Source organism: Mustela nigripes, chromosome 3, assembly GCF_022355385.1.
Source record: "Mustela nigripes isolate SB6536 chromosome 3, MUSNIG.SB6536, whole genome shotgun sequence".
Taxonomy (NCBI): domain Eukaryota; kingdom Metazoa; phylum Chordata; class Mammalia; order Carnivora; family Mustelidae; genus Mustela; species Mustela nigripes.
Window position 1 is genome coordinate 152,096,122 of NC_081559.1, and position 72,089 is coordinate 152,168,210.

At 37.9% G+C, this 72,089-nt stretch overlaps 2 protein-coding genes and 1 long non-coding RNA gene across 5 annotated transcripts in view; 1 reads left to right on the plus strand and 2 right to left on the minus strand.

Annotated features, from left to right (window-relative positions):
* Window positions 1-2,431: 2,431 nt before the first annotated feature.
* LOC132014143 (uncharacterized) lies at window positions 2,432-29,093 on the minus strand. The gene is made up of 3 exons (XR_009403226.1): window positions 29,022-29,093; window positions 12,331-12,509; window positions 2,432-3,252 (listed from the first exon to the last, which is right to left on the minus strand). It is a non-coding gene; the product is annotated as an uncharacterized LOC132014143 (long non-coding RNA).
* OSGIN2 (oxidative stress induced growth inhibitor family member 2) lies at window positions 28,556-54,546 on the plus strand. Of its 2 annotated transcripts, none has more exons than XM_059394826.1 (6): window positions 28,556-28,808; window positions 36,592-36,746; window positions 42,780-42,916; window positions 43,450-43,641; window positions 50,187-50,278; window positions 52,664-54,546. In XM_059394826.1, exons 2-6 carry the CDS (start codon window positions 36,680-36,682, stop codon window positions 53,694-53,696), a joined length of 1,521 nt encoding a protein of 506 aa, XP_059250809.1. In that variant the 5' UTR covers window positions 28,556-28,808; window positions 36,592-36,679; the 3' UTR covers window positions 53,697-54,546. The 2 variants fall into 2 exon arrangements, with proteins under 2 accessions (XP_059250809.1, XP_059250808.1); XM_059394825.1 differs by lacking the exon at window positions 28,556-28,808 and adding an exon at window positions 29,230-29,586.
* A 16,416-nt stretch (window positions 54,547-70,962) lies between these two features.
* NBN (nibrin) overlaps window positions 70,963-72,089 on the minus strand; it is a 51,463-nt gene continuing 50,336 nt past the window's right edge. For both annotated transcript variants that reach the window (XM_059394829.1, XM_059394828.1), the window contains one exon: window positions 70,963-71,150. In XM_059394829.1, the coding sequence (XP_059250812.1) occupies window positions 71,120-71,150 (31 nt within the window). In that variant the 3' untranslated portion in view covers window positions 70,963-71,119. The remainder of the gene's footprint in view (window positions 71,151-72,089) is intronic.

Consider the following 72,089-nt stretch of genomic DNA (forward strand, 5'->3'; position numbering starts at 1 on the left):
TCTTCTCACACATTTAAAGGTAACAATACATACTGAACCATGGACTGAGAGCAGCTAGAGCTCTAGCTGGAGTCCTGGAGTCAAGACAACGCCCGGCCCAGTGTTTCTGATTTTACAGCATCTGCCACTACAAATAGCACAGAGAGTTCTCAAGCACCTTCTTGGCAAAACCAGTTTGGAAACTTTTATCTTACTGGTAAGGCATGTTTCTCTTTTGTAATTCAGAACCCTGTGATGATTCACAAAGGCCAGAAAGAATTGTACCCTATATGGAATTTCTAGGTCAGAGGTAGAACAACAAAGGACTATCAACTGATAAGACTATAACGATGTTTTATGGAGCTGTTGTTGAGTCAAGTTGTAGTGATCCAACCAAAAGTCTGCTGCGTCCTTTGATAAATCTCACCATTTTATCTAGTTTATACCCAGGGAAACAAAGCTTTGGAGAATTCAAATAACCTCCCCCATATCTCCCAGCCAGCCGCGAGGAAACAGATTCTGCCGTATGATCCCAGATCCTAATACCACACTAACTCCAACACACTTTCTTTAACTGAACATATGTGAAAAATATTATTGTTTAGCTTATTCAGATACTATGGCCAGCAGCATTAGTGTGAATAAAACAGAGAATAAAAGACATTTTTTTAAACTTTGGAATGCATTTCTATACCTGTGTTTGGATATGGGTGTCACTAATATTCTGAAAATGGGTAAAACTGTCTTGTTCCCCAAAGCCAGGAGAAGTCATTTGCTATCTTGATTTTGAAGCAAACCTCATATCCCCTTCCCTTTCAATAACTTTTGGATTGGCATCGCACAAAGTGAGAGGAGTGTAGTCATGGGGATAAAAGAACAGACTCAAAATCAGGATTATCTGAAATACCTGCTTTTTTTTTTTTTATAACATATTACTTAGAATTACGAGCAGGAAAGGTGATCATGTTAACAGGGGAACTGTTTAAACTGAGCAGATGAAAATGTCCTAGGAAAGTTAAAGACAGATGTATTTGGTAGAAGTCTGCAATGTTCATGCAGTCACAGGACCAGGCAGGTGATAAGTTAGCAGCAACGTGCCTTGCTATTTCGAGATCACCGAGGAGACAGAAAAATGCTTGGAATGAAAAAGGCAGCTGAACTAATTAATTTGCAGTGGTGCTTTCAGACTGCAATGTTATAGTCTAAGTTTCTGAAAGAATGATACTTTGTGGTCAGCTGAAGATTTTGGAAGGAAATAGACATATTAAACATTCTGACAAATACTTTCCTATTTATGGGGTTTTTAAATCACTAAAATGCCTGCAGCGTGTGATAACAAGGAAAATCTAAACAGTGCAAATACAATATGGGTTTGTGATTTTCATTAAATAATAATAAAATAAGGCGCCTGGGTGGCTCAGTCTGTGAAGTGGCTCAGGTCATGATCCCAGGGTCCTGGGATAAGTCCCACATCGGGGCTCCCTGCTCAGCTGGGAGCCTGCTTCTCCCTCTCTCTCTCTCTCTGCCTGCTGCTCCCCCTCTTGTGCTCTCTCTCTCTCTCTCTCTCTGTAAATAAATAAATAAATAAATAAATAAAATCTTTGAAGAAATAAATAATAAAACAGTATATAATATTAAATCAACAATAAAAGTAGTTTATACTTTTAGCAAATTCAAAAAGAAATTTTAAAAAGAAAATTTAAAAATTCAATATACTGAGAAGCAGAGACAAATCCCAAACCATCTAAAAATAGAAATAATGATAACTTTTGTAAATTTTTTTTATTTGAGGGGTACATGGCTGGTTCAGTTTGTTAAGCCTAAAAGGCTTAAGGTAAGGGTTAGTTTAACAAGGTTTGTTTGTACAGATTATTAGCTCCCAATTCCCCATCTCTGATAATGTTTTCTTTCTTTCTGTTATAAGGAGGGTACTTATCACATGGGAATTTTATCTCCTGCTTTCAGGGAGAATAAGGAGGGTTGGGGTGTCTTTCTTATACCTGCTATTCCTTAAGTGTCTATAACTTTAAAATATTCAATATGCCAAAGTGACATATTCTGGGGTGAGAGATTCTGGTTTCCTTTACCAGGGAAGTGTAGGAGCATAAATACAAATGGTCAATGAACATAGTTTAAAATACTTAACCTTACTAATGAATGGGTGCATGAAAATGTAAGATATTACTTTTATTTATCAGGCAAAAATTCAAAACATTACAGTGGAGAAAAGGATACTCATATACTATTTTTAGGAGTGTAAAATAATAGTACCTATCAAAAAAAGTAAAAATACACATATCCATTGCCTCAGTAAATCCATTTCTTAGTATCTCTCAAGCAGAAATATTCACATAAAATAGGCAAGGATAGTTGCTCAAGACTATTCTTAGTAGCATTTTTTAAATTGTTAAGAATTAGAACAAATTTAAAGTAAATCAGCTGAGGACTGGTTTTAAAAGTTGTGGCACATTCTTTCACTAGAATAAAATTTAGGCTTAAAATAATGAGTAGATGTATAAGCAGTAGAAAGATACACGTGATATGTCACTGAATAAAAAAGCAAGTTTCAGAATAATATGTTAGTCATGATACAATTTGGTTTAAAAAAAGATATGTATATCTGAATTTGCATAAAGAAAGGTGTAATAGGATAAAAACTGAAATTGTTAAAAATGGTTACATCTAAGAGGAGAAAGTTGTAGGGAAAAGTAGCTATGGAAGAGACATTAAATTCTGTCAGATTTGATCATATTTAATCATTTCCAACTTTTTAAATGAAAATATGTCATAAGTCAAAGGGGTAAATATTTTAAGAACTGAGAGCAGAACATTCTTCAAGAAGTTTTCCATGGGCAGAAACTGAGGAGAAAATCTCAACGAGCAGATCAAACTCAAGCAGAGCTGGAAACCACTCAGTCCAATTGTTTCTCAATTGAAAATTTTTCTTCCCACCCTAAAAACCTAAAGGTGCAACATTCTGTTTGCTTGATTTTTTTCATTTGAATTATTAAGGTACAATTTATATACCATAAAGTTGAACCAGTTTTAAGGACACAATAAATTTTGACAAGTAGAAGAGGCACCATACATTTTGTTTTAAGGCTCCTTATTTCAGGGGTGTCTGGGTGGCTCAGTCGGTTAACTGTCTGCTTCTGCTCCGATCATGATTCCAGGGTCCTGTGACTGAGTCCCACGTGGGTGCCTTGCTCAGTAAGAAGCCTGCTTCTCCTTCTGCTGCCACTCCCCCTGCTTGTGCTCATTCTCGCTTTCTTTCTGACAAATAAATAAATACAATTTTTTTTTAAAGTTCCTCATTTCACTCTAGCTAAGGACTGATGATTCATCCTTCCAGGCACATTTACACTTTAACAGAAAACTCTTCAAGATGCTTTAATCTAAGGTGCTAAAATTCTTATTAGAATTCTGCTTCTGTCAAAATTCATTAAACTATCAACAGAAACCATCAAAAGACATAATAAATCCTGTTATTTTAAGCCAAAAAAAAAAAAATTCATTAAACCAGGACAAATTACCCTTGGCTGTGCCCCAAGCCATTCATGAAAGCAAGATATAAATAAACATTTGTGAGATATCTAGAGTTTAGAAAGTACTCAGATTCTAGAAAACAGACCACTCACTGGAATTCCAATTCATATCTTCCCTATTTATTCCCAACTGGATTGTGTCTGTTCCTTCTCTATGCCCCAGATGATTGATTCAGTAGCCTCGGTTTGATGATGCACTTTCGACTCTTTGATTTTGGTTAGTCTCTAACTCTTCACCCATTTGTTGTTTTTATCTTGGCACAGATCTACAGTACTCAGCTAAACTCAATTCATGAACATTTGCATCTTCTACTCCAACCTAGCCTTTTGGAATAAACTGTCTCACTCCCCACCATGGAAACTTAGAATTCAGCAGAAATTTAAAAGAAGAAAAATATTTACTGTGAAGAACTCTTTTCTTTTACCCATGGTTAGCTTTGGTCCTCTGTTCTTCCTCTCATCTCAGATTTCATAGAAGGTTTGCCTCTTAATTTTGAGTAGGCCTTTTCCCCAGTTTCCAGTCAAGCATTTAAACTTGAACTCACATACAAGGGTGAGAAATAACATTATAAACATTAACATTATAAACATCTAATTCATTTGACCATTTTTCCCTCAACCAACCTATATTACTTTTTTAACTTCTTAAATTTAAAAATAATTTTAAGTCAAAAAGTGAGGTAAGACGATGTGGCTATTTTAAGGGAATTATTCATCAAATCTTTATCTTCATTCTTTCCCAAGAGGTCTTGATAATGGCTCATCTCCTTTTTTTTACAAAAGTCTATCATGCTTCAGGTATGAACAATTCTAAGGTGGCAAAGCAAACCTTTGTATTAAAGTTAGTGCTGAGAAAGTGAATTATTCTAATGACTGGGTAGTGCTAATTTTTGAGATGTTTTCTAATAATTTGCTTTCATCAGAAGAGAAGGAAAGCCTAATCTAACTTGTCAGCTAATAGAACTTAAAATAACTTCTAATAATAGGTCTATTTTAATAATAGATTATTGTGGAGTTTTTATGTATATATGATGTGAAAGACTTCAAAATGACATTGCTACTACAAATTTTTCACATTTCTATCTTTTCACTAATATAGTTTCTCAGCACTAAATATATAAATATTAAAAGGAGGGATATTTCAAAATACTCAATATTCCTAAAAATGGGAATAGAACTGATGAGACTAGAACCTTATCTCATTCTAGTAATTAATAATATCATTCTCATAGAGATACACTAATTTAAAAAAAAATTAAGATGCAGATCCATCTCTCCTGAAAAGGTGGAAGTCCAAAAAATTGTAGCTTTTATTTATCAAAACAGCATACATCTTATGTAATATATTTATTTTACGTACAAATTATGATTGTATTAAAATCTCAATTGGGGAGACATTTGTAGTACTGAGAGCTTTAGAATCTTAGAAAATAACTTCTCAAATTTCATTTTCTATGACTATCGTTGAAGAGAAGTATGAAAGTGTGATCAAGATTTTTAAGCTTAAGGGGCGCCTGGGTGGCTCAGTGGGTTAAGCCGCTGCCTTCGGCTCAGGTCATGATCTCAGGGTCCTGGGATCGAGTCCCACATCAGGCTCTCTGCTCGGCGGGGAGCCTGCTTCCCTTCCTCTCTCTCTCTGCCTGCCTCTCTGTCTACTTGTGATCGCTCTCTGTCAAATAAATAAATAAATCAATCTTTAAAAAAAAAAAAAAGATTTTCAAGCTTAAAAATCACATTAAGATAAAAGTATGTAGGAACTGTGGAATCGCAATGCAAATTCAGAGAAAAGAGAATTACACAGTATCTAGAAGTGCTGGGAAGCCTGGGTGGCTCAGTCTGTTAAGCGTCTGCCTTAGGTTCAGGTCATGATCCCGGGGTCCTGAGATCAAATTCTACATCAGGCTCCTTGCTCAGTGGGGAGCCTACTTCTCCTTCTGCCTGCTGCTCCCACTGCTTGTGCTCTCTCTCTTTCTCTGACAAATAAATAAAATTTAAAAAAAAAAATTTAAGAGTGCTAAAGGAGAACTTGTTCTTCTGTACTAAAAGAATAAGAGCAAAACTTTTCATTATGTAAATGTTCAAACATATCCCCAAATAGAATGATTTACTGAACCTTCATTATCCAGCTTGAACAATTACTAATATTTTGCCAATCTTATTTCATTTAGACACCCACTTCTTTTTTTTGTTTGTTAACATTTTTATGCCAAATCTCAGATATATTATTTCGTAATAAATTGTGTATTTGTAAGGTGGGTAACAGTAGGTATTAGTCCAGTATTTTACTTGGAGTGCATTAACATTGTTAAAAAGCAGTATCACAGCTCTATATCAAATATCAATATTTACAGCTCTATTTCAAATGTCAGTATTTACAAAATACAAGATATCCTTGCATTTCTTTATTCTAAGATATTTCAACATATCTGAAGTTGCATGAAAAAATAAATTTGACATTTATTTCTTTCCTCTTGGAATGAATTTGCACTAAAAAAAGCCCCAGTAACTTTAAAAATATGTGTTTTATTTTGGACAGAACATCGCTTATAACTAGAGAAAAATATAATATTTTGCCTTGTGGCATCCTTATAGGTCTATTGTCCCCTCAATTACAAAACACAAAAATTCTGAAGACTAAATGCTTTTCTTTAATTTTGGTATAAACTCATCAGACAGCAAAACCCGCCTGAAATGATGTGAGGTTATTCATAGTCTTTATTTATGTCACATAGTGTGAATATTATGTATTTTGTTGTAAACATATTAATGAGTTTGATTATAGGGTGCTTTCTCAGACCCCTGATAAGGTTATAATGTACATGATGAAAGGCAGATGTTTAATTTTTTTAAGTTTTTTTTATTCATTTCACAGAGAGAGAGAGAAAGAGGCAGGCAGAGGTGGAGGAAGAAAAAGACTCCCTATTGATCAGGAACCCTGATCTGAGATTCAATCCCAGGACTCCAGGATCATGACCTGAGCTAAAGGCAGATGCTTAACCAACTGAGCCACTCTGGCACCCAAAAGGCATGTATTTAAAAAAAGAGTTTGAAACACATATGAACCCAAGAGTTTCATATAAGAGATGGTGAACCTGTATTATATACTTTATTTGATTTAGCTGCAGACCACTTACCTTCTGTCTTTTTAACCCATTTATTACATTATTGACCTTGCATCTAGTGGTCTTCTCTCTGCACAACATATTCCTATGGCTGAGGACCACAGAGGCAGAGAGAACGATGTTTATAATTAAAAATACCAGGATCTTTAAATAGAACTCAGCTAACACATGACGAGTTTTTTCCTTTAGAATTAAACTTGTTTTTTTTCCAAAATAGAATCAAATGCTAAAAGCTTGCATATATTATTAGAGCCATTTATGTTACCTCCCAAACTCGCCCTGATTTCATATCCCTCACACTCCCAGAGGCCCACAGTCCCTGCCCCAAATAGTATAATCGGGATGATTATGGATAAGTAAACAATGAAGTATATTTTGTCTTTTAGAAAAAAGAAACCCGACCAATTCTACAGGAATTCTACAAAATAGAAACAGTATGTCTTCCTCATATTTGACTGATGCAAATGTTTTATTTTTACATTCTGAAAAAAGACTCAATTGTCCAATGTAATCTCAGTGCACAGGAACCAAAACCATAGTGAACATCAAAAATAATCACAGCAGGGGCGCCTGGGTGGCTCAGTGGGTTGAGCCTTCTGCTCAGGTCATGATCTCAGGGTCCTGGGATCGAGCCCCAGATTAGGTCCTCTGCTCAGCAGGGAGCCTGCTTCCTCCTCTCTCTCTGCCTGCCTCTCTGCCTACTTGTGATCTTTGACAAATAAATAAAATCTTAAAAAAAAAAAATAATCACAGCAGTAAGCATGTGAATCATAGAAGAATCAAATCATTTAAAATTTGTTTAATAAGGGGCTCCCGGGTGGCTCAGTGGGTTAAAGCCTCTGCCTTCGGCTCAGGTCCTGATACCAGCGTCCTGGGATTGAGCCCCACATGGGGCTCTCTGCTCAATGGGGAGCCTGCTTCCCTTCCTTTCTCTCTGCCTGCCTCTCTGCCTACCAGTGATCTTTGTCAAATAAATAATTAAAATCTTTTTAAAAAATTGTTTAATAAAGTATCACACTAAAAATAACAAAAATTAAAGAATAACTGTCTATGACAGAATATTTGGTTTATGCTTTTTCCCAATGTTCAAAAAGCAACTTAAGAATTGTATATGTTATAGTTTTATTTATGAAACTACCTAGAAAATAGATAATCTCATCATCTGACTGTTAATCAAAAGTTTTAAATTCTAAGAACAACAAAAACTGCAAATCTAAGGTTTTATCTTTTCCTTTGGCTGGCTGGCAGGAGGTCTGGGCATTATTTTAAGATAATTTACTTCCTCTCTCAGAACTGTTACAGTAACTGACAAGGCATGTGACCAGGAAGAGGGTAGGATTAGCTTCCCTTCTTTTTCCATCTAGGCTAATATTCTGGTTTATACATGCATTCTTTAATTTTTATCTTCTGTGTTATACCAATTGTTAAACAATTTTTTTTTTAAGATTTTACTTATTTATTTGACAGAGAGAGAGCACACGCAGGCAGAGAGGCAGGCAGAGAGAGAGAGAGGAGGAAGCAGACTCCCTGCTGAGCAGAGAGCCCCATGCGGGACTCGATCCAGGACCCTGAGATCATGACCTGAGCCGAAGGCAGCGGCTTAACCCACTGAGCCACCCAGGCGCCCTGTTAAACAATTTTTAAGTGAGTTTTCTGTGATTCACATGCTTTCTGCTGTGATTTTGCTTTTGACTGAGTAAGTGAGTAAACCACAGCCAAGAGCGGAAGTTATATCTATGCTGCTTCTAGATTATTCCTTCCCAGCGTACTTCCCCTCCCCCACCATCCGCACAACTGAACCATCTCTCCCCACATTTCTAACTTTTCATCACATGTGGCACAACAGAGTGGAGCAAAGACAGAGTCCATGGCAGTCTGAGGGGTCAGGACAGATGCAGTAGCAGCCACCTATGAGATGCTGGGGCGCCTGGGTGACCCAATGGGTTGTGTGGCCGACTCTTGATTTGGCTCAGGTCATGATCTCCAGGTGGTGAGATCCAGCTCCGCCCAGGGCTTCCGCTCAGTGCCCAGTCGCTTGAGATTCTGTCTCCCTCTCCCTCTCTCTGTCTATGCCAACGGCCTCTCCTCCACCCCCCCACCCTCCACCTTGTGCACTGTTGCCCACGCTCTCTCTCCTTCTGTCTCCTTCCCCACTCTCATAAATAAATAAATAGATAAATAAATAAATAAAATCTTTAAAAAATAAATAAAAAGAACCAGGAGATGAAGAGTACAGCCTAGGGAATATGGTCAGTAATATTATAATAACGTTCTTGGGGCACCTGGATGGCTCAGTAGGTTAAGCCGCTACCTTCGGCTCAGGTCATGATCTCAGGGTCCTGGGATCGAGTCCCACATCGGGCTCTCTGCTCAGCAGGGAGTCTGCTTCCTCCTCTCTCTCTCTCTGCCTGCCTCTCTGCCTACTTGTGATCTCTCTCTGTCAAATAAATAAATAAAATCTTATAATAACGTTCTTTGTTGACAGACGGTAGCTGCAGGTAAGGTGGTGAGCGTTTTGTACTGTATATGCTTGTCAAAGCATGTTGTACACCTTAAACTCATATTGTGTGTCAACTATACTTCAATTAAAACAAGAATTAAAAACAAATGAATTAAAATCAAAAGAATCGGGAGAAGGAGAGCGTAGAACAGTACTAAGCCGACCAGCAAAGTCCTAACCACACTCTGGGGCCATTGACCCCACCGAGGTTCACCTCACTTGGTGCTGCACCTTCAGTAGATCAGTGCTGGGAGGGATCTCCAGCCCAGGGCTCAGCCCCCCCCCCCCCCCCCCCCCCCCCCCACCGAAGCCGGCTGCAGAGTCCGCTTGGAGGTTCCACCACCAATAGAAGGCAGTCCCGATATAATGTTAGCTTTAAAGAGAAATCGCACTACTGCTAGAGCTTCACGCTTAAAACGATGAGAAACATCTCTTAGTGTCATATACACAGTCACACATGTTACGTCAGTTTTCTCTCTCAACTTACTAAGGTGGGTAAATTAAGGAAAAGAAAACAGAGAAATTGAGAACCGCAGTGGCATGTTCACATCTGGGTGAGCAGAGAACTGATGTTCTCAGCAAACAGTGATTCAAGGAGTGGGTTGGAAAGCCAGACTTGGAAGGTTGGAATCATGACTTCAACACGTCTGAGCTGTGTGGTCTTGGACAAAGTAGTTAACCTCTCTGTGCTGTGTGTGTGGATTTTCACAGCCTGTGCTGTGGAATCCGTATGTTGATCTATGTAAAGCATTCTGGAAGGCTCTGTTGGTGTTTGCTTTTATTCACTTCCCATGCAATAGCATTCTCTAATCTCTTGATATGTTTGTAAGTAAAACTCAGCATTTTTGCTTCTAGTTGATAGCACTTAATGTAAACTTTCAGCCAGTAGCCAGTGACATTCTAGAGGAGGGAAACAACCTGGGAGAAGCAGCTGTGTTAGGAAGGCACTACATGTAGAGGGTAAAAAAGTAATCACTCGGGGCGCCTGGGTGGCTCGGTTAAGCCTCTGCCTTCAGCTCAGGTCGTGATCTCAGGGTCCTGGGATCGAGCCCCACATAGGGTTCTCTGCTCAGTGGAGAGCCTGCTTCCTCCTCTCTCTCTCTCTCTCTGCCTGCCTCTCTTTCTTGTGATCTCTCTCTGTCAAGTAAATAAAATCTTAAAAAAAGAAAAAGTAATAACTCACTTGTCACAAACCAAAACCCATGCACACTCAGAATGTCAGTGAGCAGCCTAGTAACTTAGAGCTAGCTATTCAGGCCTCCTTCCCCTCTAAGCAGTTACCTATCCACCCTTCTTAAACTACTTTTACACGCTTCCCAATTCAAGATGCAACTGGATGCAACTCAAGAATTAGATCGTCCTCTGCTTCACTCATGTCAACTGACTGATAAGCAAAAATGACTTAGTATAATGTAATAAAAAATGAAATCTATTTTGTAATTGAATAATTTCCTGCATATTGTTATGTAGTTTAAATGCATTAGTATGTATAATGCTCTTAGAAGTGCCTGACAAGCATTCTGTGTTAATTATCTTGTGCTCCCCTTCCCTATTCTCACCCGCTGACCCCTTAGAATCATGCCCGTCATACATTCTGCATCCTGGCTTATAACTGTTTTCACCAAATTAACGTAATATCTAAGGGGTGGCACCAGAAGTCCACCGATGGCTGAGCTGATAAAGAAGATATGGTATATATCTACAATGACATATTACTCAGCCATCAAAAAGAATGAAATCTTTTTGCAATGATGTGGTTGGAACTAGAATGTATTATGCTAAGTGAAATAAGTCAAAAGACAATTATATGATTTTCACTCATATGTGGAATTTAAGAAACAAAATAGAGGATCATAGGGGAAGGGAAGGAAAAATAAAATAAGATAGTATCAGAGGAGGAGACAATGCATGACAGACTCTTAATTATAGGGAACAAAGTGAGGCTTGCTGGAGGGGAGGGGTGTGGGGAGATGGGATCACTGGGCGATGGGCATTAAGGAGGGTACCTGAAGTCACAAGCACAGGGTGTTATATGCAACGATGAATCACTAAACTAATAATGTACTGCATGTTACCGAACTTGAATTTAAATAAAATATAATAAAAAACAAGTCCAAAAAATATCTAAGGGGTAACAGCATCCTAAGATGTGGCTCATTTTCACATTAAAGGCTCATTTGAAGAAAAAGTCTGAAAAAGAATCACAGCTCTGCACTCTCTGGGCCTGGGTGAGGGACATTTGAATTAATTGGAAGTGGCTGTAGGTTCATGGTGTGAACCCAGTCTTTATCTTAATGGTAGAGGCCTCATCCAGTTTCTCTGAGGAATGAAGAAGACAGCTGTGGGCTGTGGGCAAGGGGAGGCATGAGCCTTCCCTCAGTCCTGGTTCCCAGCCCACCCAGCCCCCTGTGTTCCTGTTAAACCAACTCATTGCTAACTTTTCTTCCTGCCTTCTTCCTTCCCTCCCTCTCTTTCTTTCTTCCTTTCTTTTAGGATTTTATTTATTTATTTGACAGAGGGAGACACAGTGAGAGAGGGAACACAAGCAGGGGGAGCATGAGAGGGAGAAGCAAGCTTCCTACCCAGCAGGGAGCCCGACAAGGGGCTCTATCCCATCACCCTGGGATCGTGACCCAAACCAAAGGCAGCCACTTAATGACTGAGCCACCCAGGTGCGCTGCAGGTGCCCTGCATTTCTAATTTTTCATTAAGATTGTTATATTGCGGGGCACCTGGGTGGCTCAGTGGGTTAATGCCACTGCCTTCTGCTCGGGTCCCCTATCCAGCTCTCTGCTCAGCGGGGAGCCTGCTTCCTCCTGTCTCTCTGCCTGCCTTTCTGCCTGCTTGTGCTCTCTGTCCATCAAATAAAATCTTTAAAAAAATTGTTTTATATATATGTAAATATATATATTTATATAAATATAAATTATATTTACAGTTATGAGGTTGGTTTTTCCTGAAACATAAGGTACATATGACCCTTGAGTTTTTTCCTTTACAATTGTATCCAGCTGATGTTTCTGAGTCTATATTTTCAGATCAAATCCATTTTTCTTAAAATATCTTCTGTAGAAAGTACAACTTTGCCCCTTTAGCTTCTTTCATTCATTTCAAGATTGTTTGAGTCCAGATAAAGAACTCTGGTAAAGAATTACCTTTACCAGAACTTATCTTACGTCCTTACTTAAAAGAACCTCCTTCGGGACGCCTGGGTGGCTCAGTTGGTTAAGCAGCTGCCTTCGGCTCGGGTCATGATCCCAGCGTCCTGGGATTGAGTCCCACATCAGGCTCCTTGCTTCACGGGGAGTCTGCTTCTCCCTCTGACTCTGCCTTCCACTCTGTCTGCCTGTGCTCGCTCTCCCTCTGAAAAATAAATAAAAAAAATTAAAAAAAAAAAAAAAAGAACCTCCTTCTTATACCTAATACAGTCTGGGAGTGTGTGACATCCTTTAGAACACAGCATGGTTTGCTTTCTCCTCTTGCTCTCCTACCCTGGCCATATATGGTGAGGAGGAAGAGGACCTTGATAGATAGGGCCACAGTGCCCTAGCTGTCTGCAAACAATTGGATTTGATACGAAAAGACCTCAAGGCTCTCAGCCAACCCAAACTTACATTGCACTGGGGAATTAAAAAACACACAAAAGAACTCAGAATGGTACTTCCCTGGTTTAGATAATTAAGTCAGTCCCATTTTTTTATGACCAATTATTCAGCGAGAGGGAATACTATTAAACATGTTAGATATAAAATATAGAGTGTACCATTCGGAAAGTATTACCGTATGATTTTCAAAAAAATATCTAATGAAAGCAAGATCCCCATTTTAACCCACTGAGCCACTCAGGCACCCCAGCAAGATCCCCATTTTAAAAGTGTATATATGGGGGCGCCTGGGTGGCTCAGTGGATTAAGCCGCTGCCTTCGGCTCAGGTCATGATCTCAGGGTCCTGGGATCGAGCCCCGCATCGGGCTCTTTGCTCAGCGGGAGCCTGCTTCTCTCTCTCTCTCTCTGCCTGACTCTCCGCCTACTTGTGATCTCTCTCTCTGTCAAATAAATAAATAAATAAAATCTTTTAAAAAAAAATAAAATAAAAGTGTATATATGTATGTATATATTATGTATTTATATGGGTATATGTATTTATATGTCTGTATATTGTATGTATCTTGCAGAAGGGAATGTCCAAAAATATTAAGTGTTTACATTTAGTGGTATGATTCTTATAATTCTTATTTTCTTCTTTTTATAGAAATGTTTATTCTTTTCTTAACTTTATGTAATGACCAGGTATTACGTCTAAAGTAGAAATTTAAGGGGCACCTGGCTGGCTCAGTGGGTTAAAGCCTCTGCCTTCAGCTCAGGTCATGATCCCAGGGTCCTGGGATTGAGCGCCACATCGGGCTCTCTGCTCTGCAGGGAGCCTGCTTCCTCCTCTCTCTCTCCCTCTCTGTCTGCCTCTCTGCTTGCTTGTGACCTCTGTGAAATAAATAAAACCTTTTAAAAAAAAAAGTAGAAATTTAAATATATATTTTTAAAGGAAGAAGTTTATTAGCTTTAACATATTTGAAAAATTTTTTAAATATAAATGCTTTTAAAACATTCCAGATAATTTGATAAGCCCCCAAACATCTATTCCCAAAATGTTAATTTAATTTATTTATTTATTTAATTTTTAAAAAAGATTTTATTTATGTATTTGGCTGAGAGAGAGACAGCAAGAGGGGTAGCACAAGCAGGGGAAGCAGGGAGGAGAAGCAGGCTTCCCTCTGAGCAAGGAGCTCTGTGTGGGAGTCGATCCCAGGATTCTCGGATCATGACCTGAGCCAAAGGCAGCTCCTTAATGACTGAGCCACCCAAGCACCCCACAATGTTAACTTTGATAAATTTACTAAACTTCAAATATTCTATTTGCCCCCCTTAATATTTGTCCATGTCTTTGGGCACAATATAAATTTATACTTTAACAAATTCATTCTTGTTATAACTTATATCAGTCATTTAGCTTATGCATTTATTTGTTGCTTGTTGACTGATTTACTCAGATATAGCTCCTATCAGCCTAGGAACTTTATGAAAAATACCAGTGACCCTGGAAATTGTTGCTCCCAAGTATTGCAAAATGTGAGCTCTGTGTCCCCAAATTATATCCATGCCTTATCTTTAACAAGGATCAACTTCAGCTCAGTGTTCCTAAAAGCAACTGAAGTTGAATCCCACTTTCTATTCACTAATAGTGTTTCGAAGGAGGTGGTAGAAATTCAATGAACAGCTTTCACAATTAGAGTACTTAAAATATCTCACTACCTCTTATTTTATACCGTGTCCCTGCTTCCTCTGGTACTGACTGTAGCATTTTGCCAAAGGGCCAGAAAAAGCATACAGTGATTGACAATAACATAGATACAGAGGCTTAGACTTAGAAAGAACATTAAAGACCAGATGGTCGAAGTTCTGTCCAACAGATTCCTTTCTACAACATGCTAAGGGCTGGTTGTCCAGCCTCTGCTGGAATATTACCTCAGGAGGCAGGAAGCACCCTTCTTCCTGAGGCAGCATGCTGAATACTGACCAGTGCTACTGTCTACACCTATTTTTAATTTCTATCATTACTTCTTCTGCAGTGGGTCTTATTACCAATACTGTTGCAGTTGTACAGACCTTCCACATATTATCACCTTTACAAAAGTCCTTTGAAGAGAGATACCAACAATTATCCCTGTTTTATACATTAAGAAACAGAATGTGAGAGTTGAGGTGACTCGTCTAGGATTGCATAGTTAGCAAATGCCAGCCCACAACCGAACCAAAATCCCCCAGCTCCTTCCTTCTACATGAGCTATTTTACTCTTAGAAAGTTTCCCTGTTCTGAACCAAAATTTTCTTCCTTGTAATTCTTCCCCTACATTAATGTAAATCACGTTCCCCATCACCTAGAGCTCCACTAATGTTTCAAGTCGAACTCCTTTGATTTTGATATCAACTATTAGAAGGAAATGAATTAACCGAATTCTTTAGGAGGTTAAGAAGAAATAGGCCAGATACTATGATGTAGTCCATTTGGATTGGTATCTAGTTCAGCTACTAGACAGAGAAATCCAAAGTAACTGTGGCTTAACTTATTCTCTCTCATGAGACGTGGAGATAAGCCATCTAGGCTTGATAGCATGACTTCCCAAGCAATTGCCCATCTTTATTGTCCCAGGGAATACTGACAGGAATTAGTTGAGTGGAACCTTATAAAGAGAACCTCTGTGGAAAGAACTTATATTCAGAATCTAAGTGAGCATATGAAAAGATGCTCAACAGTATTAATCATTCATGAAAAGCAAATTACAACCCAAATGAGGTCCTACTTTATATACTACCAGAATATCTAAAACTAAAAAGACTGACAACGCCAAGTATTGTCGAGGATATTGAGCAACTGAAACTGTCATGCACTGTTGGCAAATAGGTCTGAATTTGTTTCTAAAGGTAAGGATACGCTACCCTACTACTCAGCAATCCCTCTCCTAGGTCTTTCCCAAATGAAATGAAAACACACATAGACATGCTTGCAAGTGTTTCCAACAGCTTTACTTTTAAATTTTTGATCCATCATAACTGCATACTGGAAATAACTACAATGTCCCTCAACTGGCAAATTGTTATAGTCGTTTCCATAACCAAAAACCATATAATGGAATACTACTCGGCAATTTCTTTAAAGAAAAGATCATTCCAGTGAAAAAAGAAAGCTGGTACAAAGACTCAAGGCAAGAAATATCTTGGTGTATTTCTATAACTACTAGGATTTGGAGATCACCAGAAAGTTAAGGGTAAGATGTTAAACAGCAGTTAAAATAGACCATGTACCTTAAATGCTCTACAAAGGCTTAATTTAAGATTCATATTTTTGGTGAAGGGATGACTTTTACAATACGATTTGGACAGAAGAAGGAAAGCAGGTATTGAGAGAAAATATTTGTTCAACGGAGCATGAATTGATTTATTGTCAAGGAATCCTAACCTGTGCAGGTAGGCTAGGGAATCAAAGACAGGAAAGAGAACAATGGCACCCATTGGAGTTTTCCAGAGTGTATGATTGAAATATGTAGGAGAGGTGAGATCCACAAGTGTGTTTCCATGTCATTTCTGTGTGTTTGCTTTAGATGTACAGTTCCTCTTTCAATGTTCCGGTTAATATATTATGAAACTCAGAGAAGCAGTAACTGTATTGCCACAATCGCAAATATGATGTATTTTCCTTTATTTGAAAGACAGAGAGAAAGAGCATGAGTGGGGGAAGGAGCAGCAGGAGAGAGTATCCAAGCAGATTTCTGCCGAGTGGGGAGACCAACTCGGGGCTCAATCCCAGGAGCTATGAGAACAGGACCTGGGCCAAATTCAAGTAGCTGACACTTAACTGACTGAGCCACTCAGGTGCCCCAGAAATATGATACTTTTTTAAGTAATCAAAAGACTATAGATGGAAAAAGAAGATAATATTGCCTTCTGTCAATAGAGTAAATAAAGCTTTAGCTGTTTTATTTCAAGTCTTGGCTCTAAATGATACCTTCACAAGATGAAGCCGAGAAGAGTAACACATCCATGAATGAAATCCATGGGGTTTGGGCCATTCCACAATGTAAGGAAGTAAAGAGCTTTGTTGAACAAAACCCATCAGGATGGGTTGATGGTAGGAGCTCCCAGACAGATACATAAATCTGGAAGAAAAGCTGGAGTATGGTCAGTAGAGAAAAGCTGGAAGAGAAGAAGTGGGAGAGGTAGAGAAGGCAGTTACCAGAGTTGTAATAAAGTCAAGCTGTATTAATGGAGGCTCATTGCCAACTGCTGCCTTTGCAACAGGTTTGTTCTTGCCAGTCCTGAGTACTGGCAAGAGTGAGAGTCTTCAGAGGATAACAGATGGTCAGGTTGGAAAGAAGGAATGAACAATAAATAGGGGAATGAAGGGGCAGTGGAACACAATGAACGCACTCCAGTAGCCTCTTCCTGAGAGCTTATGACCCACTTGGCCTCACTTCATTTGTGTCTGTGCCATGAATGTCTAAGCTCAGCTCACGTGTGGACTCTGCCTGACGTGTGCAGCTCATCCACCTCAGGACCCAGTTCTGGTCGCTAGATTCCTATTGCCGGCCAAAACCCTCCTGCCCATTTTGATTTCATTCAGATTGAAAAACTGGTCTGCTTTGTTTGCATGTGTGGGTGTCATTTTCTGTTAGTTTTCCTGTATTTCAGTCTATTCAGGACTTTCTTGGCTTTTGCTCGTCCCTCTGCTGTAGAATGGAATCCTGACTCAGAGTATTGAGCAATTAGGTGTGAAATTCTACTGCCAAAGTAGTTCTATTTGCTGTAATTAAATGTCAAATAACAATAAAGTATTATTCAGCATTGTACATTTTGGTAAATTCAAGTTAAATTCAAGTTCAAAGTACTAGTTCGATTCTTTTGAAAGAAATAAAAGAACTATATTACTTTATCCTAGGAATGATGAACATTCAGAAACCATATAATATTTGACAAAATTCAGTCAATTATTTCAAGGGAGATGAAGGGTAAAATTATTTACCATCTTTGTATCCAGGATTCCCGTAAATGTGATTATGATAATAAGGAAATAGCTAACAGACTCAGCTGGATCTCACAAGGGCCAGGGAGACTTGTATATATTAAAGAAATTAATAAATTTTCAGAATGAGTTGATATTGGAAGAACCCCTTGCCCCTAATACAGACACACGGATCAACTCTAACAATGGAAGCTTGGGATGCACTATCAGTTTAGAAATTGACAGGAAAATCTCCACACTGTAGAAGTAAAGAAATGGAAAATGTGAGGCAATGAGTAGTGAGCGGGAGCAGAAGCCAATACCTCAGAGTGACTATGGGTTTACCACACACGAACTAGTTTGCTAAGGACTCGTTTGCTTTGTACCTGCTGCTTCAATAATTCAAACAATGTCCCCTTCTTATTTTCAAAGTGCCCCGATTTGGATGCTAAGTTATAAGGTCCTCCCAGCTAATGGATATGTTGAAACTAGACATTATGCTTGAGACGAGGGTACTGGGATTCTGAGAAACATGAATGAAGCATGTCATAGCCAAAAGACCTACCTGTAAACTTCCTGCATATAACCGGGAGTCATAAGGAGCCGGCCTTTCCACGAAACAGAAAAACTATAGCTACTGATCCTCCTTCGGAGACTGCAGGGAAGCTGGGTGGTAAAGGAGTCACCCAAGGAATCTAGCACCTCAGCCTGTGGGGAGCAGTCGAGTCAAACTTCATTCTGTTTGGGTCAAATGATCCCCAACCAAGATATTTGCACTAAAACTCATCTAGATATGGTAGACCTCCATCCAGTCTTCTAAGCAGAAGCAAATGTGAAACTGGGCTGTGGTATCTACAACCCGAGTGTGCAGCATAAGCCCCCACCAAATTGACCCCCGCTGGAGATGTGTTTAAAACTTGACATCGTATCTTCTTGAGGAAATCAATCACCGGAAAGTGTATCAGGGGACACAACAAATAATTTGCACAACAAGGACTAAAAAAAAGGATACAATCAAGTCTGCACGATAGATACTCTGACATATTTATAAAGAAGGAGAAAATATAAATCACAATGAAAGGAGACAGTACATTAAATAAGAGCAGACAAATTTGTAAATAAGCCAAACAGAATCTTTCTGCAATAAAATATATATTCTTCATCAAGAAAAGAGTGGAGATCTCTCAAAGGTCTTTATTTAATTAGTTTATGTAATTTTTCCGTGTCTTTTGTGAGTTAACTCTGGAGATTAAATCTTGCATGTGTAGTGATTTTAAACAGGGAAGGAAATTGATCCTCCTGCCCTCACTGGAATTGCTCATAGAAGCTAGATGTGTTTCACATACTTTTACAGAAATTGATTCCAAACTCTAGTTCTGAGCTCTGGATGCCACACTAAATTTCTAGCATACTTAGCATGAGTTTTTATGGCCTTCTATTATGGTTCTTAACGACAAAACGCAAATAAGCACATTCCTTGGCCACCTTCCAAAAGAACAACCCTATAAAGATTCTAGTCATAGAAATGTAATGGGCAGTTAGACAGCCGAAAAAAGGATTAATTTAACTATGTTACGACTGCTACATATTCTACCATAAAATTTAGAAATAACTATGTGTTCACATTTATGGTTAAAGCTATTATTTCTGGGATTTATAGTAATCTGTTTTAAGATTGAGAACAAGGACAAATATATAGTTATTTGAGTAATATTACATATCTGATGACATCATTATTATATAAATAGAGATTGTCTTATTTTAAAATAAGTTTATAATTATTAAATGCCTTAGGATGCCAGGTTTGCAATTCCTCTTATTGTTAAAACATATCAAGAAGAAATTATATAATGGTGGAAACTCAACTGTTCTTTCCAAGTGATCTAATCTGTGATGTATTTGACATTATAGTTCTTTCTTTCAAATCTATAGGAAATAAATGCAAAATAGTAGTGGATGTTCAATAGAAGTGAGAGTCTTCAAATAAGTCACTGTTAAGTGTTCAGCAACTCTAAAGATTCTGAGATCCATACAGACAAAAGAACTGCTATATCTTGAAACACTTTTTATTAACCCAGGAAGCCAAAGAGTCTCAAAAAATAGAAACGAACAAAGTTAGGAGCAAAATAACAAAAATCTATTTTAAAGTAAAAAATAATGTCAATGTCCTTGTGAAATTATCCTATTTGGTGGCATACATTGAAATTCTAAAGCCTCTGGAAGGAAATGTCAGAAATGGGTCCCTTTCCAGAAATAACTTTGCCAGGCATTTTAGATTTTTCTCTGATTTAATGAGCAAAGAGTTATTGAAGCAGATGATTAGGTAGGAACAACTTATATTTGTAGATTAGATTAGAAACAAATTTTATTTGTTCTAAGCCTTTTTTATGTATAAAACTGATTAAGGGGGTGGCACCTGGGTGGCTCAGTGGGTTAAAGCCTCTGCCTTCAGCTCAGGTCATGATCCCAAAGTCCTGGGATCGAGCCCCGCATTGGGCCCTCTGTTTAGCAGGGAGCCTGCTTCCCCCTCCCTCTCTCTCTCTGCCTGCCTCTCTGCCTACTTGTGACCTCTGTCTGTCAAATAAAAAAATAAATAAAATCTTAAAGAAAAACAACTGATTAAGGGAAGGTAATGTACTTTGTAAGATGCTGATTGGATTAGTTTGTATCAACAAAATATCAATATTTAAATCAAATAAATAAGTGATCTATTAAAAAACTAAAACAATCCCTTTTTATCCAGTCAATATTCTTCATAACCTTGCTAATAAAGCTTAGCTACTGTCATCATCCAAATAGAATCTCCCAATCGAACTAAGTTGGCTCTCCCCCCACCCAAAGATTTATTTATTTGAGAGAGAGAGAGAGAGAGAGAGAGAGAGGAAGAGAGAGAGAAAGCATGAGAGGTAGGGGTGGGGGTGGGATAAAGGGAGAGGGAGAATTTCAAGTCAACTGTACACTGAGTGTGGAGACTGACTTTGGGCTTGATCTCATGACTCTGAGATCATGACCTGATCAAGGTTAAAGCATCTGAGCTGAAATCAAGAGTCAGATGCTTTAACCAACTGAGCCATCAGATGCCCTCTAAATTGACTCTTACTTGAAATAACAGCTAAAACTAGTATATCAAAGTAAATTAATGAATTGAGTTAATTAAATTGTCCCCAGATTTAATATTATTCTGAGATATTAAAAAGCCACATTCAGTGCAGGAAATTAAATTCTGACTGTTTTCTTATGAATCTGAGAGGCTGAATATGCAAACAGATGATGACCAGACCATATGTAAAAATAAAACTTTGACCCACAACCTGCAGCAACCTGCTCAGGAATCCAACCTCTTTATCTACAATCAACAGCCCAGGAAGCCAGCTTGCTCAGTCAGTCTTACAGGAAGCTGGACGGCTACCTCTGGTGACAAGCCAGAAAGCTAAACTACAACTTCTGTAATAATTGGTTCCAACTTCTGTAATAATTGGGTCCAACTGTCCAAGATTTGCTAAATAACTGGTAGGTCCCCAATTTTTTCTCCGTTTTCCTGACTTAGTACCCAACAGATATGCACCCCAAACCAATCACATGGGATGCCTAATTCTACTTGGCCAGCCTACAACTACCCCTTGCCAGTAGCCTCCAATCAGGGCCTTCCTGAGAACTTCCCCTCCCACTAAAAGCTTTCCCACTCATCTGCTTGCCTTTGAGTGTCTGCCAAAATGCCAGTGATGGTGGCTGACTCCATTCTACAGCAAGCTCAGAACAGAAATAGCCTGTGCTTTTCTCATCTGACGAGTCTTCATTTATTTCCACAAATAGAAAATATTGCTAAGTTGACTATTTCATAAAAAGTTAGTAACTAACAATTACTGAGCTCTTATCATGAGCCCTGCACTGTATTAAATGTTTTACACAGATTATCTAATTTCATGGTAAATATAACAATGACTTCTGAAGTTGGTACTATTAATGATATTCATTTTACAGAAGGAGGAGCTGAGGCTGAAAGATGTTTAATAACTTGTTTAACACATAGGTAATGAGCAACTAAGCAAGGATTAAAATAAGGACAGTCTGATTCCATGGAGGATAACATTTAACCACTATACTAAATTCAACTTTTGAAATGTGGAGGTTGGTGCATATTTTAACCGCTTTCATAATAAAATAGAAAGCAACACAAATTCAATGTTGTGTTTTGATCTCACCTCTAGTAATAAAACATTGTATGACAGAAGAGGAAGAGAACTTGGAGTTCATTTATAACAAATGCCTTTTACAGATTATATAAGTGAGTCTCAGAGGGGTGAAGCTTACTTGCTCAATATTATATACCTACTTAACAGACAAGACTAAGGCCTAGGTTTTCTGACTCCCAGCTTAGATTTCCAGCATGCTTCACTGGAAGACAGAACTTATGCTTGGGTAGATTTACAACTCCATAAAGACATTATGTAACATGTTCCAAACACAAATTATTGTAACATGACTAAACACATATCTTTTTATGGAGATAATGAGCTAACTGATATTTAAGAGGCCACTGAAGTTTAGCAAATATTTGAGTTTTAACTCTGCATTAGGCACTGTTCCAGACACTTAAATTTCATTTGTGAACAAAATGGAAAAAACCCTATCTTATTGGTTTCCATTCTAATGGGAGCAAATAAACATTGCACAGTGGATACGCTAAGCAGGCAAATTACATAATATGTTAGAAGGTAATAAGTGCTATGATAAAAAAGTAAAGTAGAGTAAAGTGAGACTGGGAGTACCAACCCGGGACAAGGAGGGCAGATTACGATTTTAAACAGGGTGATCAGAGTCAGGCTCATTGAGAAAGTGATACTTGAGTCAGTGACTCTGAGGGGGGGAGGGAGTTAGCCATGGGGATATGGTGGAAGAGTGTTCCAGACAAAGGGAACAGCCAATGCAAAATCCTAAGGAGAGATTGCTCTGCTATGTTTGGAAAGAACAGCATATGGGGCACTAGGACTAAAAGGTGAGATGAGAACTGTAAACTCGTATGTGTATGTAGGGGGCTTTTGACCAATAAATTAACTTTATTCATGAAATATAAGCTACACGTTTTCTGTTTACACTGTAACTATGTATCATAAAGTCAAAGAAGTGAGTGCAGCTCTTTCTCAGACTCCTATGAATATCAGAATGAAAAGTGGTTTGAAGCTCTCATGCTTTGCCAGTTTGATCAATTTTGCACACATTGCTCGTGAATTCAGTGTTCATGATCTGAATCAGGTGCCTAAAGCCCTGTCACCAGAGACTTTTCACTTAATAAGTGGTAGAGAAGGGGCTATACCTGGGCATTGTTCCCTAAATGGTTCTCAGTGATTCTAAGATGCAGTCATGCTTGAAAAGCGCTAATCTGCTGTATGAGACGAGAAGGCTTTTCTCACTCCTGCTCTCAGCGAGTCGTCCCAGTACGCTCACCATGCCTGCTGCTCCAGCTCACATCAGTTCGCAACTCCAAAACCACAAGTCACTTCCACAGAAATCCGGGACTTCGCCCAGCCACCCCATTGGTGGAGAGAGGTAGGACAGGCACCTTCCTCCTTGGCTGCCTAATCCCCTGGCTCCCACAATACCAACAAACAACACCCGGTATGGGTGTCAGATGACTGAAAATTCTGGTATTTCAAATTTCGGCATTGTCATGGTAGAAAATATTCTGTGTCCCCAGATCTTCTGTTTCATTCCTGTGCCTGGCGCGTTTTTTGGTACACAACAAATACTTGTCATGTAAATGAATGGATCAGTTTAAGTGGGCTGAACACAAAGCAGTGAGCCCCCAACCCATCCTTGCCCAAGCCTCCCAATCTTGTTCCCCAGAGGCAGTCACATTTAGCTCATTGGTATCCTCCTATTTCTATGCCCCTAATTCTGGACATAATCAGTGTTAGGTCTTGCATACTACTTCCTGCCAATATAAGTAAGGATTTCTTAAACCACCTCAAATTTCCCCCCCCGTAATACCTAATAAGCTGTACCACTAGTGTTAGCTTTTCCATTAATCACCTTTGTGATGCTAAATAATAATCTTAAAATGGTATTTCTTTTCAAATTATAAGCGGTATTATAAGTCTCAATCACCTTGTCAAATAAGAATATTGTGTTCCATACCTTCCTCTTTTTCTCTTTCCATTATCAGGCTTAGCATTTAAAATATGTTTTGTTAACCATAGGTAAGACATTCTTGCTTCATCTACCGATGAGGCGTAAATTCGAAAATCAGTAAACAACTCCTTTTTGTTTACTCTGTTTTTTGTTACCCCAGTAAATAAAACAAAATCAGTAAACAACTCCTGCCCACATGACTTACATTCTGTGACTATGCCATACTCGTTTTTTGTATACTTTCAGTCACACACGCCCAGCCCAGCTTGACTTCTAATTGCCTTTTTACTTTTACTTAAATGGTCTGCCTTCATGGCATCATTAGAATAGGCTCTTCTGACACTTGCAGGATACTGTCACATACAAGGACTCTCTTCTTTCCAAGGGCAGTTCTCTTGCAGCCCTGAGGTCTCCTTTCAATCTGTATTGGGGTCGGGGGAGCTGTCAGGCCTGCTGCTCCACTGTCCTCCTGGGACTTGCCTTCATTGCTTTTCTGAGTTGATCCTATTGTTCCTACAACCAACCTGCTCCAATTTCTTGGATAATTCCCTTGTTTTGCCAGCCCACATTCTCAAGTAACATCCTAAAAAAGAGTATTTGGCAGGGGAAGCTTTCTCAGTTCATGTTTTTCTTTTTCATTCTGCCCCCACATTATATTGATAGTTTGGCTTGGTTTAGATTCCAAGTTCAAAATCCTTTTTCTTTTCTTTTCTTTTCTTTTTTTTAAGATTTTATTTACTTATTTGACAGAGAGAGACACAGTAAGAGAGGGAAAACAAGCAGGGGAATTAGGAGAGGGAAAGTAGGTTTCCCGCTGAGCAGGGAGCCTGATGCGGGGCTGAGCTGAAGGCAGACACATAACAGCTGAGCCACCCAGATGCCCCCCAAATCCTTTTTCCATAGAATTTTCAGGCTTGCTTATCTCCTGATATCCAGTCCTGTTGATAGGAAGTTAGCCTATTGCCATCCAGATTCTCATTTCTTTATGGAGGGCCTATATTTACTCTCTGGAAGCTTTTAGAATCTTTTTAATTCTTCTTATCCTTACATTTTAGGATATGCCTCCATGCAGACTTTTTCTTTTTCCTTCATAGGATTCAGTAGGTCTTATCCATTTGCAGACTCATGTCTCCCTTTAGTTCAGAACATTTTTTTTTCTTGCAAATTTCCTCCAACCATCTTTTCTGCCCTCAATTTCTGGATATTCTATTTTAATATGGAAACCTTGATTAGTTCTGTATGACTTCTCTTTTTGGTCACACTGCCTACTGCTCTCTATTTTCTACTTTTCTTTTTTCTTATCTTGTAGTGCAAAGAGTCCATAAGTTGATCTTACAGGCAGTGAGACAGACAAATGAATTGTAATTCATGTTTGACCCTTCCATTTAATTAAAGGCTTATCCAACATCAGCCCTGCTGGTTTACTGGATGAGTGCTACCTACGATGCTACGTGCTTATCCCCACTACAAACTAAGATCTGTTTTCAGAGCTGTGGTATATAACCATGACAAGAAAAACTAAGTTTCAGGGCTCCTCGGTGGCTCAGTTGGTTAAGCGACTGCCTTTGGCTCAGGTCATGATCCTGGAGTCCCAGGATTGAGTCCCTTATCCAGCTCTCTGCTCAGCAGCAAGTCTGCTTCTCCTGCTGACCTCTCTTCTCTTGTGCTTTTTCTCTCTCTAATAAATAAATAAATAAAATCTTAAAGAAAGAAAGAAAAACTAAGTTCCTTTGTATATAGAGGGAGGCAGACAATAAATAAAGTATCGCAATGTCAGGTACAGTTCTGGAACCAGTAGCTATAGCCAAAGCAGCCAGTTTGGCAGGCATCTTTGCCACAGATAGGCAGCAGCTCCCTTGGAGGTTTGCCCTTTCATTGTGACTATGAGTATTTTTTTCTCAGGTTCTACCTCTATGGTCTTCAGTCTACCTATAATTCTGCAATATGTTAATACCCTTTAAGAAATTCCTTTTATTCTTAATTTAGCTAGAGTGAATTCATGAGTTCCATTCTTTGCAACAGACTGGTACAAAATTCACAAAAATAAATTATATTTTTAGCAAGCAGCCTCCTTTGGTATTTTTCTCTCTGTCCTACGTTCAAACTGCAGGAACAAACTTACTCTTAAATCTCTAGCACCAGCTTCTGTCCCCAGTTTCCTATGTAGTCAAGAAAGCATTCATATTATGCCATCAAAATAGATAATTGAATTGATAAAAATTCCAAACTGAAAGCGCAACAGAGGTATCCACTGCACCGAAAAGTATTGATAGGTTTGAGGATAAGAAATCTGAAAGATATCTGAGCTTCCCAGGGCTTCCATAGAGGAGAAACTGATTTTTTTAGAACGTTTTCTAGAATACTCTAAAACTGAATATTATACTACCAAACTCTTGCATGGGATGATCTATTGGTAGATAACCTAGTTTATGAAATGCAGTTTTATTTTGAATAGTTTACATTAAAATTTTTTCTTTGTGTCTAGGAAATGCAAAGACATACTGTCTTAGTAAGGTTGGGCTGCCAGAGTAAGATGCCATAAACCGAGCAGCTTAAACATCAGACATTTTTCACAATTCTGGAGACTGGGAAGACTGAAATCGAGGTGGATGCCAGTGTGGTTCCTGGTAGGAGCTCTTCCTGGCTTTTCACCCTCTCCTGGCAGAAAACATTAAGCTCCTCTTCTTATAAGGTAAAGCCCTTCTGGATTAGAATCCCATACTTAAAACTTCATATAACCTTAATTACTTTTTTACAGACCCTATTTCAACATATAGCCACACTGGGGGTTAGGGCTTCAACAAACGAATTTGGCAAAGGACACAGTTCAACCCATACCTTCTAGATTTCTGCTTTAGAAAATGTAAATTATTTTACAATATTATTATTGATAATAATGAAAATTTACATTTCTTCAGGGATTAACATGAACCAGACACTATGATAAGTGCTTTGGAAGCATTTTCTTATTTAATCCTTACAACCAATGAAGTAAGTTCTTAATAGGTGAGCAATCAAAGCCCAGCGATGCAAAGTAACTTATCCAAGATCAACATAGCTGGCACAGTAAAGAGTCCAACAGACAGTCCCTTTAGCCACTTTGTTACAATTAAATGTATGACATACCGGACATATGAACACATGATACACCAGTAAGAAGAGTTGCTCAGTAAGGATTCTATAATCAGGTAATGCTGGGAGCCCAGAAGGTACTGTGGAGCTGCAAGGCTGCAGTTGTGAGTTAAGTGGCACCCTGTATGTGCTAGGGTGGGCACTGAAACGCCAGCTGAGGTTCTACTATGCAGGTGAGGGAGTATTGGATTACATACTAATTTACATCCTCACCACCTGTATCTGAGTCTGCTGCCCCACAAGCTCACCTACAATTTATATTTGTTTTTTATTATAAAACGTGGATTTTTATATTCAAATAAGACCTCACCTACAATTCAAAATAAAAGTACAAAAACTGGTTGACTCCTGGGTGGCTCAGTTGGTTAAACATCGGCCTTTGGCTCAGGTCATGATCCCAGGGTCCTGGGATAGAGTCCTGAGTCAGGCTCCCTGCTCAGCACAGAGCCTGTTTCTTCCTCTAAGCCCCCTGCACTCGTTCTCTCTCTGACAAATAAATAAATATATAAATAAAATCTTAGAAAAACAAAAACAAAACAAAAACTGTGACGTGGTCCATTACTTGTAAGAAAAATCCTCTATGTAGTTACTGTGGTCAGATTTAATCATAAACCATTATATAGTGTAAATCATGATAGTAAGGTCACAAGGCTTAAATACAAACCAGATTAAGCCTAAAATTTGATATGCTCACTTTACTATTTGATCTGAAATACTTCAAGAAAACTCAAAGTAAAAACAAAGCCATAAAGGAAAAATTACAGAAAGCACTTATAAACATTCTTACAGCTTAAATATTTCAATTCTCTGGGATTGGCATTCATTTTAGGAATTTAGGTCCTTTAAAAGGATGTTATAACTATTAACAGAAAAGAAACTTCATGCTTCACTGTTTGAGACATGAAATGGGACGAACGTGTCAGATTGTCAATAAGATGGAAAAAACAGATTTTCTTTTAATAATCTTGGAGGGAAGCTGAGTCCTTCAATTTTCTGTTAAGCTCTACAGAATCTAAAATCCCTGCTACGTGGAAGTTCACTCAATGGCAATATTCAGGAAAACTTGAGAACTTAAGAACTATTTAAAAACAACTTTGTAGGGGTGCCTGGGTGGCTCAGTGGGTTAAGCCGCTGCCTTCGGTTCAGGTCGTGATCTCAGGGTCCTGGGATCAAGCCCCACATCGGGCTTTCTGCTCAGCAGGTAGCCTGCTTCCCTTCCTCTCTCTCTGCCCGCCTCTCTGCCTACTTGTGATCTCTCACTGTCAAATAAATAAATAAAATATTTAAAAAAAAATAAAAAATAATAAAATAAAAACAACTTTGTAGCTTACACTTTAACCGCAAAAATACTTGGGCTTTTCTGAAAGTGGGGATAGGAAGACATCTATGTCTAACTGTATATGCAGTTAATCACTTCTAGGAGTTTTTCCTGCCTCCATTTTTGACAATACCGCATAGGGACACTCATTACGCGGTTCCCTTCTAAACTTCTTGTATCACGTTCACCTGGAGGGGCTCTTACAACGCAAGTTCCCGCCCTTTCCCCCGCCAGGAAACAGACTCCGTAAGTCTTGGGCGGGGCTAAGCACCTGTATTTTTAGCCAGCAACTCAGGTGATTCTCACGCTAGTGAAAGCCACTTACTTTGGGGACGGAAGTACCCCCTATTCAAGAAGCCGGACTTCCACAGTCAAGACAGCTGGGGGTGGAGACCGGGCACCTGTGGTTTGGTGTGTCCCCCCCGCCGCCCCACCCTCCGCCCCACCACGCCCCGGGCGATTGTGATGCCGGGTGAAGCGCGCACCAGCTCCCAGCGTCTGCGCCCAGGCCAGCGCGAGAAAAGGCGCTAAGGTGGGTTTCCCGGGTGGGACTCTCGGCCTTTCCCCGGCCTCCTCGGTGGGAGTCCCGCGCGGACGGACTCGGGTTACGCCGCGTCGCTCCCCGATCGCGGAGGCCGCGCTATACGCAGGGTTTCCCCCGAGCCGTTCCGCTACCCCGGTTAGCAGCTTTCTCTTCCTCTCATCATCCGGCCCTCTCGACGCGCATCCGCCCCGCCCTGCTCACCCCCAGGCCGCGAGTGCGGTGCACGCGGAAGGGGCGCGGGGCGCAGGCCGAGGCCCGGGCCCCCGGTCGCCGCCGCCGCGGTCCGGTTGGCGCGCGGACCTCGGCCCCCGGCCCGCGCAGCCGCGGCTCCGGCCGCGTCTCCACCAATCGCCGGCCTCGCCCGCCGCGGCCGCACCTGCGAGGAGGAGCCCGCGCGCCTCCGCCGCAGCCGTCGCAGCGTCTCCGCCCCGTTCCGCCCCCATCGCGGCGCCCCCAGATCTTCCGCCGCCGGCGTCTGGCTCCCCGCAGGCGAGGAGCGGAAGCCGCTATCCTGAGGCGGAGTTCGGGGCGCCGGAGACCCGCCGGCTGCTTAGCCGCAGTTTCCGGGCAGCCGCGGCAACGGCGACGCGCGGGGCCCTGGCGTCCCGCGGACCCCGCGACCCCGGGCGAGTGGGCGGGCGCCCGGAACGGGCAGCCCAGCCGGGGCAGGCAGTGGCGGCGGCCGTGGCGGTCGCGCTCTGGCGCCCCGTGCGCCGCGCTCCATGCCGGTGTGGTGCTGCCGCTGCTCCCTGGCCGGTCATTTCAGGTGACTTTTCTGGCGGGGAGCGGAGGGGATGGGAGCAGGAGGAGGGTGGAGCGCTTTCCGGCTCCGCAGCCGTGCCGGGGCCGAGCTGTGTAGACGCCGGGCGGGGTTGGGGTCGGGACAGGTCCAGCGTCGGGACCGGTCCTGGATGGGGGGCGGGCGCCTGGACTGAGCTGCCTCCCGCCTCGGCAGCCGGTTCCTCCTGATTCCTGCCTGATCCGTGTTCCCGCCTCGGCAGCCTCTGCTTGGGGGCACCTCGCTCCGGGGTTGTGAGTGGGGGGGCGGGGTGGACAACATTCTCCTCTGATGTCCCCCTTTTCCTCCCCTGGACCGGGCCAGTCACGGGGACTTCGAAACCGGCTAGACCCGGAGCGAGTCGGTTACTGCGACCTGAGACTTCGAAGTAGTGCAAAGTTTGAGTGAAGGGTTGCGAAGGTTCCTCCCTACCCCACCTTTAAATCTTTATATATTTTTTTAAAATAAACGTAATAATCTAAGTTACTGCGTTTGAAAGGAGACAGGAAACTGTTTTAAATGTGATGGTTTGGTTACAAGTAGGTGCTAACTTTGTTCTAAGATGCTTGTCCTTTTAAGTGTATATTAAAGAAATTTGAAATAGGTGGCGATTCAGGATTCGCATTATGGGAAAGTTCTTAAGAGTGATGAGGTTAGTGCATTTTAAAATAAAAGGGAGAATATGTTCTCTTGTACAGTTGGCAGACACTTAAGTCAGTTATTGGGAGAAAGGCTAAAGGCACTTGGAAGTGGTTTTAACCCTGTGGTGGAAAAATGTTAAACTTAGCGAAGACTTTAACAAATTACTTTACTTCGTTTGTATGAATGTGCTAGAATAATGATGTGTAAAATTTTTCTCAAAATATGAAACTCAGATCAAGAGTTTTAAAATTGGAGTTCATAGAATTTAAGTGGCCATGAACTTGCATGTAAAGAAAGGTACAACTGCTATTTTTGCTAAACTTTTAATGAAAATCGAGTATACCCTTCAATTATGAATGTAAGCGTCAAGTCAAATAGTATTTGTGACCTTGTCAACAGTAAAATTCACAAATACTTTCATATCACAGTTGCACATATCTGGAAATACTGTATGTTTATTTCTTCAAAATTACAGTAATTACACATCACCAAACTTGCTATTTAATACAGTAGAGAAATGTAAATAAACATGTTATAAGTTTACTTTTTATAACTATTTTAATGTAATTGGTTTCCTTGTAAATCCCATGTATCTTTTATGTGTGTAATAATACTATTCAAGGAAGAGGTTCAGGTTTCACCAAATTACTAAGGAGTTTAAGACAAAGAGAAGGTTCAAAACTCCTGTTTTAATAGCAAAAGTCCAGACTTACCCAACTTCTCAGTGAGTTTTGTAGGGTATTTTAAATTCTGGATATTTAAAAAAAAAATGTTTTATGTAATAAACTGCTGGATTTTAAGTTTTAGGCAACTTTGTTGACTACTTGACAGATACCAGTTTTGAGAGTATCAGATCCACTTTGAAGAGTTTTAGAAAACAGATTCCTCCAATGAAAACTTGTTAAACTGAAGCCCCTTGAGAAATTAACACGCCTTTAAGAAACTGCTGTCTAAATGCCTTTTGACATAGTTGCTTTTGGTATAGTTGAACTCTTAAGGACACAGGTTGGGATTCATATCCATTCAGCAAACCCTAGGTTACGGATACCACATGCTTACCACTTTGTACAGAAATTTGGAGGAGATAAATACAAAGTAGTTGGTATGTTTTGATCTTGAGGGATAAAGAAAAACAAGCCTTGCTAGCCAAAAGATAAAAATTTTGATTAATAAACCTTATTTCTGTTGTAAAAATAGCTATACTGTAGCTCAGATTTAAAAAATAAAATATTTAAGACCTCTTCTTAGGAAGGTGATTATAATTTACTTGTGCTATTTTTTTTTTTTTTGAGCAACTTTATTAGGAACAAACCTGTATATTTTGACTCTTGTACAATACCTGAAAGGAATAGGTATTGTGATATCTGTCCACTCACTTTCCAACTGTCCACTCACTGTTTTATACCTACTGTTTCGGAAGATGAACAGTGTGACTGACTTCATTTGTGATGTTAGAACCTTTTTTTCATAGAGTAGTATGAATTTGGTGACAATTTAGGATCATGCTTCCAAAGACTATAAAAATTCAGATACTAAACCATCTCATTTGAGTTTAAGTCATCATTAAAAGAAGTCTTGCTAGATGGGAGAAAGTCTTTGTTACCCAAAGTTTATATCTGTACCATTCTCTTAAATTTGTTTCAAGACTGGGTTCTAATATTTCAAGAACAAAAGGTGGAAGTTCTTTAAAATCTTCTTAAATATCAAATAGTCTTTATGCCTAATAGGGCAACTATTTTTGCATGTGTATAAAGTGCTGTTTACTATTTCCTGAAATGTAATAAAATGTTTTCTAACTTAGTATCCCAAATAAAGGAAAGGTAGATTTTTTATTACTCAAAATACTTGTTTTAAAGATAACATTGGATCAAGTTGGATATCTCAAGTAGAAGTTGAAACTATTCATAGACCTGTGATATAGTATGAATGTATTATAAAACATGTGCAGTGATATGTGAATTATAACTTAGGCTCTGAATTATTTAGAAAGAATACTCACCAAGAGACGTTTGTTTCCTTGTTGCTTTATGCAAAACCAGTGAACCATAGTTTTGTTTTTTGTTTGTTTCTGGATTCTGTTTTTCATCAGTGTTAATCTTTATGAAACTTAGACCAAATACCGTGCAAGTTTATTATAAATAGTTTATACCAATATTTAGGTCATATACCATTATATACATACCAGTTTTATTATAGATTATATACATACTGTATATGTACAGATTATACTAATGACCAGTAGAAAATCAGATCTAATTACTTGTATAGAGAATTTAAATAAGCTAAAACTTTGGCTCTATGAATGTACTAGAGTCTTGAGACTAGAGGTAAATTGCTGGAGGCCCACACACAAAACCTACTAGACTAAATGAATTAAGCAACATTGGAGAATACAAGATCAACATAAAAAAGTAATGAACCATCTGACAGTGAAGTTACCAAAATTCCATTTACACTAGCCTCATGAAAAATGAAATATTTATTCCTAAGTCTTAAGACTTGTACACAGAAGGCTGCCTGGGTGGCTCAGTGGGTTAAGCCTCTGCCTTCAGCTCAGGTCATGATCTCAGGATCCTGGGATCAAGTCCCGCATCCCTGCCCTCTCTCTGGGCAGGGAGCCTGCTTCTTCCTCCCTCTCTTTCTCTCCCTCTTCCTCTCTGCCTCCTTGTGATCTCTCTCTGTCAAATAGATAAAATCTTTAAAAAAAAAAAAAAAGACTTGTACACAGAAAACGATAAAACATCATTGAGAATAACTAAAGGCCTAAATAAAAGGAATCCCATGTTCATGGATTGAAAAAACCATATCTTAATTAAGATGGCAATATTTTTCAAATTGATCTATAAATTTAGTGCAGTCTTACAAAATCCTAGCAGACTTTGTTTTTCAGAAATGGTAAGATCCTAAAATTCATATGGAATTGCAAGAGACCCAGAATAGCCAAGATAATTTGAAAAGAACAAATTTGGAGAATACCCACTCCTAATTTCAGAGTTTACTACAAAGAAACAGTAAGCAAGACAGTGTGGCGCTTGCCTGAAGATATTAACATAGATCGGTGGAATAGAACTGAGAGTTAGAAATAAATCCTTATGTTTATGGTCAGTTGGTTTTCCATGGGATCACGAGACAAAGGGGAAATAACAGTCTCTACAACAGATGATTCCAGGACAGATGGATATCCACAAACAAAAGAGTGGAGTTGGACTCTTACCTCAGACATCACATGTGTAAAAATTAACTCAAAATGGATGAAAGTCTTAAATCTAAAAACTAGAACAATAAAACTTACAGAAAATAGGAGTAAATCTTGGTGGTCGTGGATTAGGGAGTGGTTTCTTTTCTTTTTTTCTTTTTTTTTTTTTTTTAAGATTTTATTTATTTGTCAGAGAGAGAGAGAGCACAAGCAGGCAGAGTGTCAGGCAGAGGCAGAGGGAGAAGCAGTCTCCCCACTGAGCACGGAGCCCAGTGTAGGACTTGATCTAAGGACCCTGGGATCATGACCTGTGCTGAAGGCAGCAGCTTAACTGACTGAGCCACCCAGGCATCCCAGGGACTGGTTTCTTAGACACCAAAAGCACAGCAGCAAAAATCGAAACATTTAAACTTCTGTGATTCAAAAGACAAAGAAAGGGACAGACCACCCACAGAATGGGAGAAAATATTTGCAAATCATATATCTGAAAAGGAGCTTGCGTTCTACATATATAAGGAATTTTTAAAGCTTAATAAAAAGCCCAGTTTGAAAGTGGGTGAAGACTATTTCTACAAAGAAGAAAATACAAATAGCTAAACATTATATGAAAAGATGCTTAGCATTCTTAGTCATTGGGAAATGCAGGTCAAAACTGCAGTGAGATGTCATGTCACACCAGTGAGGGTAGCTAAAAAAGAAGTTGAGTGTTGGTAAGGATGTGGAAGAGTTGGAACCCTCTTATATGCTGTTGGGAATGGAAAATGAACCAGCTACTTTATTTTTTTATTTTTTAAAAAGATTTTACTTATTTATTTGAGAGAGGGAATACAACCAGGGGGAGGAGAAGAGGGGGAGAAGCAGGCTTCCGGCCAAGCAAGGAGCCTGATGCGGGGCTGGATCCCAGGACCCTGGGATCATGACCTGAGCCAAACAAAGGTGGACACCTAATGACTGAGCCACCCATGCGCCCTGATCCAGCCACTTTAGAAGACAGTTTGCAGTTCCTTAAGATGTTAAACAGAACTTATGACCCAGCCATTGCATGTACTCCTAAGAAATATAAAAACTTTGATCCCCACAAAATTTATGCACGAATGTTCACAGCATTATTTGTACAGCCAAAAAGGGGGAACAACTCAAATGTTCATCGGTTTGTGAATGAACAAAATGTTTTCTATCTCTAAGGTGGAAAATTACTTAGGCATGAAAAGAAATGGAAGTACCAATATATTCTACACTGTGGATGAAGCTGAAAAACATGCTAAGTGGAAGAAGCCAGACACACAAGGCCACATAATGTGTGAGAGTTTCCATTTACACGCAATTTCCGTAACAGGCAAATCCAACAAGACCAAAAGTAGATCAGTGGTCACGAGTAGCTGGAGGGAAGGGAGAATGGGGAATGAGTTTTCATGAGTACCATAGTTTACTACTAACTAGTTTACTACTGTTAACTTAACCATTTTTAGGATGATCATATTTTTCTGGAATTAGTAGTGGTTGCAAAACCTTGTGATTATAACAACAACCCTGAATTGCACACTTGAAAAGGAGGAAATGTTTGTTAAGGTTTGAAGGAAATATCTCTTTGATGAACAAAAAGTTAAAGTGATTTTGTAATTTTTTTTTTTTTTAAATTTCCCGGGTTTATGGGAACAGCAGCCTTTGAGGTGGGGATATCTGGAAGAGACTTAAGATGAGGTGTGCATCTTCTGAAAAAGAATTGTGGCCTTTACAGCCACCACAATATCAGTCAGGTCTGGGTATCCAAAAGGACTTTGATTAGAAGCATCTAGAGGAAACCAGGGGACCTGTCCTCACCACACATTCAGGAGAAATGTAAGAAATAGGTCTGAGTATAATACACTTGTTTGTGTTCAGTTGCCAAGAAGCAAAGCAGGCTGGGTAACTAGAATACTGGATCTGCTCAGAGAAATAGTTGGAATGGTCTGAAAGGAATGTATTGAGCGTAAGATGCTTCTTTGAGGAGCAGGCTTCATTGTGAGGAGGGGCTTTCTCTAGTAGACCTATCCAAAGGGTATCTTATCTGACCCCAAAAGGCCATGTATTGTTAGAGGAGTCCAAATATTGGGTAGAGTTACTCTTCAGGAAAGTTCTGGCCTCAAAGGCCACATATTGTTAGAGGAATCTAGATATTTGGGGTGGAGTTTATACCTTCTTTAGGAAAGCTGTCAGCATATCCTGGAGAACTCTACTCTATCATAGGGTAGACTGGAACCTTGGGAGGTTAGAGAGAAGCAGAAATTTTGGTCTCTGCCCAGTTCTTTACATTTATCATTCTCCTCCAGGATCTGTGAGTCCTATGAAATAACTGATCCGTCTCATTTTTATCATTTTGTGAGTAGCAGTAAGCATACTCACCCATAGTTGGTACACAGTTTAATATTTCCAGATATTGGCCTGCTGCTGACTATATAAAGATGAAAAATAATTTGGGGATTCTGTTCTGAAGTAATCTCTGGTGTAATGCCGAACATTAGCTGTGCTCAGAGGCTACTCCATTTGTTTCGTGAGCATGTCAGAATGCTGAAACTAGTTTCTAGAGAGACAACTAGGAAAGAAGGTAGATTGGAAATAACATAAAGATATTTCCAAGTTTCAATATCTGAGAACTAACAAGATGTATAAACCTTATTTCTTTTTACCAAAATACACAGTTTGTAATACATAAGTACTATTAACCATTTCTTAAAATATTATGACTCTTTTGTTCCAAATATACCACCTCCAGTGCATGTACTTTTTTTATTAGTGAGAAAAAAAAAAGAAACTAGCCATTCCTAGGAAATCTCAGGGAATTATAAAAATCCCCACTACAGTGCTGTCTCTTTGGTTTTTAAAGATAGCTTCTTTCTTAGAACTTGTGTAGACTTGTCTACGTGGTACTACAGAGACATCAGCTAGCTCTTTAGGATTTTTGACATTAAAAGTGGTACAGGTTGACAGGTAAGCTAAGCTACTAATTTGAAAGCATTAAACAAGAATTTCTTTTTCTCATTTTTATGGAACTATTCCATATTTTCTGGCCTAAATAAAATCTGAATAAAGACAGGTTTTTATAAAGTTATGTTGACTAAATCTCTTCTTTTTGTTTCATGTTTCATTTTTTCTTCTTCTTTTTTTTTTTTTTAAAGAAACTATAGTGACACTGAAACCGAAGGAGAGATTTTTAATTCCTTAGTGCAATATTTTGGTGATAATTTGGGGCAGAAAGTTAAAGCTATGCCATTAGTTGAAGAAACTTCTTTACTAGAAGATTCATCAGTGACTTTGCCTGTGGTAATTATAGGTAAGTACTGCATTTTAACTCTTAAAATTATAATTCCGGTGCTTACTACTACTATATATGCATAGTTACATGGCACAAATTCTTAGGATTGTATTGAGAAGTAGTCTTGGGTTTTTTGATATGATTAAGTAACCAATAACTGGATCTTTGGAGAGAGTAATTGGTTTATCTGTTAGTACATTCTGTGTTTGAATGTAACATTTTATTCATTGAAGAATTGATACTGCCCTGTTGTGTTAAAATACTGTTAGTTGCATTAATTATTATGATAGTGTCATGGCAGTGATTATAACCAGGATTAGTAGAGCCCATACAGAGCATTCTGTGTATATTATGGGATTATGCCTTTCAACCCTAGAGCCCTCTGTTGTGGAGTAAATACGATTAGGGCAACTCAGAAGTTGAGTAACTTGTGCAAGCTAGTAACCGGTTCTCAGTTTAATGAATGTTACTGTGCTCTGCTGTGGTGTGTACAGTGACCTTAACCATAATACTATCATTATATATCCTTTGTACCACCTCAACATATAGGCATAGAAAATACTAAAAATTAAGCTATTAATGCAACCTAACTACTTCAGAATTACAGATGTTTTTTATGATTTTGTTTTATTGCATGTTTTTTACTTCCCGTTACTTAAATCTTGCATCTAATATTCACACTTTCTAAGTCAGACAATTACTATGATGTGATGCAAGCTGCAGGAAAGAATTATGGGGCATAATATGCATATAGCATCTTTACTTTCTTTGAAAGCCTTTTTTTTTTTTTTAAGATTTATTTATTTGAGAGATTACTGTGCATGTGTGAGGTGGGGAGGGGCAGAAGGAGAGAGAATCTCCAGTAACTCGTTCTTTTAATCTGGGAACAATGACCCGCTGAGCATGGAGATCAGAGTGGGGCTTGATCTCAGGACCTGAGCCAAAATCAAGAGTTGAACGTTTAACTGACTGAGCCACCCAGGCGCTCCTGATGCCCGCTTTCAAAGTTAACAGGAAGGAGAGAAAAGTTCGTCTTCTGACATATGAGGGATCCAGTAAAGGGAGGGAGGGAGGAAAAGAGGCAAGTGTGGTTTCTAGTTTTGTTTTTAGGGGTGATGATAGAGATGATGGTATGTGTAGTAGTTCACATTCAGGGTAACTTGCGACTAGACCTCGTGTTCCATTTTCTCATTTTTGCTTGACACTGGTTTTTCATCCTGAATGAGTTGTCATGAGTCAGGGAACCCTCTTCTGTTCTAGCTGGCTATGGGAGGGTCAGAAAAGGAAGAAGTACCATTATCTCTACCTGCCCACGTCACTCCCCCCAAAACAATCTGTGTTTTGCTTCAACTAGCCAGTGAGTAGCTTAATCCAGTGCATGTGGGGCTGTGACTGCTGGCAAGAGCACTCCATCAGAGCAGAGAACTAATTTCCTTGATGTATGTTTTCTGTTGCTATCATAACAAATTTCCACAAATGTAGTGGCTTTAAACAATGTACACTTATTATCTCACTGTTCTGTAGGTCAGAAGTTCAACCCTAGTGTCAGTGGGCTAAAGTCAGGATGTCAGCAAGACTGCATTCCTTTCCGGGGTCTCCAGGGTAGAACATTTGTTTGCTTGCCTTTTCCAGTTTCTAGAGGTTACAATCACTTGACTGCTGGGCTCTTTCTCCATTTTCAGAGTCCACAGTGTTGGTTCTCTCTTAACTTTCTTTCATTTTTCCTTTTCCCCCTCATCAAAGCTGAGAAAGAGTCTCTCTCTCTCTCTCTCTCTCTCTCTCTTTTTTTTTTTTTTTAATTTCTAATATGGTGGGTCTCTTTTTTTAAGGACTTGTATAATTAGATGGTTTCCACCTCTATAGTCCAGGTACTCTTCCTATCTCACAGTCCTTAATTTACTTACATCTACAGAGTTATCTTTTGTTATATAAGGTAACACTTTCACCTGCTTGGGGTTAGGATGGGGACAGTCTTTGGGAGTGAGGGAGCATTCCATCTGTGTGTTTATTTGCCTTTGAACTGCCCATTTTTATTTTTTGCCTTTGTTGAGTATTGTTTCTTTTTGATTTAAGGAACTTCTCTTAGTTTTGGATTCTAAATCCTACTATTTTATATGTATTTAATATTTAGTTTAATTAATAGATTTTATTTTTTAGAGGTCTTCTACATGAAAATTGAGTAGAAAGTACAGAGAGTTCTCATATACTCTCCTTCTCCTGCCACCTCCAATGTCCCACATTGGTGTGGTGCATTTGTTATAATTGATGAACCTCTGATTATACATTTTATTAGGTAAAATCTGTAGTTTACATTAGGGTTCACTTTTTGTGTTGTACAGTTCTGTGCGTTTTGCTGAAGTGTTACGTATCCACAATTAACAGTATCCTATAGAACAGTAGCTTCACTGCCTCCTAAAAATCTTCTGTGGTCCATGTATTTATCCTGTCCCTCAACCCCCAACCCCTGGCAACCACTGATCTTTTACTCTCTGTGTAGTTTTGATTTATTTAGAATATCATATTTGTGGAATTACACAGTATGGAACTTTTTCATACTGGCTTCTTTCACTTAACAGTATGCCTTGAAGATTCGTCTAGGTCATTTCATGGCTTGGTAGCTCAACACTTTTTTATCACTGAACACTGTTTCATTTTTTGGATGTTTGAGTTTGTCTCTGCACTTATTGAAGGATATTTTGGTTGCTGACAGTGTTTGACAATTAGAAGTAAAGCTGCTATGAACATGCATGTGTAGGATTTTGCATAGCCATTGAGTTTTCAGCTTATTTGGGTAAATACCTAGAAGTGTGATTGTTGGATCATATCATAAGATTATGTTTAGCTTTTTAAGAAACTGTTAAACTGTCTTCCTGAGCTGTATCATTTCGCATTCCCAGTAACTATGACTGAGAGTTCCTGTTCCTCTAAATCTATGTCAGTATTTGGTATTGCCTCTGTTTTGGATTTTAGCCATTTTGAAGGGTGTGTTTTCGTACCTCATTGTCTTATTTGCAGTGCTATAATCATACATGATTACATTACATGATTACATATATGACATGCTTACATATATTACATACATGATTATATTTCAAATGTTTATTTGTTATTTGTATCTTTGAAATTTCTGATCAGATCCTGTGTGCATTTTTTAATTAGGTTATTTTCTTATGGCTGAGTTTCAAGAGTTCTTTGTATATGTTATGTTTTGCAAATATTTTCTCCCAGTGTGACTTTTCGCTCTCTTAAGTATTATCTTTACAGAGCAGAAATTTTAAATTTTAATGAGTCCTGTTTATCTATTTGTTTCTTGCACAGATGATCCTGCTTTTAGTGTTTTATTTAAAAACTTAGTATCAGATGCAGGTCACCTAGATTTTCCCCTATTTCATCTTCTAGAAATTTAGAATTTTGTGTTTTGTATTTAGGTCTGTGATATGTTTTGAATTATTTTTTTTTTTTGTAAAAGATAAAATGTTACTATCTAGACTTCATATATTGGCATGTGGTTGTCCAGTTGTTCCAGTACCATTTGTTGAAAAGACTGTCCTTTCTCCATTGGATTGCCTTTGCTCCTTTGTCAAAAATAAGTTGACTGTATTTGTGAGAGTCTATCTCTGTGCTCCCTTCTGTTCCATTAATTTGTCTACTCTTTAATAATTTCCATACTGTCTCATTGACTGTAGTTTTATGGTAGGACTTGAGTTTGGGTGATGTTGGTTGTGACTTGCTGCTTCAATATTATGTTTGTAATCTATTATGGATCTTTCGCCTTTGCATTCAAACTTCAGAATTAGTTTGTGTTCACAGAATAACTTGCTGGAATTTTTACTGGATTGCATTGAATCTGTAGATCAAATTGAGAAGAGCTGACATCGTAACAGTATCAAATCTTTTTATTCAAGAGCATCTATTTAGATCATTGGGTTCTTTGATCAGAGTTTTCTGGTTTTCCTTGTGTATATCTTATATGTGTATTTATCATCTTAAGTATAAACAGTTGGATTCATATCCAACTGTGTGTGGTTTTGTGTGTGGGCACATGCACAGATTAAGCAGTATTGTATATTTAATTTCAGATGCTGCCTGGTCATTGCTGGTATATAGAAAAGATACTGGCTTTTGTATATTAACCTGTATCATGCAATCTTGTTCTAGGAGTTTTTTGGTCCATTCTTTGGGATTTTCTACATAGAAATCATGGCTTTTATGAACAAAGAAGTTCTTTCCAAAGTCTGTATTTTCTTTTATTGCATTAACTATGGCATCTGTCATGGTGTGTGTTGAGTAGAAATGATGGGAAGAGACAACCTTGTCTTGTTCTTGACAAAGCATCTAGTTTTTTACCATTTAAGAATGATTGTTAGTTGTAGGTTTACTGTAGATACTCTTTACCAAGTTGAGGAAGTATTCTTCTATTTGACTTTGCTGAGGTTTTTTTATTTTTTTAAATTACGAATAGGTTGGGGCGCCTGGGTGGCTCAATGGGTTAAAGCCTCTGCCTTTGGCTCAGGTCATGATCCCAGGCTCCTGGGATCGAGCCCCACATCGGGCTCTCTGCTCGGCAGAGAGCCTTCTTCCTCCCCACTTTCTCTGCCTGCCTCTCTGCCTACTTATGATCTCTGTCTGTCAAATAAATAAATAAAATCTTTTAAAAAAAATTACGAATAGGTGTTGGGTTTTGTTAAATGCTTTTTCTTTATCTTTTTTTTTTTTTAAGATTTTATTTATTTGACAGACAGAGATCACAAGTAGGCAGAGAGAGAGGAGGAAGCAGGCTCCCCGCTGTGCAGAGAGCCCGAAGTGGCTCGATCCCAGGATCCTGAGACCATGACCTGTGCCGAAGGCAGAGGCTTTAACCCACTGAGCCACCCAGGCGCCCCTTTTTCTTTATCTTTTATCTGTATCGATACTATCATATAGTATTTTTATTCTTTAATTTTTGTCTCTGTTTTGATTCAGGGAAACTCTTTGCCTCAGATCTTAACTTCCAGTATTTCTCACTTATTTTTAATTTTTATGAAGAATTGGTTTACTTTCCTTTCAGTCTTTTTAAAGGCCTCCCACTTCAGTATTGTAAGTAGAAGTAGTAATCCATTTTCTGATATTCTTGGATTTTACGTTTCATATTTACATCTTTGAGCTGCTTTTATTTGGGGCACAAAATATTAGAGAATGGAACAGAATTTTCTTCCTGAGGCTAACAGTTACCCCAGTTGGATTAGATTTTTGGTAGATGGAGATAATAGAGAAGTGAAAACCTAGACTAAAGGAACCACAGAAATGGAGCTAGTTCACTGGGGTTCAAGAAAAAAAATCCAGTTTGGCTTTAGTTTAAGCATATAAAAGTAGAGGAAGACGCTATTAGGAAATGGGTCTGGAAAGATGATTTAGAACAGAACACGGTGAGCACCGGGTAGTCAGAAGCAAGCAGTTAAAGTTTTCCAAGTGGAGGGAGTAGTATGATGAGGACCTTGTTTTATCAAAATTTGTCTGAATGTAAATGTGAAATGATTTTGGAATAGGTGTATCTTAGGACAAACAAGGGACTTTTTGTCTTTTGAGAGTAGAGGATTGACACTAACAAAGACAACTGAGTGGATATAAATGACTAAATAGATTTAGGATCAGAATTTAATTAATTTAGGATTTTGTTAGCACCAAACTTTTGAGAAGGGATGGGATTTAAAGGAGAGGGCACCTAAATGAAGGAACCCACGAATATGTGTTGAACACATTGTGATTAAATTAGTAGTAGTTCAACTAGGTGGAGTAAAGAAGTGGCTTATGGAAATGTGGGATGTATTTTTGGGCAAGGGGTCAGCGTACAGGTGTAATTCAGGGTCAGTAGCATATAGACTTAAAGCTTCAAGTAGATGAGATTCCCAAAAGAAAACCGAGAAGACAAAAGTCAGTATCTTATGAATACTTGGTTTTAAAACTTTAGAGAAGGAAGACAAATAGGTAAGGGAGAAAATGCATCTTTGAGAAAAGTCAAGGAATAAGAATATTAAGACACATGATGCACCTTTTTTTTTTTTTTCCCAATAGGAAATGGACCCTCAGGAATTTGCCTTTCTTACATGTTATCAGGCTACAGACCATATTTATCATCAGAAGCAATACATCCAAATACAATCTTACATAGTAAATTAGAAGAAGCAAGACATCTTTCCATTGTTGATCAGGTATTTCTTACATGTCAATCTTTTGTTTTGTTTTGTTTTGTTTTGAATACTCAAACAAGATTAGTTTTCTACTTATATAAGCATTGTAGATCAGTTGGAAATATGTTCTGTCAAATTACTTCTGTTTATTTAACTGAATTGATGAGAGCAGAATTTCCCAAATTATTTCCTGGTGGGAGTTTTAATAGGTGCTCTATGTTCAGATAAGTTTTGGAAGTGATGCTTTTTGTTACTGGAACGTTACAGTAGACATATTAAGGCATATTAATGTATTAAATGCACCTTCAGGAGTTGCAGTAAAAGCGATCTGATTAGTTTTGTTGAAATCCAGTCTTTTCCTATATTCATTTGACCAAGAATCTATTAAGCTCTCAAGGAACATCAGTGTTTTATAGAACATTATCTGGGAAATGCTGGATGAGAGTAATGGTTTTCACTTTTGTAACAGCTGAGGTTTTTTTTGTTTTGTTTTTTTGCTTTTTTTCCTTCAAACTCTGCCTTTTTTGTTTCCCCTTTTTGAAAAATTTATTCAGGACTTAGAATACTTGTCTGAGGGCCTTGAGGGCCGATCCTCCAATCCAGTTGCAGTCCTTTTTGACACACTTCTTCATCCAGATGCTGATTTTGGTTATGATTATCCATCCGTTTTGCACTGGAAATTAGAACAACATCATTACATTCCTCACTTAGTTCTTGGTAAAGGTCCACCTGGTGGTGCTTGGCATGTGAGTATGTTTTTCTTCACATTTTATAGTGCATGTGAGTTATATGTCATCTTGATAAGACCATTTGAATGTTGAAACATTATGATATATAATGCTATCATACATTATATGTGTTTACCACACTTTTATCTGAGAATTTTAATGTCATTCAATAAAATATATTTTATATTATCAGACGTTATAGAAGTTTACCAAATTTTTATCTGAAAATTTTAATGGTGTACAATAAAATATGGGTTACTAGAGGTTAAACCGAATTTGATTACTAGTATAGTCTTAGAATAAGCTTAGCTTCTCTATACTATTTTACATGAACTATATAAAAATATTTCAACAATGTTTTACATAGTAAAAGTTTTAAATTCATATCAGACTTTATAAAATCTCCCTGCTGAGCAGAGAGCACGATGTGGGGCTCAATCCCAGGACCCTGGGATCATGACCTGAATCGAAGGCAGAGTGTTTCATACCAGTACCCATTATTTATATCTTAAGTGAAAAATAGATTGTAAAAGAAAGAAGTATTAATATGCTTGGGCTGCTATAATGAAATAACCTAGACTGAATGCCTTAACAACAGATATTTATTGCATGGTGTAGAGGCTGAGAAGTTCAAGATCAACATGCCAGCCTGTTCAGCTTATGTGAGGGCTCTTCTCCTGGTTTGCAGATAGCACTTTCTTGGGCGTGCTCCTTCCTCCCTTCCACCCCTCTTCTAATAAAGCCACTAATCCTGTCACAAGGGCACCACCCTCATAACCTCATGTAGACCTAATTACCTCTGAGAGGCCTCATCTCCAAATACCATGACACTGGGGGTTAGGGCTTCAGTGTATGGATTTTGGGGGTGACACAAATTCAGTTCATGGCAAGGGTTAAATCAGAATTGATTAACATAAAAATTTAGTGCATTTTGTTAGGGGTCAGGAACTTAATAATTTTTCTTTTCTCCTGTATGGCATCTGGTGTGTAGTGAGTGCTCATTTGTTATATAAATAAATGTTAAATACTTTTTGCTGTTTTATGAAGAAGGATTTCATCTGAATTTTTAAAAAAATTTTTTTTAAAAGATTTATTTATTTATTTATTTGACAGACAGAGATCACAAGTAGGCAGAGAGGCAGTCAGAGAGAGGAGGAAGCAGGCTCCCTGCTGAGCAGAGAGCACGATGTGGGGCTCAATCCCAGGACCCTGGGATCATGACCTGAATCGAAGGCAGAGGCTTTAACCCACTGAGCCACCCAGGCGCCCCTTTCATCTGAATTTTAACATTAAATATCAGCTCTGTGGTAAAGAGTTCAGTTGAATATTCCTATATTAGTTCAATGCTGTATGTCTAAATAGTTATTTACATTTAATAAGTGACTGTTTCAGTGTATTTATGGGACTTTCCAACTCCTTTCTTACTCTTAATTTCCTTAATGGTAAGGGATAGCAACTAATAGTATCTATGCCTTTTGGTGTTTATATTTGTGCTATTAGTGAGTAGCATTGTTAAATGGTATTTCTTGAAAAAGCCATAATGTATAATACTTCTCTAAATTCCTTACGATTTTTTGTACTTATATTTCTTGCTTAGAAAAATGTACAGACAGTAATCTGTGTTATTTCATTTTTTCCACTTATGTATAGGAAAGTTGAAGGATAGATAAGCCCTGATTACTAAAAACACATTTGAATCAGTGGTAAAGCTGAAATATACTTGAAACTCGCTGAATTTTTCTCATGCATCATATAGGATATCCATTAGAATAGAGATATAAATAAATGATATTTTAACTATTATCCATTTTCAGGCATCACTTCTATGCAGTTCCCTGACTCTTCCAGGCATAATTATTTATTCCCTCTCACCTCTGCATTCCATGCCTTAATCTTGAAGCTCTTGACTGTGGTTCTATGTTTAGACAGCCCTCTCCCCTGCCATGCTTCACATACATGCTAGTTAACCTCAGTTATAACTCAGGATATAAGTTCCCTAAGTCATTTGTCCTCTTCATAGTCCTTTCTGTATAGTTTTCTACTTCTCTTGTGGTCAAATTTCTCACTGCTCTCCCCTTTTCCAGACTTTTTATAACAGTGTTCCCCTAAAACTCCATTTGCTAATAAACAAAGCTTTTGTTTACTCTTAACCATTTCAATTATATGCTGCTTTTACTCCCTTCCTTGAAATCTTGCTGTCCTGAAGATTTTCTTGCTGCAGCCTCCTGAAGCGGAGTCTCTTCACTTCCCCATGGCCCCATGTCTCAGGTTGAGTAGTGAGGTTGGGGTTCTCTTTATTCTCCATCGCTCTTCTGTCAGAGTTTCTGTTCCTTTGAACAGTTTATGTCATCTTCTTGCTCCTCGACCGTTCCAGATTGTCCCCCTGTTTTTGAAACTGAAGCACCTAAGTCATGGTTTTCCATTGTATCCAAGTTTTCTTGTCAACTTGAGTACCTTTACATGTATGACACAGAAACAACACCTTAACTTTTCATCTCTTAATGTGTTCATTCTTAGTAATCTCCTCTTCCATTCCTCCTTAGGTACTAACTCCAGTGGCTCCACTGTGACTGCTCAGTGAAACCGAAATTTTTAAATACCTTACTTGATGATCACAACTTTTTATTCTTCCAGCTGCTTCATCCGGCTACACTATACCTAGTCTTCAAGCACAGAGTTTGAGGCTCTGATCTTAACCTCCTTACCTACCCAGCTGAGGTTCTGTAGTCTCTTGACCCATTGTCCTGCTATCACATGGGCTTGGCCAAAAAAAGCAATTTATATAACTGTCTATCTTTTCCCAGACTTAAGCTATTAAACATTGTCAGAAAAAAAAAAAAAAAAGTTTGTACAGCTGTGAAAAGTATTCTTCAGCCTCATTTGGGTCTTGAACTCTACTTGGTAATCCTTTGCTATTTCCTTGTTAAATATTCTTCTCAAATCTCTGTCCTCTTTTTGACTTTCCTACTTAAATACTCTTGATTCTTAGAAAATAGTATCCATCAGGATTGAACTTTCATAATTTTATGCTAAAACCTGCAAATGTATCTGCATTCGTGCTACCTCTTTGTTTCTTATCCCCTGTTGCTGTAGAAGTGGTATCACTTCTATCTAAGACTAACCTTCCAGCTGTGTTCGGGACCCATCTTCTCTAAGGATTTCGCTTATTTGATTTTCCCCTTCTTGTATCTTAAGTTTCTCTGGCAGCTCCTGTTTACCCGTATATAAATATACTAAAATTATTTTCTACTAAAAATTATTTATGTGTTAGCTTATTTGTATTCTTTGCTTTAGAGCCACCTTCTTGAAATAGTTACCTATCCATTATTATTATTAATTTTTAAAGATTTTATTTATTTATTTATTTATTTGAGACAGAGACAGAGATAGCGATAGCACAAGCCAGGGTGGGGGAGGGAGAAGCAGGCTCCCCACCCAGCAGGGAGCCCGATGCGGGGCTCAATCCCTGAACCCTTGGATCATGACCTGAGCTAAAGGCAGACGTATAACGAACTGAGCTACCCAGGCACCCCACCTGTCCGTTATTTTTATGCCTTTGCCTGCTGTTCCTTAGCTGACTTCACTCTAGCTTCTGTCACTGCCTGCCTTTTTAGCTTTTTATAGGTTGATAACTTTCTTTTTTGCTCAGTTTGATGGTCTTAAACTTTATCTTTCCTGACCTCTGCAACATTTGACAGTGATACTACCTCTCTTAGATTCTCTGAACCGTTCATCTCCTGCTTTTCTTCCTGTTAGTCACTCCTTTTCGTTACCTTGTGGAGACTTCTGTAAACTCTGTGCCAAGCCATGGTCTTGGCTTTTTATACTCTTCATTCTCCCTGGCTTGTCTCTTATACTTCAGTGACTTGCATATGAATGTTGAGTGACTCCCAAATCAAGATCCCTGGCCCACATTGCTTTCTCTTATATAGTCACCTAAATACCTTCCCTTTATTATCCTATAGGTGTTCTCAACCCCAGCATGCCTACCTAACCAGTCATCTTTATCATCAGATTTCTTCCTTTCCTTACCGTGGAGTAATGGCACTGGAATGTAGTTACTTAAGCCAGAAACCTTCTTTGATTGTTCTTGCCTCAACTCCTATTTCAAAACAATTATTTTATCTTCTCCGTTCTTTCTCATAAACATACTGTGAGTCCTTTCACCCTACTTTGCCCCATCATAATTGTAATTGGCCATCATCATCTTTGACCCAATTACTGCAAAGGTTTCCTACTCCAGTCTTGTCTTCTTGAGTACAGTCTCTATACCAAAGCCAGAGTTACCTTTCTATAATAACACCTTTGAATGTTACAGCCATGCATAAAACCCTGTAGTTGCTTCCAGTTCATCTAATGAATAATATGCGCACTCATTATTAATGTATTTTACCATAGCCTGGGTCATCTAGCCCCTACTTGGCTTTCTTGCTTTACTGCTTTCTCACATTCCATGCTCCAGAATATTCTTTCTGGGGTTCTAGGTTCATGCGCAGGCTGTAGATTCTTTTGTACTTATGGTTGTAGTTTATACAGTGAAAGAATTCAGATTAGAATCATTAAAGGGAAAAAGTTTAGGGAATGCAGTCCAGGAGAAACAAGCTTCAGTTTCTAAGTGGCCATTTTTAGTGGAGTTGCAGGAGGCTACATTTAATTCTCCCAGCAGTGATTTGTGACAGCATGTGCAAAGAGTTGCCAATCAGGGATGCTTACCGACACCTCGGTGTCCAGGATTTTCTGGGTGGCAGTCATGTAGAAAAGCAGCATCCATGTGTGTGACTCCTCTGCCTCCCAGAGCAAACACTGCTATTTAACATAAATCTCATTGTTAAGATAAATTTACAGTCACTGTACAGTTGCAGGTACAGCAGGGCTCAAGGCTTCTGGCATACAAAAAATCAAAAGTCACTCATTGGGTAGAATATTTCAAGAGCTCAAGGGTTGTTTCCTAGGAAGCAGCCAAAAGCCAGTCCTAAAGACAGGCCTTTCTTAGTAATATGCACAGTTTAAGCAACCCAAGCCTGCTAATACTTTTCTGCATAAGGCTGAACTTTTTAATTTCTTGAAGGACACTGCTGTTCTTTTTCTTTGTAAAACTCACATAACATCTTTATTCTGCCTGGAATATTTTCCCTAATGGTACACTCCTCACAGCCCACTTATGTCCTTTAAGAAATATTCTTCTCTTTCTGTATGCCCTTAGTACTTCTGTCAGGTTTGTGTCCCTTAATATACTATAGCCTCCCTGAAAGCAGGCACTCATGGCATAAGGAGGACAAGGAAGACTAGGAGAAAATGAAGAGATCCAGGGACCAGGGCTCACAACTAACTGGGAGAGGTGGTGCTGTGGGAATAATGTTTAGATTATTGAAATGGAATATTAGTGCCTTAAGGGTTTTTTTGAGTTTCAGATGAGACAGTTATGGCTCCAGATAAGTTCTGTATATAATATATTCTTAACAGTTTCCCTTGTGATGTTTTCCATCTTCTTGATTCACATCCTAGTATCAGGCGCAGTTTGCCTCAAAGCAAGTAGCAGCTTGTCACCTTCTCTCCCAGGGGTCTACACACTGTCACAAATAATAGGCTCTGAAAGGCCCAGCACATAGTGCTTGGAAATGTTAGTCATTAATAATAACTGTAATAATAAGTACCATTCCCAGTACTGGGTTGTATTGAAGCAGGGCAGGAAGAGTTAAGAAAAAGCCATAGCCTAAGACAGTTGGTTGGAAGAGATCATTGAGGTCATTGGGACAGGTGCTATAGGCCCTTGGGCTTTTTGTTGCTGTGTAGTAAGCAAAGCAGAAAGAAGTAGGACAGGGGAGCTTGAAGGGGTCACTTTCTTAAGCCAACATTAGCTTGAGCAGTGAGTCTGTTCTTAATCAGGTAACCACTGCTTCTTTCCCTAGTTTTAGAAAAAGATGTTGCTGTTATCCAAACTAGCTTAGATTTTGTAATTATAATTGATGGAGGGGGGAAAGCTGTTTTGCTGTGCATTTCTTTAAAAAAAAAAAAACTGTTAATATTAAAATAGATATGTATCTAAAGTTTTAGAAATTAAGAACTTTTTCCTTTTGTTTATTTATTTATTTATTTAAAATTTATTTATTTGACAGACAGAAATCACAAGTAGGCAGAGAGGCAGGCAGAGAGAGAGGAGGAAGCAGGCTCCCCACTGAGCAGAGAGTCCCATGCGGGTCTCAGTCCCAGGACCCTGAGCCAAAGGCTTAACCCACTGAGCCACCCAGGCGCCCTCCTTTTGTTTAAAAAGTGAAAATACTAACTTGTTCCTGTAACATATTCTGTGTCTGGATTATATTATTATAGGCTGAAGCTATTAAATTGTGTAGGCATCTGGAAATATTGTAAACTTGTTTTATAAGTATGTAACTTTATGAAAGGAATATAGATCCTACAGAATAAAAGTATTTGTAATTTACACAACCATTTAGAACTTCTTCTGCTATCCTTATCCAGACTCTTATAACGAATGAAGATGGATTTGGTTTTTTAAAAATCCATGTTACTGCTTACATGTGTTTGTGCATTTTTTATTCAAACAGAATATGGAAGGTTCTATGTTGACAATCAGCTTTGGAAATTGGATGGAGCTACCTGGACTTAAGTTTAAAGATTGGGTATCTAGCAAACGAAGGTAAAGATCAAACTATTAGAGTTCTTTGATGTACAGTGGGAAAGTCTATCGGTAATTTCAAAATATTTGTGATTCTGTCTTAAAGGAATAATACAGATTTATGTGTCTTTCAGATAAAATCTCTTTGTAGCAGTGATCATGAGCTAGTTTCCATTTAGAGATGTTACAAAATAGATTGGTTCCTTTGCTTTTGTTAATTATGGATTTATCCCACTTTCCTATTAAACCACTCTGCTTAGTTTCTCATTTACCCACAAATTCTTTCTACACTTATTTACTTATTCTTACCAGTTGATATACAAGTTTGTATATGGATATCTCATGTATATATACCTATAATATTTGCCTTTCAGAGTAGAAGAGTATATATGATTAATAATTTAGAACGATGGACTCAGCCAGAATCTGTGATGTGATTGGTTACCCTACTAGGTACTTATAGAGGTAAATACTTATTAAGAAATGTGAAAATAGAAGTAAGTAAGATGAAAGCTCTACTTTGAAGAATACAAGTTTACTTGGGGAAAAATACCTAAAATTTAAAAAAGAGAAATAATAAGAAAAGCCTTATTTTCAAAGGATAGTAGTATTAAATTAGATAGGAATTACTAATACAGAGAATCTGATTTGCTCAGAAACAATAAAGCAAAGCAGGAAGTTAACCTTAGTTAGATTGGGAGTGCTTGACTTCCTGTTAGAAACCATATGACTTCATAGAAATTATCCTTAATTTGAGAAGATTTAAGGAGAGCAAATTCAGGCCAGCGTTATCATTGAGATTAAACCTTTCAGATACTCCTTTTTTTTTTTTTTTTTTTTTAAGTTTTATTTAAGTAATCACAACACCCAACATAGGGCTTGAACTCATAACTCTGAGATCAAGAATCACATGCTTTTCTGACTGGGCCAGCCAGGCCACCCCCCTTTTGGATTTCTTAAAAATGAACCTTTTATGGGTTTAAAATAAAAAGTAGTAAAGTCAGGCAAGTTGTACAAGTTGTACAAGTCAGGCAAGTTGATTTTTCATAAGCAAGCAAGTGAAAATTGCTCAACATTCTTCCTTTTGTGATATGGGTGAAAAAGGGGAAGCTTTATGATTTTGTTTGTTTTGGTGCTAGAAGTGTTCATCCTTTTACAGTGGGCACATTGTATATTGAAGTAATTTGTGAAAAAGAATCTTGTGATTAAAGATTGGCTTCACTTCCTGCCTTTGTGTAGTGTTGACTTCTAGATCTTAAGAGACTGATTCTTGAATCCTGACTCTCTAATTTCTAGTGTTGTGAACATGGTCAAGTAACTTAAACTAGCTGTTAATTTCTTCATTTATAAATGGAGATTACAGTAGTAGTAACTACTACATAGGATTTCTGTGTAAAGTGAGAGTTAACATTTTAAATCTTAAATTTTAAGAAAAACCTTTATGAACTTCTTCTATTTATAATTTGTAATGAATTATGTGAAATTATTTGATATGTTTTTGCTGCTACTTATTTATAATTAGGGTCCAGGGTTTAGGGATACTAATGCCTATTGCTTTAAAGTTCAAGTGGAAAATGAAAGAATCTGCTCTTTATGAAAAGAGTACATTCCTATATTTATAGATTTCTTTATGAACAGGAAAACAGAATGTTTTATGTACTTAGGATCTGGTCAGATTAGCTACCTTTATAAATAAATAAATGAATCAAAATGTGGAAATACAGACTTTTACAGTCTATCTCACAACTGTAAAGAATTCAGTCTACATACTATTCAGTCTACAGCCTGTAACAGATTGAATTAGATTGTAACAGATTCTACATGTCTAGTATATATAATTCTTAAAGATAATATACATGATCTTGACATGATTTTTCGTGACTTGCTATTTTCCCAAAGTCTGAAAATTCAGATCAGTCTTCTGAAAAAAACCATCCTGTGTCTATCTGTGCAAGGCACTGGGGAAATAGGTGCATTAAAATACAGTCTCTACCCTCATGGGACGTCTATTGATAAAACTAATTCTTTAACATTTTTTTTTAAAGATTTTATTTATTTATTTGACAGACAGAGATTACAAGTAGGCAGAGAGGCAGTCAGAAAGAGGAGGAAGCAGGCTCCCTGCAGAGCAGAGAGCCCGATGCAGGGCTCGATCCCAGGACCCTGGGATCATGACCTGGGCCAAAGGTAGAGGCTTTAACGCACTGAGCCACTCAGGCGCCCCAGTTCTTTAACATTTTTAACCAAAGAAAAAAGCTTGCTTTCTTTGTAAAAGGATAATTTATAGCTAACAGTCCAGACGAATTAAAAAGATCTCTATAATAGCTTACTAGATGGAGCAGGAATAATCATGAAAACTAATACAGTACTCTCTTCATAGAATGTTTTTCCTTTTCCTTTTTTTAGGAACCTAAAAGGAGATCGAGTTATGCCAGAGGAAATAGCTCGCTACTATAAACATTATGTAAAAGTCATGGGTCTTCAGAAGAATTTCAGAGAGAATACTTATATCACCTCTGTATCAAGACTCTACAGAGATCATCAAGATGATGATGATGGACAAGATGGAAGTATTTCAACACAGCATTTACAGATAGAGAAATCTAAATTTGTCAAGAGAAATTGGGAAATCAGGGGTTATCAGCGAATAGCGGATGGTTCCCATGTTCCCTTCTGTCTCTTTGCGGAGAACGTAGCTCTGGCAACTGGAACACTGGATTCTCCTGCCCATCTGGAAATTGAAGGGGAAGATTTTCCTTTTGTGTTTCATTCAATGCCTGAATTTGGAGCTGCTATCAGCAAAGGAAAGTTGCGTGGCAAAGTGGATCCAGTGTTAATTGTAGGTTCTGGGCTTACTGCAGCTGATGCAGTACTGTGTGCTTACAATAATAATATTCCTGTGATTCATGTATTTCGCAGACGAGTAACTGATCCAGGCTTAATTTTCAAGCAGCTTCCCAAAAAGCTTTATCCAGAATACCATAAAGTCTATCATATGATGTGTACTCAGTCATATTCTGTAGACTCCAGTCTTTTATCTGATTATACCAGCTTTCCTGAGCACCATGTGCTTTCCTTTAAGTCGGACATGAAATGCATTCTTCAAAGCCTCTCTGGATTGAAAAAAATATTTAAGCTCTCTGCGGCAGTAGTACTGATAGGTTCTCATCCCAATCTGTCTTTTCTGAAGGAGCAAGGGTGTTACCTGGGCCATAACTCAAGCCAGCCAATCACATGTAAGAATAATCCTGTGGAAATAGATGCATACACCTACGAATGTGTTAAAGAAGCCAACCTTTTTGCATTGGGTCCTTTGGTTGGAGACAATTTTGTTCGATTTTTAAAGGGAGGGGCATTGGGTGTGACACGCTGTTTAGCTACAAGACAGAAAAAAAAGCATTTATTTGTTGAAAGAGGAGGAGGAGATGGCATAGCTTAAAGTGAGTTTATAAGTAATTTATATGGACAGTTAACCATTAAAGATTTTTCATAGTGGTTTTGCAGTGTACTAGCTTGAATTTTCTGGACTTGAATGAACTGGAAGAGAGCCTCAAGCTATAGTAACTAAAGTTACAAGAACTTGGTGTCCTGACTTATATTGTATCAAAGGTGTCACTGTCAGACAAATAGAAACACTGCCAATTTGGTACAGTTTAAGCTTTCACTTAACTAAAACATTCTTTTCTTCCAAGACTTAGTTTTTGTGATCATTTGTGGTTATGTTTGATTCCAACATCTTATAGCCTTGAATAATCTATAAAACCATACAGTATATTAGGCCAGAGAGCATCTCTACTATACTTTACGTCACCTTGCTGCTCAAGGGTGGTCTAAAGACCAGCATTAGCTTCATTTGTAGCTTGTTAGAAATGTGGACCCTCAGGCCCCACAATATAATTATTAAATCAGAAACTGCATCTAATGAGATCCTCAAGGATTATGTATGCTTAAGTTTGAGGCACACTGGTCCAAAAGAAATTGTGATGTAAGTTATGTATGCTGGGAGTGGACAGGGTAGGAGGCATTTATAACTCAGGTTTAATTTATATTGTATTATCAATTTCTATAAATCTAATTTATTACCAAATATGGTATTTTAAGAAAATATTTTTATTGTTGAAACCTTGATAAGTACTTCATATTCTTAGCTTCTAATAATTTAAACAATCCAGTAATGTTGGCATACACTTAAACATTCAGGAACCTGCCAAGATACTTTTGGAGATTTATTCTCTAACTAGCCTAACAATCTAATTTGCAATTCAATAAATTGTGAATGAAACTGCTTATCCCTGTGTGAATATTGAGTTACTTTCTGTCATTAAAACTAACACTTGGGCATAAATACTTCTAATATTATAATACTGTTTGGTTATTGCTAGAATTATTTAAGGTTAAATCTATTCTCTATTCCCATGCTGATTACTTTGAAATCTGTTCATTGGAGATGACATAGTAGCTTATCCTATGGTTATTTATTGAATTACATGCCTTGTCTTCATTTATTTAGATGTTTTTAATGTCTATTTTCACAGAGGTCTTCAGAATTTGTAGTGTTAGGTAAAAAACTGATTTCTGAAGTTCTTCATGGCAAATTGAATTTCTCAGCCTTTTTTTTTTTTTTTTTGTAAAATTTATTTAATCTGGAATGTGTTTATTGAATGTTTTTTCCTTAATATAAAAAAAACTATAATGTCCATATTTGCAGTGTTACATGCTTACAGGACCATAATTCACCTTAAAACATCAAGGTTTATAAGAACACTTTGACAAGTAGGTGTGTTTCAGATAAGTTGCTGAATTCTTACACTCTTGATATGTGTCATGTCTGATTTAGTTTGGACTAGAAATGATGTAATCCAGTTTTAGTTAACTATAATGTAATGTTCAAATTTCACACCTATTGAAATGGTTGTAACATCCTCTGACTACATCGATTGAGCATATACTCTTGCTTGTCCTTTTGAGCTCTGAATGAGTTGGGTTGGATCTTTTTCTTACTGTTACTTCTGAAGTGAAAAAACTGACATTTTTGTAAGATTGAGAACTGTTACAATCCCCTTGTGTCTCAAAAGTTTGCTTTTACCCAAATGATAGCATTTCTGTAATGAAAGTATTCATTAAAAAAATAGGGACAGTGAAACTTCAGTAGGGACCTAAATAAACCTAGTGAATAATTTCACCTGTAGTAACCCCCCCCCTTCTCCCTCTAACCTAGCTCTTCTGGGTTACAGATAGCATAGCCTTTTCTCTGATATACTCTTGTACTCTTAGCCATTTCTGTCCCTTAATTCTAAATCTTTTCTTTTATTCAGTATCTTTTATTCAGGAGGTGGGGGAAGCATGAAATAATTGAGTTATTCATATCAAGGAGGTATCCCTCATAATAAGTCTAGCTCTCAAAAATATGTTAGCAGAATCTCTTTGGGGTTTGAAAAAAAGATTGAGGCACAGCTCTTAGTATTTTAGGCAGTCTAGAGAGGTTAAAAGGATTAAAAAACAAACATGTAACATACGGGATAAAAATCAAGTGATCTAGTATGTACAGCTGGAATTCAGAAGGACAGGGAGAGGAGAGGAAGATTAGGGCAGAAAACTATGTGGAGAAATAAAAATTGAAAATTTTCCTAATTTGATTTAAAAAATAAGCAATGCACAGATCCAAGAAACTCAAATTGCAAATGATAAATAAATACAAAGGAAATAACACCTATGCATATTATTATCAAACTGCTGGAAAACAAAAAGAAATTCTAAAAGGAAAAAAGACACAAGGATAAATGGTAAGGACAAACAAATGACCAGAAGAAATGGACAAATGTTTTCAGAGTGCTTAATACTGTCAAACTAAAACTCTAAAATGCTGATACTTACATAAAATTTTATATCCTTTAATGAAAGCTGAGAAAACTGGATTTCAGAAGACCTTCACTACAAAGGAAATTCTTCACATTGAAGGTACATTACTGATGGAACCTGTATCTTCATGAAGGAACAAAGTGCCAGAAATGATAAAAACTAGTTTTCTAGTGCCTAACTTAAAATCTAATTAACTTTTTAAAAAAATTAACATATAATGTGTTATTAGCCCCAGGGGTACAGGTCTGTGAATCGCCAGGTTTACACTTCACAGCACTCACCATAGCACATAGCTTCCCCAATGTCCCTAACCCACTACCCTCTCCCGACCTCCCTCCCCCTCCAACCCTCTGTTTTTGTGAGATTAAGAGTGTCTTACGGTTTGTTTCCCTCCGGATCCCACATTGTTTCATTTAAAATCCAATTAACTTTACATTCAATTAACATTATTTGTTTCAGGGGTAAAGGTCTGTGATTAGTTTTTTTTTTAAAGATTTTATTTGACAGATCACAAGTAGGCAGAGAGGCAGGCAGAGAGAGAAGGGGAAGCAGGCTCCCTGCTGAGCAGAGAGCCTGATGCAGGGCTCTATCCCAGGACCCTCAGATCATGACCTGAGCTGAAGGTAGAGGCTTAACCCACTGAGCCACGCAGGCACCCCATCAATCTTATGATACCTAGTGTTCATTATAATACATATCCTCCCCAATGGCCCTCACCTAGTTATTCCATCCCTCCACTCTCCTCCCCTCCAGTATTCCTGTTTGTTTCCTATGATTAAGAGTCTCTTATGGGTTTTCTCCCTCTCTGGTTTCATTTTTTCCTCTCTTCCCATATGATTCTCTGCCCGTTTCTTGAATTCCATGTATCAGTGAGATTGTAAGATAACTGTCTTTCTCTGAGTTATTTCATTTAGCACAGTGCCCTCTAGTTCCATCCAAGTCGTTGAAAATGGCAATGATGGCTGCAGGATGTTTTTGATGGCTGCGTAATATTCCATTATATACATACTATTCTCACACACATACATCATATCTTTATCCATTCATCTGTTGGTGGACATCTGGGCTCTTTCCATAGTTTGGCTACTGTGGACATTGCTGCTATAAATATTTGGGTGCAGATGCCCCTTTGGATCACTACATTTGTATCTTTGGGATAAATACCTGGTAGTGCCATTGCTGGGTTACAGGGTAGCTCTATTTCCAATTAACTTTTGAAAGAAAAATAGTACTGTATTTGAAATAATTTAAATCAAAATTTTAAAAACTAAGATTTAGGACATTTAGAAGTAAAATATTACACCATAAATAAAGGGATAAGTGGAGTATACATTTATGACATACATATTATATAGGTATAAGTATGTTATTTAAGGCAGGCTGTATTAAGTAAAGAATTATATCCTTCCAGCAAGTATTAAAATGTAAATGGTGTAGTTATAAAGACAATAGAAGCAATAAGATGGAATATTAAAAAATACTTAATCCAACGGAGAAAAGAAACAAATGGGACAAAGAAGAAAAACATGGTAACAGACCCTAACCACAAATTATTTAAGTAGATTAACCATTTAAATGCAAGTATCATCATACTGGATAAAAAGGAAGCTTCAAGAATATTGGTTTACAGAGACTTAAGAAAATATAAAGACACCCATAGGCTAAAGAAGGATTAAGAAAGACAAAGACATAGGATGCAAACATTAAAGAGAGACGACTTCAAGATAAGTATTAGAGATGGATTATTTCATAACAAAAGATATAGTAAGTCCAGAAGATGACCAACCGTAAATGTATATGCACCTAATTACTGAGTTTTAAGATGAATGAAGTTCTGGTGAAGACCATGACACAGGAGGCTCATGAATTTATCTCCTCCCATGGATACACCTAATCTACAGCTACACATGGGACAATTCCTTCTGAAAGAAATTGAGAACTAGCTCAGAAATTCCGACATGGTCAACCCCCCCCCCCCCCCACACACACACACACATCCAAAGGGTTTGGTGAGGCTCAGATACACTCTTGCCATAAACTCCACTTCTGGCACAGCAGCACACAATCAGGAAGGAACTTAAATATACTGCCAAAGGATGGAAGGGTATGGATGCAACATCTAATATCCCAATTTTTAAGACTTCCTTCTGAGGGATCAGCCCTGAAATACCTAGGTTTGAAAGCCAACAAGCCTGGTGCTCACAAGACCACAAGACTACAGCAAACAAAGAATGATTCTTAACTGGCTTGGACTTACTGAGGATAACCCACCAGAGGGAGCAGAGAAAAATGCCCAATTTCCTTCCAGTCTTTGCCTAAAAAGAGGCTTATTTGCATATCTTCTAAGCCACAGCCTGAAAGTCTGGTTGCTAATTTTAGAAAAGACTGCTATCTTCTCCAAACCCAGCAGGTGTCATCTCTGCATTGTCTTTTGCTCTGCTCTAAGTCACTCATGTCTTCCTTAAGGGCTGGACACACATCTAGTGCAGTAGCTCCTGTAGCTGTCACCCAGAGGACACATTCCTTGATAGCCTACCACTGGTGGCCAGCAGGGCTTTTGTTTGTGGGTTGAACAAGACTATGGCTAGCAAAGAAACAGCTTTTAACAAGCTATCTGCCCAGGGTTCAATAAAGAATCAGTAAGCAAAAATGCCTTTATCCCAGTCTTTCCATTACAGAGAGCTATTTGCACATCTTTGAAGTTGTAGTGTAAAGGTCAGGCTTCTAATTTATCTCACATCTAGGGAGAGACTGCCATCCTCCTCAGAGACCAGGGAAGCCAGCTGACACCATGGCTGCATTCTCCCTGCAGCCCAATCCTAATTACATCACTAGAAAGAGCCTGTGTTCATGGGTCATACAGGACTGTAGCTAAACAGAAATAATTCTAACTAGCTACTCCCCCAGGGTTCAGTACAGAAGAAGCAGAAACACCCAGCTCACGGCTCCATGCAAGATGGCTACTTACATACTTTGAAAGATTCTTTCTGCCTGAGGGTCCAGCTTCCAGTCAGCCTGAATCTAGATGCTAAGATCCTTTCCTTTAATACATTTAAAGAACCTAGCACATCTTCAACTATGTTATTTATGACTATGTTATCTAATACACAGACATCAACACAGGGAGTCAAGGAAAATGAAGAAATATAGAAACCTTTTCCACATAGTATAACAATATAAAAATCTAGAAGTAGACCTTGAAGATTAGTGATTTATCAAAAAGTTAAAAATTATGGTCATAATATTCTAACCAAGGTCAGAATAAAACATGCACAAAATGAATATTTTGACAAAGAGAAAACAAGAACCAAACATACCAGAAGGCCGGAGAATATAAAACTGACTAAAAAATTCAACAGAGGGTTCAGAACACACTTGATAGATAAAACAGGAAGGAAGAAAGTGAACTTAAAGGTAGAGCATGGAATTAATCTAATCAGAGAAGAAAAAAGAAAAAAATAATGAAAAGAATGGAAATAGTTTATGGAGACTCATGGGGCCAATATTTGCATTATAGGGATCTTAAATGAAGAAAGAAGGGGGCAGAAAGCATATTCAAAGAAAAAATGTCTGAAAATATCCCTAATCTGGGGAATGAAACTGACATCCAGATCCAAGAAAACCAAAAAGTTTCAGTTAATCCCAAAATGCCCACACCAATACATTAAATGAATTGTCAAAAGTTAAAGATAAAGAGAGAATAACAAAAGCAATTTGTTACTTACAAGGGAACTGCTACTAGATTATGAGATTTTTTTCAGCAGGAATATGGCAGGCCAGAAGATAGTGGAATGATATATTTTAATTGCTAATAGAAAAAAAAACTGCCATTCAAGAATAGCCTACCCAGCAAAGCTGTATTTCAGAATTGATGGAGATTGGATTTTCCAGATAGAAAAACAAGTTTATCATCACTCAACCAGGTTTACAAGAAATGTTAAAGGGACACGTTCAAGCTGAAAAGAATGGTAACTAGTAACAGGAAAATACATGAAATTATAAATCTCACTAGTAAAGGTAAATATGTAAGTTGAAAACACTCTAATGTAGTAAAGGTGACAGGTAAAATCACTTATAAATCTAGAATGAAGGTTAAAAGACAAAAGCAGAAAAGTAAGTACAATAATTTGTTAATAGTTACACAAAGTAAAAAGATGTAAATTGTGACATCAAAAACATAAGGCACAGTGGAAGAGTAAAAATGTGGACCTTGCATTCAAAGTGGAGTATGCATTCAAAATTAAGTTCTTATCAGTTTAAAACAGATTGTGTAACTGTAAGGTGTTTTATTTAAGCCTCATGGTAAATACAAAGCAAGTATCTACATCAAATATACAAAAGATAAAAGGAAAGGAATATACCACTACAGAAAACTGCCAAATCACAAAGGAAGAGAGCAAGAAGGAAGGACTAAAGGAATTACAAAACAATTTACAGAAATTAATTAGCCAGATAACTATTAGCCAAATGAGAATAATAAGTTCACACCTATACATAATTACTTTAAATGTAAATGGTCTAAATCCTCCAATGAAAAGACACAGAGTGGCTCAACAGATTAAAACAAAAACAAAACAAAACAAATAAAGAAGACCTAACTATATGCTACTTATGAGAGTCTCATGTCAGCTTTAGGGACATACATAGACTGAATGTGAAGGGATGGGAAAAAAATATTCCATGCAGATGCAAACAAAAAGAAAGCAGAGTAGCTATACTTAAACAAAAAAGACTTCTATCCAAAGAGTATTATGAGAAACAAAGAAGGTCATTATATAATATTAAGGGTAATCCAACAGTAGGATATAACAAATGTAAATATTTATCTACCCAACACAGAATTACCTAAATATATATAAATATCAATAGGTTTGAAGGAAGAAATGAACAGCAATATAGTAATAGGAGATTTAAATTCCCATTTTATGCAATGGATAGATCAGAGAAAATCAGGAACTATGGGGCTGAAGTGATGCATTACACCAGATGAACTTAACAGATATTTATAGAACCTTCCATCCAACAGTAGCAGAATACACATTCTTCTCAAGCATACACAAATATTCTATAAGACAGATCATATGTTAGACCACAAAACAAGGCACAAAATATTTAAGACTGAAACCCTTCTAAGCATCTTTTCCAATCACAATGTGAAATCAAAATTCAATTACAGAAGAAAACTGGAAAGCTCACAATATGTAGAGATCAAACAGCACACTACTGAACAATAAATGGAACAAAGAAGAGATTAAAAGAGAGATAAAAGTACCTTGAGACAAATTAAAATGTAAAGAAAGTACACCAAAATTTATGGGTTGCAGCAAAAGCAGTTCTGAAAAAGAAGTTCATATCAATAAGCTGCCTATATATCAAGAAACACGAAAGATATCAAAAACAAAAACAAAACAAAAAAAAACACCTAAATTTACACCTCAAGGAGCTAAAAAAAGAACTAAGCCTAAAGTTAGTAGAAGGGAGCAAATAATAAATATCAGAGCAGAAATAAATGAGACTAAAAAGACAACAGAAAAGATCAATGAAAGTAAGCCTTTTTTTTCCTCAAAAGATTAACAAACTTTGGCTACACATGAGAGAGAGAGAGGGAGAAGGGACTCTAAAAAGTAACATTAGAAATCAAAGAGACATTACAACTGATACCACAAAATAGAAAGGATCTTAACAGACTATAATAAATAATTACAGGTCAAAAAAACTGTAGAACTTTGCAAGAGTGGGTAAATGTGGGTAAATGTAAAAGAAACAGAATATCTGAATAGACCAAGTGTTACTAAGCAGATTGAATCAGTAATCAAACATCTCCCAACAAAGAAAAGCCCAGGACTAGGCGGCTTCGCTGGTGAATTCTACAAAACATTTAATAAGGAATTAAAACCAATCCTTCTCAAACTCTTCCAAAAAACAGAAGTGGAAGAAACACTCATTTTATGAGGCCTGCATTATTCTTATGCAAAAGCAAAAAACAGCACTACAAAAAAATAAAATTAGAGGTCCAAATTCTTGAAAAACACAGACACAAAAAAATCTTCAACAAAATATTAGCAAACCAAACTCAACAATACATTAAAAAGATCATATACCATAACCAGGGACCCAAGGATGATTCAACATTTGCAAATAAATCAATGTGACACCCAACTCTAAGAAAATGAAGGTTAAAAATTATACCGTCATCTGAATAGATGCAGAAAAGCCATCTGACAAAATCTGACATCCATTCATGATAAAAACTCTCAACAAAGTAGGGACATGGGGAACGGACTTCCACATAATGAAGGCCACTCATGACAAGCCCACAGCTAATATCCCACTCAGTGGTAACAGGCTGAAAGCTTTCCATCTAAGATCAGGAACAAGATAAGGGTGTCCATTCTTACCACTCCTATACAACATATTAAAAGTCCTAGCTAAAGCAGCCAGGCAAGAAAAAGGAATAAAAGGTATCAGCAGGTACATGAGTGGCTCAGGTCATGATCCCAGGGTTCAGGGATGGAGCTGTACACTAGGCCCCCTAATCAGTGGCAAGTCTGCTGCTCCCTCTGCCCCTTCCCTTGTTCATAGTCTCTCTCTCAAATAAATAAAATCTTAAAAAAAAAAAACAACACCAGAATTGGAAAGGAAGAAGTAAAATCGTCTCTATATGTAGACAACATAATTTTATAAAAAAACACTAAAGACTCAACCAAAAAATGGTTACAACTGATCAATGAATTTGGTAAAACTACAGGATACAAAACAAAATTAACTTACAAAAATCAGCAGCATTTCTATACAGTAGCACCAAATTTTCTGAAAAATAAAGAAGTAGATCCCATTTGAAATGGCACCAAAATCAAAATACCTGGGAACAAATTTAAGGAGGTAAAAGATCTCTACTCTGAAAACTATAAAACATCAATGACAGAAATAGAAGATACAAATAGAAAAGTATCCTTTGTTTATGGACTAGAAGAATTAATATTGTTAAAATGTCAATACTATTAAAAGGCATCTACAGATTCAATGTAATCCCTATCAAGATTCCAATGGCATCTTTTAGAGAAACAGAAAAAGAATTTCTAAAATTTGTATGGAACCACAAAAGACCTAAAATAGCCCCCAAAATCCTGAGAAGGAACAAAGCAGTAGGAACCCCATTTCCTCATTTCAAGCTTTACTATAAAGCTATAGTCTGGGGGGGTGCCTGGTGGCTCAGTGGGTTAAGCCTTTGCCTTCTGCTCAGGTCATGATCTCAGGGTCCTGGGATTGAGCCCCACATTAGGCTCTCTGCTTAGCGGGGAGCCTGTTTCCCTCCCTCTCTCTCTGCTTGCCTCTCTGCCTACTTGTGATCTCTGTCTGTCGAATAAATAAATAAAATCTTAAAAAAAAAAAATAAAGCTATAGTCTGGATCTAGGAGGGGCAAGATGGTGGGGAAGTAGGAGACCCTATTTTAACCAGTCCCCTAAAGTGAGCTAATTATCTACCAGAACACTCTGAACACCTATGAAATCAGCCTGAGATGTAAGGTTATACACTTCTGGATCTCTAAGAGGGTGGAAGACATCAGTGGAGAGGGTGCACCTTGCTTGGATTGTGGTTGATATTTCGGCTATACATCCCCTCAACTACCTCTTACCAAAATGACTAGGAGAACACCAGAGGAAAAATTCAGAGACTGTACCCTCTGCCACAGAACTACTAGATATGGACATAAAGAGTATGTTGGAAAGGGAATTCAGGGTTACAATTATCCAGGCAATGGCCAGGCTGGAGAATACCATTAGTGACAACATAGAATCTCTAAGGGCAGAAGTGAGAGCAGATCTGGCAGAAGTTAAATATGCTATCAGTGAGATCCAATCTAATCTAAAAACTCTAACAGCTAGAGTAACTAAGGCAGAAGACAGAATTAGTGATCTAGAAGAGAAACTGATAGAAAAGAAGGAATCAGGAAGAGGCCTGGAACAAACAGCTTAGAAGCCATGAAAACAATTAGGAAATGAAACGTTCCAACGTCAGAATTATTGGGATCCCTGAGGGAGTGGATGAAGAAGATATAGTTGAACAAAATCTGGGTGAAAATTTCCCTACTCTGGGAAATGGAACAAGTGTTCGTGTCCTAGAGGCAGAAAGGACACCCCCCAAGATCGAATCTAGAAAGACATCCAAACACTTAATTGTGAAATTCACGAATCATAATTTCAGACAGGAGGTCCTACAGGCAGCTAGGGGGAAGAGATTCCTTACATAGAGAGGAAGGACCATCAGAATAACGTCAGACCTGTCCACAGACACCTGGCAAGCCAGAAAGGGTTGGCAAGACATATTCAGGGCACTAAATGAGAAGAACATGCAGCCAAGAATACTTTATCCAGCAAGGCTGACATTCAAAATAGATGGAGAGCTTCCAAGACTGGCAAGGTTTAAAAGGGTATGTGACCACCAAACCAGCACTACAAGAAATATTAAGGGGGGGGGGTCTATAAAGGAAGAAAGAACCCAAGAGTGACACAGAAAAGAAATATGCAGAGACAATCTATAGAAACAAGGACTTCATAAGCAACATGATGTCAATAAAAACTTACCTTTCAATAATCACTCTCAACGTGTATGGCCTAAATGCACCCATAAAACGGCAAAGGGTTGCAGACTGGATAAAACGTCAGGACCCATCCATATGCTGTCTACAAGAGACACATCTGGAACCTAAAGATACATCCAGACTGAAAGTGAAGGGATGGAGAAGCATCTTTCATGCCAATGGGCCTCAGAAGAAAGTTGAGGTAGTGATTCTCATATCAGATAAATTAGATTTTAAGCTAAAGACTGTAGTCAGGGAAATAGAAGGATACTACATCATTCTTAAAGGGTCTATCCAACAAGAAGATCTAACAATTTTAAGTATTTATGCCCCAAATATGGGAGAAGCCAACTACATAAGCCAACTGTTAATCAAAATAGTCATGCTGATATGAATACATTAATAGTAAGGGAGCTTGGGACGCCTGGGTGGCTCAGTTGGTTAAGCAGCTGCCTTCGGCTCAGGTCATGATCCCAGCGTCCTGGGATCGAGTCCCACATCGGGCTCCTTGCTCCACAGGGAGCCTGCTTCTCCCTCTGACTCTGCCTTCCACTCTGTCTGCCTGTGCTTGCTCTCACTCTCTCTCTCTCTTACAAATAAATAAATAAAATCTTTAAAAAAAAAAAAAATAGTAAGGTAGCTTAACATGCCACTCTCGGTAATAGCTCATCCAAGCAGAAAATCAAGAAAGAAACAAGAGCTTTGAATGACACACTGGAACAGATGGACCTCACAGATACATACTGAACATTTCACCCTAAAACAACAGAATACTCATTCTTCTTGAGTGCACATGGAACTTTCTCCAGTATAGAACACATACTGAGTCACAAATCAGGGCTCAACCGATACCAAAAGACTGAGATAATTCCCTGTATATTCTCAGACCACAATGCTTTGAAACTGGAACTCAAACACGAGAAAAGTTTGGAAGGAATTCAAATGGTTGGAAGCTAAAGACCATCCTGCTCAAGAACATCTGGATCAACCAGGAAATCAAAGAAGAACTTAAATAATTCATGGAAACCAATGAGAATGAAAACACACCAGTCCAAAACCTATGGGATATGACAAAGGCGGTCCTAAGGGGGAAATACACAGCCATTCAAACCTCACTCAAAAAAACTGAAAAATCCTGAATATACCAACTCTGTTTACACCTTAAATAACTGGAAAATCAACAACAAATTAAGACAACCCCATGCACAAGAAGGGAAATAATCAAGATTAGAGCAGAGATCAATGAGTTAGGAACTAGAGATACAGTAGAACACATCAACAAAACTAGAAGCTGGTTCTTTGAAAGAATCAGTAAGAACCAAACTAATCCAGAAGAAAAGAGAGAGGACCCAAATTAATAAAATTATGAATGAAAGGGGAGAGATCACTACTAACACCAAGGAAATAGAAATAATCATCAGAAATTATTATCAACAGTTATATGCCATTATGTTAAGCAACTTAGAAGAAATGGATGCATTCCTGGAAACCTATAAACTTCCAAGACTGAAACAGGAGAAACTGACAACTTGAATAGACCAATATCTAGTAACGAGATTGAAGAAGTAAACAAAAACCTCCCAAAAAACAAGAGCCCAGGACCTGATGGATTCCCTTGGGAATTCCATCAAACATTCAAAGAAATAATACCTATTTCTCCTGAAGCTGTTTTTCAAAAAACAGAAACAGAAGGAAAACTTCCAAACTCTTTCTATGAAGCCAGCAGTACCCTGATCAACCAGGCAAAGACCCCATCAAAAAGGAGAATTTCAGACTAAGAACCCTGATTAAAATGGATGCCAAGATTCTCAACAAGATCCTAGCTAATAGGATCCAACAGTACATTAAAAAGGTTATCCACCATGACCAGGTGGGATTTATCCCTGGGATGCAAGGGTGGTTCCACATTCACAAATCAATCAATGTGATAGAACGAATCAGTAAGAGAGAAGAACCGCATGGTCCTCTCAATTGATTGAGAAAAAGCATCTGACAAAATACGGCATCCTTTCCTGATTAAAATTCTTCGAAGTGTATGAATAGAGGGAACATTTTTCAACTTTGTTTAAGATCCATCTATGAAAAACCCAGAGTGAGGCGCCTGGGTGGCTCAGTGGGTTAAGCTGCTGCCTTCAGCTCAGGTCAGGATCTCAGGGTCCTGGGACTGAGTCCTGCATCAGGCTCTCTGCTCAGCAGGGAGCCTGCTTCCCTTCCTCTCTCTCTGCCTGCCTCTCTGCTTACTTGTGATCTCTCTCTGTCAAATAACTAAATAAAATCTTTAAAAAGAAAAAAACCACAGTGAATAGCATTCTCAATGGGGAAAAGCTGAAGCCTTCCCATTGAGATCAGGAACACAAGGATGACCACTCTTGCCACTGTTGTTCAACATAGTACTAGAAGTCCTAGCAACAGCAATCAGACAAACAACAACAACAACAACAAAAGACATTCAAATTGGCAAATAAGAAGTCAAACTCACTCTCTCCACAGATGACATGATACTTTATGTGGAAAACCCAAAAGATTCCACCCTCAAATTACCAGAACTCATACAGCAATTCAGTAATGTGGCAGGATACAAAAATCCATGCACAGAAATCAGTTATCTTGTACTCTAACAATGAAATTGTAGAAACAGAAATTAGAGAATCAGTTCCATTTACAATAGCACCAAAAGCCATAAGATACCTTGGGATAAACCTAATCGAAGAGTTAAAGGATCCATACTCTAGAAACTACAGAACACTCATGAAAGAAATTAAAGAAGACACAAAATGATGGAAAAACATTCATACTCATGGATTGGAAGAATAAATATTGTTAAAGTGTCTACACTGCCCAGAGCAATCTACACTTTTAATGTCATCCTGATCAAAACACCAGTGGCATTTTTCAAAGTGCTGGAACCAACAATGCTAAAATTTGTATGAAACCAGAAAAGACCCCAAATTGCTAAGGAAATGTTGAAAAAGAAAAAAACTGGGGCATCACATTGCCTGATTTCAAGCTTTCTTACAAAGCTGTGGTCACCAAGACAGCATGGTACTGGCACAAAACAGACACATAGATCAGTGGAATATAGTAGAGAGCCTAGATAGGGACCCTCAACTCTATGGTTCAATAATCTTCAACAAATCAGGAAAAAATATCCAGTGGAAAAAAGATAGTCTCTTCAATAAATGGTGCTAGGAAAATTGGACAGCTATGTATAGAAGAATGAAGCTCAACCATTCTCTTACACCATACACAAAGATAAACTCTAAATGGATGAAAGACCTCAACAAGAGACAGGAATCCCATAAAAAAATCCTAGAGGAGAACATAGACAGTAACCTCTTCATCAATAGCCATAGCAACTTCTTTCAAGACACGTCTCCAAAGGCAAAGAACAAAAGTGAAAATGAACTTTTGGGACTTCATCAAGATCAAAAGCTTCTGCAACAGCAAACAAATAGTAAAAAAACCAAAGAGGCAACCCACGGAATGGGAGAAGATATTGGCAAATCATGCTACAAAGGGCTGATATCCAAGATCTCCTCAAAGTCAACACTCAAAAAACAGAAAATCATGTGAAAAATGCCAGACAATTCTCCAAAGACGACATGCAAATGACTAACAAACACATGAAAAAATGTTCATCATCATTAGCCATCAGGGAGATTCAAATCAAAACCTCATTGAGCTACTACCTTACACCAGTTAGAATGGCCAAAATTAACAAGAAACAACAAGAGTTGGAGAGGATGTGGAGAAAGGGGAACCTTCTTACACTGTTGGTGGGAATGCAAGTTGGTACAGCCACTTTGGAAAACAGTGTGGAGATTCCTTATGAAATTAAAAATAGAGCTACCCTATGAACCTACAATTGTACTACTGAGTATTTACCCCAAAGATACAGATGTAGTGAACAGAAGGGCCATATGGACCCCAATGTTCACAGCAGCAATGGCCCAAATCGCCAAACTGTGGAAAAAGCCAATGCCCTTCAACAGACGAATGGATAAAGGAGATATGGTCCATATATACAATGGAGTATTACTGAGACATCAGAAAGAAGGATGAATAACCAACTTTTCCATCAACATGGATGGGACTGGAGGAGATTATGCTGAGTGAAATAAGCAGATAATTGAAAAAAGTCAATTATCATATGGTTTCACTTACTTGTGAAGCATAAGGAATAACATGGAGGACATTAGAAGAAGGAAAGGAAAAGTGAATTGAGGGAAATGGGAGGGGGAGAGGAACCATGAGAGACTGTAGATTCTGAGAAACAAATTGAAGGTTTTGGAAGGAAAGGGGTGGGGGGTTGGGTGAGCTTGATGATGGGTATCAAGGAGGGCATGTATTGCATGGAACACTGGGTGTGGTGCATAAACAATGAACTTGGAACACTGAAAAAATTTAAGAAAAAGAAAAGAAAAGAAAAAAAGCTATAGTCCGCAGAACTGGTAGTGGCATAAAAACAAGTACACCAAGACAAATACAGAATTGAGAGCCCCAAAATAAAACCAAGTGTATATCGCCAACTAGTAATTACCAAAGACACTCAATGGAGCAGTCTCTTCATTAAAATGTGCTGGAATAATTGGATATTCACATGTGAAAAAATAAAGCTGGACCCATTAAGAAAACTCTGAATGACCAAAGCAGTGTTGAGAAAGAACAAAGCTGGAGGCATCATACTTCTTGATTTCACACAGCTATATTAATCAAAACTATTTGGTACCGGCATAAAAAGAAACATAGAGGAACTGACAGATGAAGAGCCCAGAAATAAAGTCACGTTTATGGTCAATTAATTTTTGACAAAGGATACGTGAGTACACAACAGGGAAAAGATAGATTCTTCGTGAATGGTTGCAGGAAAACTGAACAGCCACGTGCAGAAGAACAAAACCAGACCCACACACATACAAAAAAACAACTAACAATGGATTAAAGACTTAAATGTAAGAAAACTATGAAATTCTTAGAAGAAAACATAGGAGATAAGCTTCTTGACATCAGTCATGACAATGATTTTTTTTTTAATTTGGTACCAAAAGCAAAATCAATGAAATAAAAAATAAACAAGTGGAACTACATCAAACTAAAAAGCTTCCATACATCAAAGGCAGCAATCAACCAAACAAAAAGACAACCTATGGAATGGGAGAAAATATATGCATATTAAATATATCTGATAAGGGGTTAATATTCAAAATATATAAAGAACTCCTATAATTCAACAGCAAAAAAAAAAAAATCTAATTTAAAGAAAGGGCAGAGGAGCTCAAGAGACCTTTTTCCCAAAGACACAAATGGCCAACAAGCACGTGAAAAGGTGTTCAGCATCAATAATCTTCTGGGGGGATCTAGCAATAATACATATTAAATTACAATATAAGTCTTCATGCTAGCCTACCTCTAACAACCTAAAATGCTTAGCTCATTAGGGTGGCAGAACCTACATGAGACCATGAATATTTCATGTATAGATTTGAGTACAAAAAGCTTGTTCTACTTCCCAGAACTTAATGCATCAGTCCTTAAGAGTTGATAAAAAGTCTACTATAATTCTCATGTACAGCCAAGTTGTCTACATTACAAATTTGAAAAAAGACATTTTTTTCTTACCATCTTCCTTTAACAAAAACAACAATCTTAATTTCTGTTTTTTCAGATAGGAAAACCAGTACTAGCTCAAGAGATACACACCCAGCTCAGTAAGATCACCAAATAAGTCTTCCCATTCTAGTAAAATCTAACCACTTGATGAAGTATTCCATATTATCTTTTCTAGTACTAGAATAGGTGGGTGACATCTACACCCCTGAAATCCATTTCACTTGGGTTACTTCAGCTTAAGGAAGACTATGGTATAATGGGGAAAAAATGTATGCTCTGATATGTGTATGATCTTCCAATCTATTCAGCAAAAAGGAGCAAGGTGCAGATTACTGCGATGTTACACTATCATTTTTGTAGGAGATTACTGGAAAATAATATGCATACAAATTTTAAGAGGCAGCAAAAATCTCTATAAAGACTCATAAGAAATGATTATCATGAATTTTATCAGAGGAGGGGAACCACACAGCTAGAGCAGTGGTAGAAGGGAGATTTTTTCATTTCTTATCCTTCTAAACTTTTAGAATTTTGAACTGTGAGTGTATTAAATATTCAGTAAATAAAAAGCCACATTTAGAAATGAAAAAATTACCATAAGAGATGAGATGACAGAGACTGGAAACTCAATAATACTGTCACATACAAAAGAAATGGAATTTTGTGCATTTTATTAAACAAATTTAGGTCATAAAACCTTTGTAATTTAAATCCCCTCTATATACTTAATGAATGTATCCCAGAGGAAACTTGATGTAACTATTTGATAGGAAATATTTCCCTGAGAGCGGCTCCTTTATGAAATCTTCAATTATCGTCTCCTTTTTACATTAGGATTGTATCTGCAAAGAAAGAAATAAAGTTAAAGGGCTTTTAAAACATAGTCACACCTTGGCAAACACAATGAGAATGCCAATTTTATCCTTACGATCCAGTATTAAGCACTGACATTTTTAATTTCATTTACCTTTATGATGTTGGTTTGGTGAATATTTGGTAAAAATAAAATATCAACAATAGAAAAAGTCCAGTAAAAGCATCAAAATAATTAATAAAAATGGTTTAAAAATACATGTTTACACCTATTTCAGTATGGATTCAAACTCCTTCCACTCCCAACTACAGTATAACATTTGCATAAGATGATCCTAAAATAGACATACTTTATAAAATTTTCTTATAGAATAATTAACAAATTTAACTAGAAACCAGATATTCTTAAATACTTATGAAAAATGAGCACCATTTGTCAACATTTTCACCAATGATATACTGTCAATAATGAAATTAAAGAATCAAACTGGCAGCAAAACAGATTAAAAAATACAGTACTTCTTGGTTCTGCCTTTATATAAACTTGGGAAAATGTTATTCTCTCCTAGTCAGTACCCACCTATAAGTAGATCAATTAATTTTATTTTATACTATTTGTATTTGAGAGCTAAATATTGTAAGGTTTGGGGCCTGCAGGAATGTTGGATATGTGTTAAATCAGAATTAAACTGTAACCACCCACTATAACTCCTCTAAACATCCCACAAAAACCTGATTTGAAACTCTAATCCAGCCTCTTGTTTTTACTCTTGCGCCAACTAAAACTGAGCAAATGCTTCGGTATTTTATTTGTCTTAACTCAAAACCCATTCATTCATAATTTAACTCAGATCTGGAAATCTCACAAATGTATCAGCTAAATTCACCAGTCCCAAATCTCAAAGATACATGCAGCAAACCCCACTGAGAGGTACTCAAGTAGTAAAAAAACAAAACAGCAACAAAAC

Coding starts and splice junctions, on each gene's coding strand:
- OSGIN2 (XM_059394825.1), top strand. CDS start 29,543: ATGCCGGTGTGGTGCTGCCGCTGCTCCCTGGCCGGTCATTTCAG. Junction 36,747..42,779: donor TTTGCCTGTGGTAATTATAG/GTAAGTACTGCA, acceptor TTTTCCCAATAG/GAAATGGACCCTCAGGAATT. Junction 42,917..43,449: donor ATCTTTCCATTGTTGATCAG/GTATTTCTTACA, acceptor AAATTTATTCAG/GACTTAGAATACTTGTCTGA.